Below are 72,089 nucleotides of genomic sequence, written 5' to 3'. Positions count from 1 at the left end.
GGCGTGATAAAAAAATCGAATGAAATTTTTCCAATTGAATTCTCTCCATTTTTGTGAATTTGTAGATGTCTGTGACATCTCACAGATTTTATACCATTCTTCATTTGAGATCGTGACAACTGCTTCTTTTTCCCACTTTTCTTTGACATACAGAGTTGTGTTTTTCTGACAGGACATTAAGCTAGTATACAGCTTTGAAACGATTTTGCGCATTTTCTGTTGATATGCACCACACAAAGTCTCTAAAACCGCATTAGGTTCATTTCTGTCCTTAATTTCTTTATTATAGTATTCTCTTAGTTGCAGGTATCGGAAGAAGTCTCGATTATCTAGACTAAATTTGTCTTTCAGATATTGAAAACTTCTTATTTCCCCATTATTAATTAAATTACAAAAGGCTGTAACCCCTTTATTGATCCAATATTTGAAATTTGAGTCATGCATTCCTGGCTTGAAGTCTTTGTCATGAGCTACCCATCTTAGTATTTTTCTTTCTTTATTCAATTTTAATTGTCTTGCTACATTATACCAAATTTCCATTGTGAATTGTGCAATTGGGCCAAGAAATTCTATTAATTCGGTTGGAATATGGTCCTCTCCCATAAGTGTCTGAACATTATATCCAGGGATGCATGTCTCAATCTCTTTCCATTTGGCAAAATAACTAGGGTCACACCAGCAACACAAGTAACGCAATTGAGCTGCGTAAAAATACATTTTTAAATTAGGAAGGGCCATGCCCCCCTTATCTTTCTGCAGCTGTAGTGTTGAATACCTAACTCTGGGCCTCTTCCCATCCCATATAAACTTCGATAACAGCTTATCCCATTCTGTAAATTGTTTTGACTGTATGCTTACCGGGAGGGATTGAAATAAGTAAAGTAGCCTATGGAGGATGTTAATTTTTATCACATTTATTCTATCACTTAAGTCGAACGGGTAAGTAGACCATCTCTGGATGTCTGATTTAATACTTTCGTTTATTGGATTGTAGTTAATATTATATAGTATATATAGTTATAGTGCGTGCAGTTTCATTTGAGGGTGAATGATTAAACAGTAATATTTGGGTTTTGGAAATATTCAACTTATATCCCGCATACACATTATACTTTCCCAGAAGATCCATCAGTATGGGAAGTGATATGTGGTGTGTGGAGATTCTAAGAAATCCACATGGTAATAGAGATTCTGAGAAGAAGTCCACATATTTAAATTAAACCCAAGTGTTGTTGAGAGATTCTAAGAAGTCACGTACTCAAAATGTGTTCTATTCATAATGATAAGTTTCATTTCAAAAGTTAAAAATTAATATTTCACGGTAAGGATCTGTCTCATATACATATATTAACAGGTTTCATTTTTATATTCAAAAATGTTTTTGGTAAACTTTATGGTATATTTCATATGTAATTTCACAGTATTTCTAACTGCGTAGTCAGCTTAGTCTGTTTTGCATATGAAGTTGAACTGCATGTATTGTTCTTTTGTATCAATATTTCTTAGAATTATCAGTGTGATACTTCGAATCTAAAAGAGGAAGAAGTCCAAAATCGAGACATTGACTAGACTATTTTTAAAGGTCAGGTGTTATTAGTGATAGCCAGATGACGACTTATGTCTGGAACAACAGTATATAAGATAGACTCTGCAAAATAGAATGGGTTTTTTGACTTTCTGAGACTCTGGTCTCTCTATCTTTTCAGCTCACTTCCTCTTCTTTGGCTTCACTCGACAACTCTTAGACTCAGACTTAGAACTCTTACAGGTTTTTATTCAAATTCAGATACCTTGAAATTCAGATACTTTGATACTCTGATAATTTGATATTTTAATATTTTAATAATTAATATTTTGGTACATTTGATTCGAACAGAATAGTTTATTAGAATTGTTTATGTTTTAATTACAATTGTATTAATGTTTTGATTAATACTGGTTGGGTTCAATCCATCATAAATGGATTGTTATTAAAAATGTACTAACATTGGATTTACATTTTCTATATTTGAAGGTTGTTACTATTATCCAGAACCTTATTTCCAAGTTATGATTTGTGGTTTCTGTTCTCTATATTCTTTTTAATAAATTTACATATTATTACACCTTGACCGTCTGAATTGGATTAAATTTTGCATCAGTTAATGGAGGCACTGCTGGGATACTGATCGATCCGTTGAAGTATATTTGATGCATCGCAAGGAAAGATAAAGAGAGGTGAGTTGCTCATCTAATTCTCTTTATGGGCTTCTGTTGTGCAAACCTGCCGAGCTATATCTGCGGACCCATTTCGTTCATTTTTCTTGACTGCAGCAAGAGAACGAATTTGGGGCGGTACGGTGGTTTAACCGTGTGTGAGGAATGAGTGTGCGCTCTGTGTTTGAGAACGGCGATTTGCAGCATTAAATGTGTTGTTCACTGAAGGGGTTTACCGACAGTGTGGATAATTCTGCGTAGCAAGTACACTTTGCGGGGTTTACCGGAGGTGTATTGCGGGCGCTTTCAGGGTTTACTGAAGTGCAACAGTTTTTTGAGACACGCGCTGTCAGGGATTACTGCAGCGTGCTGGTCAGATCTGTATGTCGATTCTCTGTTTTGATATAGGCTCTGGGATGGACTCGGCAGTCTTGACACTGGCAGAATTCCACCTTGCGACTAAATTCTAAAATCCATATATTTTGACAATTGTTTGACTGTGGCAGAATACCACATTGTAACTAAGTTTAACTCTGTATAATTGTTATAATTGTCAGACGGCTAATTAAATTAAACAAATTAAGAGTGAAGAGAACACCAAATTTATCAATTTAATTAAGTGAATTTAATTAAGTGTATTTAATTGAGTGTATCTGAATTGAATAAAACTTTTTCTTTGTTGGGGGTGTCAACACACGAAGTAATGGCTCATGTGTATGTAAAAGGAGCTCCTAACGAAGCTCTCACTGCTCAAGTACCGATGTTAGGCATCGGAAATAAAGAAAAGATTAAACAGAAAATGGCTAAAGATGAATTTAAAGAAATATGGGGTCCGTAGGCAGTGTGAATGGGGGTGATGAAGGAAGATAATAAGATAATGATCCTAAGAAACAAAATAAATATGCACAAGTTTTGTGTTGTTTGAGGACTGTGCAAGCAAAAGTTCTTTTAACATATCGCAATGGAAGAATAGTTTATGTGGATAAACTGGCACAAGCCGCTAGAGATGCTACACAAGATATGTGGGATTTATTAGACGTTGTAACTAAGAAGACAAGAGCAGATACAGGGAGAGTCCCTAAAATCGATGATATTTATAGCTGAATATGCTTCAAAACTGAAAGCAGCGATTGCCAAGGCAGGGAGACATGTGACGAATGTTTCTGAAAACGGTGGTATACAGGTTGCAGCTATTTCTCCTGGGCACCTGGAGGAAACTGAGGATGAGTGGGGCGAGTATGTGAAACGGTGTCCAAAATTACCCCGCTATAGTGAAATAGATCAGGAATTGACGGCGGCTGGTCAAGTGGGGGTTTATCAATCCATGGGTGTGCGAGATTTGACTAGTATTGTAAATACACTGCCACTCATGAAATCTAACAGTACCAATTCTGAATTTTGGGATCGTTTGTGGGTAATGGCAAGAGCCAACCGCCTAGCAGTAAAAGATAAAAGATCCGTATTCAATTTGGGAGCAAGTCTGCCCGTCTACATACACGGGACAGATCATCTCACCCCTCATTTACAGCCACCAGCGAATGCAGATGATTACACAACTCAGTACAGAGTGCTGCGTACTGAAGTACAGCGTGCAGTTGGAAATGGAATTCAAACTTTCACTAATGTGACAATGATTAGGCAGGGTCCTAATGAACCATTTGTTGATTACACTGAGCGATTCACAAAGGCACTGAAAGAATTTGTGGCCGCACGATGGGGGCCTGACTTAGAATCTCCAATCATTCTCCATACTGCGCAGTTAAATATGAATGCTAAATTTACACAGTTGTTTCATTCTTCTCTGTCAACAATTATTGACTGATCTTCTTTTGTTGCATGGGGGACACGGGCTCAAGACATCGTGGAACAACAAAAGAAGGGACTGGTTGCTGCAGTTGGTCAGACCTCTGCTCCAGCATTTCGTTGTTATCATTGCCAGCGCGATGGTCACTACGCAAACAGGTGCCCTGATCGAAATTTAGAGCTTTCAGAAAGCCTAGTTCCTCTTTTCAACAACAGCAGACACCAAAACCACTTCCTCGAGATCGTGCTAAAAATAACCCTGGTGCAGAGAAGCAGGGTGCTGACCTGGAAGCAGGTTGAAAAACTGACAAGAGCTTTTGAGAATACAGACTGACAGATAGTGGCCTTCATTTTATATGAGCACGAAGACCCTCATCCATTTTTACATTCTAACTTATGAAGCCAGGATAGCTACATTCTTGTGGGCCCCCGGGTCTGCATCTCAGTAACTGTTATTAATTTGCCTTTAACAAACAAACAAATGTATCTTCAAGGTATATCTGGTCGCAGTCTTTTCACACAGTCTCTATTGATTCCTATAATAATATATCCATTTGAACAGCCTTTTTGTGTGCAATTCTGGGTTGGACAAAGCCAAGTTGGCATGGCAATGGGAATGGATATATTGAGTAAATTGGAAGCAGATGTTTTGCTGACTAGGGGTCAATTAATTAGTCAGTATTTACCAATTCCCATACCAGTGTTTAATAAAACTGGAACTCCTAAATTAAGCCTTGGAGCTATCACAGCTAATGAAAAGGAGTCTACTGATTCCTCAGTGATACAATATTTCGCTGAGAAATTTCCAAATTTGTGGTCAACTTCTAAACATGATGTTGGTCTTTGCAGGATTGAACTTTGAATGTTTCAGGTCCTATACATCCTCCAGTATTTCAGTATCCTCTTCGGAGAGAAGCAAAGAGAGCTGCACGGGAAATTGTGAACCAGCTTCAGGAATCAGGGATTTTGGTAAGGTGTACTTCCTCAATGAACTTACCTATGCAGCCTGTGTGAAAAAAATAAATAAATAAAAAGCCAGATGGTAGCTATAGGTTAACTATAGACTACACCACACTGAATGCTGTGACTCCTAAAATAACTCCTATTGTTGCTAATCCGTCAACCATTCTTAATGATATTTCTCCAAACCATCGCTATTTTAGCGCAGTAGACATAACCAATGGTTTTTGGTCTTGTCCTATCAGAGAAGAAGATCAATACAGATTTGCCTTTCAATATTGTGACGACATTCTTCTCACATCTCAAGATAAAGCACAACACTTGAGTGGACTCACTCAGTTGTTGAAAATACTCCAAGAGGCGGGTTTCCTCTTGAACAAACGAAGGGTCCAATTGTTTCAATTGGAAGTTAAATTTTTAGGTCAAAGTATAGGTCGTGAGGGAAAGAAACCTCTTCCAGACCGGGTCATAGCCATTACTCAATTAAATAAGCCAACCACAGTTACTGGTTTAAGATCATTAATGGGGCTATTTAATTTTAATCGGATGTATATCCCAGATTTTTCTGATTTGGCTAAACCTCTAACAGAAGATCTTAAAGGAGGCCTTCCGGGTGCTTCCCCTTTGGAGTGAACATCAGACATGGCTGAGTCCTTTACTCTCCCCAAATCCGCATTACTCTCCTCTCCCGCATTATATCACCCCGACATGACAAAGACATTCCATGTATGGACACATGCTGGCCCAAGTGCTTATAACTGTGTGCTGGGACAATGTAAAGGTGACAAAAGTTATGGCATTGTTGGGTACTATTCAACTTTGATTCCCTCTTCCATGAATGGACAGATGAATGGACAGATGCCGTGTTTGATGGCCTTGGACTGTGCTGAGTGGGCGTTGTAGATCACTGAGCCCATAGTCGGTTACAATCAGATGATCCTTCACTCTCCACATCGGTTTCTACGCCTGCTCACAGAGACAAAAATAAAGTCGATTTCAAATCAACGACATGCAATGGGGAAACTGCTCTCATGAACCCTCAGCTCACTGTTGTTGCAGACAACTGGACAAATCCTGCCTCCCTAATGGAGAATGAGGGGAGTGCACACGACTGCGCCGAGGTTATTATCTGTGACAGGGGACATTTTGTCAGAGATGAACTGTTTTCAGATTCTCTGGACATGTTCGTGGATGGCAGCAGTTTCTACGAGGGTGACACACGCTACACGGGGTGGGCAGTAGTAGAGGGGAAGACGGGCGAGGTCTTGGCTGAGGGGTCGCTTCGGGAGGAAGTGCTCAGATAGCTGAATTGCATGCTTTGAAAGCTGCCTTAAATCTGGCTCTTAAACTGACTGCAGGTGAAAATAGCTCCACTAATGTAAATATTTTCACTGATAGTGCACACCGCTACCATGTAGTGCAGAGTTATGGCCCTGTTTGGAAACGTTGTTGTTATTTGACCACAGCGGGTATGCCAATAACTCATCAAACCATGATTAAAGAAATTCTTGACACGTGTGAGCAAATTCCACCAAACAGTGTCGCGGTATGTAAAGTCACAGGTAACAGTACATTCAATGATTGATTGTGTAGCGTGAACCAGACAAATTAAAGATTCGATCGGGAGCCTGGTTGAAACATGAGCCGAATTCCACAGAAAGGCAGGATGTTGTAAATCAACTCCCAGCACCACAGTCTGATAACCGACCAACTCTTTCACAGAACAGCTTTCAACATTAACACCATTAGAACAATTATTGACAATTTCAATTCGAAGAAGAGATTGTCTAATTTGGGGCAAGTAATCGAAGAGATGGACAGTCTGACACTCAGAGAAAACAAGATCGTTGGATTGACTTCCCCCCCCACCTAGCAAAACCAGACTGAAATTCCTAAGGAGACCTGTTAACCCCTCTGGTCTCCACAGGACATATCCTTACTCCCCAGAATGGCACAGAGAATGCCTTCCAATGCATATATGCACCAAAATGAACTCAAAAAAGACTTCTAAATGGATATCAGTCCATTGCTTAACTCCATATCATTTATGTAACCGACACATTTGATTTTAATGTTTCTAATCACTTATTGTGTATGTCTTTTTAAATAACTCTTGAATAGCTTAAGGGATCATATTCATGTTTAGTATGTATGTGTTCGAATATTCTTGCTTGAAACGTTTCTGACCATTAGTTATTTGTCAAATGTATCATATTCTTGTTATAGGAATCATGTCCAAATTATACCCTGCAAGAGCGGGAAAATTCGGACCACGAGCTTGATAAGATAACATATGATTTATGAATGGGTGGGACAGACAATGCAACACCCTGAGAAAAGACAGTATCTAATTGGTCAAGACAACATTTGAGGTGTGGCCAAAAGGCCAGTTTAAATACTCAGGACACCATCAAATTTAGCTTTTAGCTTTTAGCTTTTGTCAAGCTTTTGCTATCAGTCATGCCGGCTTTTAGCTTTGCTTGTAGTTTAGCTTTTAGTCATGCTTTGTCATCACTTTTAACGTTCTTCGAGCGCCGTTCCAGCGTGCTTCGGCCTGCACGCCTGCTGCTACTTAGCCACGATGAGAAGAAACACCACCTAGTCTCGTCAAACTTTACTTCTTTTCTTTTCCGTTTGAGAGTTTCGTGTTCTGAGTTAAGTTTTGTAACGCCGTGTCTCCGAGTCTGACCTCGCGTGCCCGTCTGAAACTTCAACCAGCCCACAACTCCGCATCTTCAGCCTACGCCCAACCACGGGCTTCCCAAGACGTCACTTCAACGACTACTGAACTTCCAGCCAATCAGCAACCTCGGGAAACCCCCTTTTCAGCGACGACAAAGGGAACCCCGTTAAACAGGCAACGCAAGTAACCTCCAGACTCACATCTGTACTGGTGTTATCTAATATAATTTTAACCTCATTGAAGAACTCAGTGCGAGGGTTAATTAAGTGATTAAATGGTTGTTCATGTCTATGCAATTTCACGTATTGCTGTAAACTTGGGATTTCACATTTTCATTCTCTTAAACTCACTCTTTCCAAACGTTCTATCCTCCTGCAACTTGTGTGAATGTGTGAATGCGTGTGCTTATGTGTTAGATTAGTTTATATGTCTTAGATTTATCTAATAAAGCCTTATTTATATTGAAAAGAGAAGTATCTTGTGTTTTGTGCTCACAAGTTAATGTCTTAAACTGCCGATCTTGTTACTGGTGCTAATTAATAGTGTTTTCACTATACTTTGGATATTAATATCCAGCGCAGATTTGATGTTATACGGCTCGTTCAGTGAATCGCTGGCCGTTTCAGTTATCAGCCGTGAAACAGTGATTCTGTTCAAATTCCCTTTAAAATCTTAAATGATTCCCTTTGAGCTAAATTGACCTGTTTCCCTTACAATTGGCAAAAGGAAACTCTCTAGCTAATAAGGCTGCGAGAGAAGCTGCAAAGGGTGTGGCACTTGAGGAAGTAGCTGTTATTTTCCCTGTTCATCCTGACTGCACGGGTTCCGAAACTTTATCTAAATTGTACACAACTGAGGATCGTGAAATGTGTCAGAAATTAGGAGCTACCTTAACTGAAGAAGGGGTTTATGCTCTGAATGACAAAGTTATTCCGCCTAGCGGATATCAAACTGAACTAATTGATTTGTACCACAGCATTGCACACCAATGGGTTCAGAAAACATATGCTATGTTACAACAAACATGGTTTTGGCCAGAGATGTTACAAACTGTGAAGGATAGACTGTCCAGATGTATCCACTGTTTGCAAACGCAGCCATAATTTGGAAAAGTTAAATTCCCAATTGGTCACAGTCCTCGCCCGGCGAGGACCATTCACACATTTACAATTGGATTTTATTTCGTTACCTTCTGATCATGGGTACAAATATGTACTAGTTTTGTTGTAAATTTTCCAGATGCTCTGAAAGGGTGTATTGGATTTTCATTCCCTCTCATTGCACCATGGTTCAGGAATGATAGATTTTCATAAAATAGGGGTATCTTTACTGGGATTTAGGTTATAAACAATGTCTGTATTTGGTATCTTTGAGGTGACTGAGGGACTGACCTATGTCAGGAATGCAATAACAGTGATTATTCATTTAGCCCGGCTCCCAGAGAATAATACATACATACGTTTATGGCAATTAATTTATTTTACAATATAACAAATTAACCAAAATTCATCATAGTTGTATAAGACATATAAAAAGAAAATACAACTAAGTCAAATTTCTTTCTAAAAGGTCTTTGGGTTTTAACTGTACCTTCCCCTAAAGCTCAGTTGTTGTGCTCAGGTCCTTCGGGTCCACTGAAAGACACTTTACAGGAGTATCTTAAAGTACTCACGTGCGCATTAAGAATGCCAATTTGAGTGCCCTCAGTGCTCAAAATGCTTGAGATCTTAAAACACTATATTCAATGTAAAGGTTAAAAATCACATACAAGTGGGGGACGAAGTGATGACACAGAAAATAGGGAACTTAGGACCAATGTCCTCCAGGTATGAGAGTCCTTATTCGGTGTTGTTGACTACTCCAACATCTCTTCTTGTTGAAATCGAGCCAGGGCTGACTCGATGGATGCATCTTGCACAAGTGAAGCCTCTGTCGCTTGCTGATACTAACTCTCTTTCTAATGTGATTTAGTCCAACAGGTGCAGTACTTTATATCCAAGGAATGTCTGCTAAGGAAGAACAATGACTAATTGTTTCCTCTCTTTAGGTTCTCAACTATGATTCCATTCCGGACCTGTTGTGTTAATAATAAAAAAAAAAAAAAAAAAAGAGAGAGACTGAAAACCATGGTGTTTATGTTTATGTGTATTGGTGTTGTCCTGTTTGGTTGTCTATGTGTCGTTGTGTGTGTTGTGTTTTTTATCCAAAAATTTCTGCTCCTACTATTTTATATCTCTAATAGGTACGAGTGCATGCTGTCACAGAAATATTCTGCGTATATTTACCACACACGACTGGTTCTAAGGGTGACTCTTTGATGTGACTTCTGCAACAGTGCAGCTCATTGACATTCTGGGAGTGGTTGCTGTGCTCGTGGCTGGACATCAGTGTTTCATCGCATCATCATAACATTACTCGTAAACTAATTCTACGTCATCTGAGAGACCTGTGCTAAAGTCTACCAGCTGATATATATATATTTACATATAGATCAAAATATATTTTTATTCTCCCATTTGTAGTGATGAGGAAATCTATACCTTACAGGTGAAGGGTAAGGAAAGGTATGAGATGTTGAAAACGATCAACGAAAGTTTGGAAATTAACGACATGGTACCATAAGGACAAATATCTTCAACTACTATCTCCTAAGGGCAAGAAGAGAAAGAACGATGATAGAGTTTAGAGTTGGGAAAGATGGAAGGCTGTGGTAAGTCCTCAACCCAGCAAAAGTCCAGGGGACGCCAGGGGTCGAATTTCCTTAGGAGTTCTCGTCTGGCCATCTTGGTGAAGATCTTTGTTAATTTTAAGGTAGCTGGGGTTAGAGAGGTATCTATCTGAAATTGTTTTATTGATTTTTTATATTTTCATGTATGCATCATTTATTTTTCTTTTGAATTACTCTGTATTTTTGGTTTTGATTTAGGGAAAAGGTTGTGGCGAGTCTTTTGATAAGACTCGAGTGGGGGATTGGTGTGTGGAGATTCTAAGAAATCCACATGGTGATAGAGATTCTGAGAATAAGTCCACATATTTAAATTAAACCCAAGTGTTGTTGAGAGATTCTAAGAAGTCACGTACTCAAAATGTGTTCTATTCATAATGATAAGTTTCATTTCAAAAGTTAAAAATTAATATTTCATGGTAAGGATCTGTCTCATATACATATATTAACAGGTTTCATTTTTATATTCAAAAATGTTTTTGGTAAACTTTATGGTATATTTCATATGTAATTTCACAGTATTTCTAACTGCGTAGTCAGCTTAGTCTGTTTTGCATATGAAGTTGAACTGCATGTATTGTTCTTTTGTATCAATATTTCTTAGAATTATCAGTGTGATACTTCGAATCTAAAAGAGGAAGAAGTCCAAAATCGAGACATTGACTAGACTATTTTTAAAGGTTAGGTGTTATTAGTGATAGCCAGATGACGACTTATGTCTGGAACAACAGTATATAAGATAGACTCTGCAAAATAAAATAGGGTTTTTTTGACTTTCTGAGACTCTGGTCTCTCTATCTTTTCAGCTCACTTCCTCTTCTTTGGCTTCACTCGACAACTCTTAGACTCAGACTTAGAACTCTTACAGGTTTTTATTCAAATTCAGATAGCTTGAAATTCAGATACTTTGATACTCTGATACTTTGATATTTTAATATTTTAATACTTAATATTTTGGTACTTTTGATTCGAACAGAATAGTTTATTAGAATTGTTTATGTTTTAATTACAATTGTATTAATGTTTTGATTAATACTGGTTGGGTTCAATCCATCATAAATGGATTGTTATTAAAAATGTACTAACATTGGATTTACATTTTCTATATTTGAAGGTTGTTACTATTATCCAGAACTTTATTTCCAAGTTATGATTTGTGGTTTCTGTTCTCTATATTCTTTTTAATAAATTTACATATTATTACACCTTGACCGTCTGAATTGGATTAAATTTTGCATCAATATGTTAATATCTTCTAGAAATAACAATATATCACCTGCAAATAATCCAACCTTTTGTTCTCTTTCGTTGATCATAATCCCCTTTAAATCATCTTTCTCCCGAATCGCTTGAGCCAGTGGCTCGATGTATAAAGCAAAAAGGGTGGGACTTAAACCGCAGCCCTCTCTACAGCCTCTACGGAGTTCAAACCGGTCTGTCAAAGATCCATTCACTTTAATTCTTGCAGTTGGCTTATCATAAATTGCTCTAATACACTGAATAGACTCATTAGTAAGGCCAAATTTCTCCAACGTTAGATATAAGAAGTCCCAGTTTACTCGATCGAAGGCCTTTTCTGCATCGAGGCTGATCAAGGACGCTTTAAGCTTATTGCTGGAAATATTGTGAATCACCTGAAGACTTCTTCTGATATTATCTTGCGTTTGTCTACCAATTATAAAGCCAGTCTGATCCTCATCAATTATATCAGAAATAAAGGTTTCAAATCCTTTAGAAATAATGGATGTATATAGCTTATAGTCAACATTTAAAATTGATATTGGCCTATAATTGGCACAATTATCTCTATCTTTATTTTCTTTGGGAATCAGCGTAATAATTGCTTCCTTCCATGAGGGAGGGATCTTGCCTTCTTTATGGATATGGTTTAAAGCTTCAAGAAGAAGCGCCTTCAATTCTTCTTTAAATGTCTTATACCACTCACCGGGGAAACCGTCACTACCTGGGGCTTTATTTGCCTTTAGTCTACTTATTGCTTTATCTAGTTCTTTGGATGTAATTTCTGCTAATATTCTCTTATTTTGTATTTCTCCTATACTAGGAAGGTCTAATTTGTCTAGAAACGCTCTGATCGACTCTTTGTTAGGAGTGCCTTCTGGTGAATATAATTTGCTGTAGTATTGATAAAAAGTGTTTTCTATTTCTTTTGGCTCAGTTTGAAGCTTTTGCGAGGTAGGGTCTTTAATTTTCAGAATTGTTGAGTCCGCTTGTTGTTTGCGTAATTTTCTAGCGAGCAACTTTGTAGATTTTGGGCCTAGTTCATAATATGCTTGTTTTGTATATCTAGCTTTTTTCTCTACTTCCTCATCTAAATAATTTTCAAGTTGCATTTTCAATTTTTGAATTTCTTTTTGAGTGTCCTGATCTTTTTTCAAAATGAATTTTTCCTCTTTATCCTTTAAGTCTTTAATTAATCTTTTATATGCTTCAGTCCTAGTTTTCTTAATGTTTGTTGCCTTGGCTATTAGTTTTCCTCGTAAGACAGCTTTTAGCGAGTCCCATAATATTGATGGATCCACCTCCCCATTGTCATTCTCTTCTATAAATGTTTTAATGTCCTGTTTGACAGATCCAACTACTGATTGGTTGTTAAGAAGGCCCACATTTAATCGCCATACATTATTTTTGGGGTAATTCTCCATGTTAAGAGTTAAATAGATTGCGCTGTGGTCTGAAACATCAGTGACTCCGATCTTACATTCAGTTACCCGGTAGAAGTCCTCCTGTCTCATTATAAAATAGTCTATTCTTGAATGAACCAAGTGAGGTACTGAATAATGTGTATAGTCCCCTCATAGTTGGGTGGAGCTTCCTCCACACATCCACCATACCAGTTTCCTCCAACATAATATTAAGTAATTTTGTAAGATTTCTTTTACTTCTGTTTTTACTTGTGGTATCTAATTTCAAATTTAAGACTGAATTCCAGTCCCCTCCACATACACAGATCCCTTCCGCTTCTACTGTGAGTGTATCAAAGAATTCTTTATAAAATGTTGTTTCGCTTTCAGGTGGTGTGTAGATGTTAACCAATGTCATAAGATTATTATTGATTTTACCCTTTGCTAAAATATATCGACCTTCCTTATCCTTAACTTCTTTGAAAATGTCAAACTTTATTTTTTTGGTTACAAGTATTGCAACTCCCCTCCTATGGCTTTGTGAATATGAGCTATAAAATATGTTGTAACCAAATTTAGTAAGTTTTTCATGCTCCAAAGCTCCTAAATGTGTTTCCTGTAGCAAGATGATGTGCATATCGTCTTTCCTTATCTTATTCATCACCCTTGCCCGCTTGACTGGATTACCTAATCCATTGACATTTAATGACATTATTTTAAGCTTTTGACTGTGCATCATGAATGTAAGGTGGTTCAGATTGGTTGCTTGTCTTATAACCATCAACTTCAAACATGAACATTGTAAATAAAACCAGAAACAGAACTGAACTTAAAGTAACAAAACAAATAGACTGAAAAAGGCTTCCAAGGCAGGGTATTCGTAATTCCCCCGTTTTCGCCAAACTAAGGTAAGGGGAAAAGCCTCCCTCTGAGAGAGGACCCCCTCCCAGAACCAGTGTATAAATCAACAAGAGCTTTTCCACTAATTCTACCTTAGGCGTTTTAGCTCCTTCAAGTCAGGTTATTTGAATCATAAAAAAAAGGATGACAATACTAGTGTTTACATCATTAACAGACAATGTCCAAATGCAACTAAACACACAGCTCTTTGGATCATAGCTAGTACCTATTTCCTTCGGGCCTCCGCGTCTTTGTTTTCTCAGTTCAAGTATTGATCTTCCGTTGGAATTCCTGTAGCCGCTCCCGTGCTCTCTTGGCTGTCTCCCTCTCTCCGCGCCGATGCACGCGTTGCCATGACAATGTTTGGTCCAGTCTTCGAGTCGCTGATGTGCCACACACTGATTATCCACACCGATGTGGCCCCCAGGTAGAAGACCCCGGCGATGCAGTTCTCTTTCGGCTTCCTCAGCGCAGTTGTAGGTCTGTTGGCCGCTCTTTCAAAGGAATCGCATGCGGGTGTATGATGTCTGGAAGCGGATGCCGTTCTCTTTCAAAACAAGCTTAACCTTTTTATAAGCTTTACGTTGCTGGATCACGTCTGTTGTGTAGTCGTGGTCAAAAGAGAGAGTTTTATCCCCAAGCTGAATCTTCTTTTTCCAGGGGTTTCTGAGAACCGCGTCTTTGACTCTGTACTGAAGAAAGTTAACAACTATTGGAGGATGGTTTCGGGCCGAGTGAGCGGTGTGCGCGTTGTATTTGGGCATCAGTCCCTTCTTCAATAAGTTTTTTCGCTCACCAACAGCTTCTCCACAAATTGAATCACAGAGGAACCTTCTATTTCCTTTTTCGCCTCGCGTACCCCCGTATATTCTGAGGTTGTTTCGCCTCCACCTTGATTCCAAATCGTCAACTTTTCCAAGCAGTGCCCTTTGCTCTTTTAGTGTCTCTTGGAGCACTTCATTTGCCGCTGCCGACCAACTTTCTAGTTCTTCAATACGCGCCGCCGCCTCCTCGAGTTTATTGTCATGCTCTTGTAGGGAAAACGTTGTAGAAGCTAATTGTTGGTTAATCTGTTGTCTGAATTCTGACAGTTCCTCTTTCACTTCTCTCTTTACATCTTCTTTAAACGCTGTTAGATCGGCAGTTAGCTGAGTTCGAAGGTTGCTTATTTGATCGCTTATATCTTTCAAACTTGGTTGAGAAGTCGAGTCACTGCTGTGGGCGTTTATGTAAGCATTGTTAGCATCAAGTGTATTCGCTCCATCTCCTTTGCGTCCCTCTTGTTCTGCTTTTCCAGTCATCTTTTGGTTTCTTGTTTTAGCACCCCCGCTCATATTCCGAGTATTTTACCAAAACGTAGAAAATATTCGCTGAATTTAAGGGGTTTTAATCGACTGACTTTACGGAGCTCTCGTTTCACACGTCCATCTTGTTCCGTCGCATACCGGAAGCCCCCCCGAAGTATGATTTTTGGCACAGAAATACTCAAGTCATATGTCCAAATTGTTTTTTAAAACTTTGTCCATGCTTAGCATGAGAATCCAACTCTTTAAGAGTGTAAACAACTCTGAATGCATGAAACAGCTTGTACCCCCCTTTAAGAGTATTGGAACAATGATATAATAGAAATGTTCATTCAAACAGCAGTGTATTACTGATTTCAGTCTGTAGTTGTTTTTCACATTCAGATTTTATTTTTGATCTCCAGATGTGACAAAGTTTGACTGAACATTGAAAACAAAGTGATTTTAAATTGTTTAATGTAAAAGTTATAATATTACAATGGTTTTTATTTTTATTTATTTTTACATGATAACCTAATTAAAATGTCATTAAAATAAAAACTGGTAAATTACTAAATACACGACTTGATGTTTAACAGACATATTTAGATATTCAATAAAAGTTTATTGTAATGAGTCATTTCAAAATGTTCTTCTCACAGATCCATTTGTACACATCATCACATGGAAAATCAGCCCATCCTGGAGAATAATTCAGAGCACATTCACAGTGTTCCTCTTTTCCCTGATAGCTGTTTGGTTCTCCAGACGCCCAGAACCTGCATCAACAGATCAGCTTTAGATCTTCAGACTTGTCTTGAGACAATCATTTATTATATAATAATCATTTCAGTTCAGAAAAGCTCAGAACTACCAGAAATGTTCTTCACAAAATACTGAGAAACAATAATTAAATTATGTCATAAACTGAGAACAGGTACATTTTTTCACAGTGTCATTTAATAGTAAAACATTATTCACACACACACACACACACACACACACACACACACACACACACACACACACACACACACACACACACACACTTGTTCCTCTGTGTTGTTTATGATGATCAGATCTGCTCCTCTCTCTCTACAGTATCTTCTGCTCTCAGTCCAGTTTTTCATCTCAGAGGAAATTAAATAAAGACTGGATTGATAGCACTTCCATCTATCTATAAACATAACCAGCACTTTATTTCAATTTCCTGCAAACATGTGTTTTAACTTCTCTCTGTCATCTATAGCTGGGTTTCCATCACCCTGCTTTTATGCGCATTTTAAAGTATTGCATCAGAATCAAGTGATGGAAAGCTGAATTTCAAATAAAAATGCCTTAATTCACAGAAAAGTTTTTAAGCTCACTTGAGGTGGTTTTTGACCTGTGCGCAAAAGGTTAATGTGAATAATGGGAGATGGAAATGCTTTTTTCGAAAAAAATTCCTCTGAGCGCATCGAAAAAGTAATGTGACTTTGCGCTATGGACGGTAAATCCTGACTAACCAGTGGACCGATCTCATTCCACAGCATCTGAAATGTTATATGGTCATTCGGAAATTCCTGGGCAAAGTCTGTCATCAAAGTATTTCTGTATAATTGCCTTTTAGCACTGTTAAACGACTGTGACACGAAACAGCAGCATCCTCCTCCGAAAGCAATAACCACAAATATTTGTGTTTCGTCTGCTCATTCTGAGGTGCAAGTAATTTATTATATAGGAAAATGATAATATTCAGTAGATTCTCCTACTTTTCTTGATGTATATTGCCAGTTTATCAGAAAGTGATGATTTTGTTCTCTTTGACTCATTGGATGGAAACGTTACTTGTTTGCAAATGTTTTGTGCGATATTCCAATTTTGCGCATAAGTTAAATTTGCAACTTTGGATGGAGGATCTTGGCTGGTAACTAATATTTATTTTAAATTAAGTCACTTCAATTCTATTTCGGAAACCAAGCACACTCTTTTTTTCTTTTTTAAATCTATTATTCGCTCGCATATCTCCTACAACTGAGGTGTTTTTATTTATTTAATTATATTTTATTTTTTTTAAGGAAGGGGAGTCAAAAGATAATTACATCATCATTAGAGTTGCCAATTAACTTCAGAAATGGAAAATAAGGGCTAATTGAAATTCTTCCTTTTATTCCTTTTTATAATGTTTACTCTTGTAGAAAATAAGTGTTTATTATTTATGATCATTATTAAAATAAATTAATGATGGGAGCGAAATTATACAGTGCCTTCTTTCTAAATCTGTACAGACAAATATATTTTTTCCAAGAAGTTATCTGTCAAAATAAAGGAGAGGCTTGACATTTATCCTGCTTGAATTCATTCTAAGAAACGCACATAACTTCATAAGTATACTAAACTTTCATCTGTGAATATTAAATATTTTAACTTCATTTTCCCCGACTGCAGCTGTCAAATGTAACACATCGGTGAGGCAAAGCTGAAGGCTATTTGCGAAAATGTGCTTTGATGCGCTTGTTTGAAAACGTCTCAGGTTACGAATGTAACCATGGTTCCCTGAGTAGGGAACGAGACACTGCGTCCTCTAGGGGTCGCTATGGGGAACACCTCGTCGTGACCCGTGTCTGAGGCATACAAATGAAAAAACACCAACGAGTTGGCCGGCGACAGCCTCTGACGTCACTACCGGTGCGACTATAAAACAGGCACCGGGAAAACACGTCATTCACTTCTTCATCTGAAGCTTGCGTCCGAAGCATGGCAGGGAGCTAGAGGACGCAGTGTCTCGTTCCCTACTCAGGGAACCATGGTTACATTCGTAACCTGAGACGTTCCCTTTCAAGGGAACTTAGAACTGCGTCCTCTAGGGGTCGCTATGGGGAACAGTATACCCACGCCGCCACGCTGAGGGGAGTGCAGGCCAGAATCATGGCGAACACTAAGTACCAACTCTACCATTTCAATGGGAGTTGTTTAGACGGCTGTCTGTGACAATACCCCTTACGGCCAAAGGCCTAAAATACATACCCAACTTAATTGTTAGGGCCTCGGCACGGTGGTAGAGCTAAAGGCTTGGAATCAGGAAAGATTCCTTTAAAGGGATACAGCTAGGAACCTAGCATTTTATACTAAGTCTAGCCTGTCACACAGGGGCTACAGCTTGCTTCCGCAAAAGCTTGCTGAATGAGCTGTCTCAACAGATCTCCAGTAGCAACACCCTGTTTAGATAGGTATCCGAGGATACATGGGTGGAGTGGCGCCCAAGATGAACGGGGCTTTTACCAGCTCAAGAAAGGGCACGAAGCAACCGCGTGAAGCCCTCACCATATAGGATTTTATAAAGAACGCAGAGTACTAGCGTGCGAACTTACCACAGTGTGGATTTCAGAAAGTGTGCAAAGACTTCACGTGCACACTTACCATATCATGGATTTTCAAATACTGTTCTAAGGAAGGGCTCTCGTGGCACTCAGATAGAGCAGCTCATAGATGGAATGGTGCATCTCAAAAAAGTATGTTTGAGAGTCATCAACTCGATCTGTGGAAATAATGCCGGAGCGCTCTGGGAAAAACAGTGAACTCAGTCTCATATGAGAGGAGAACTCCTGAATCCAGAGTAGCACGCTCATAGGCGACCCTTCTTGGAAAAGGGGAGCGCTGCTAAACTACCACGAGAAACGCCCAAATAGCCCTCATGTTGAGGGAAGCGATGCTTGAAGTGTATAAACAAATACACACTGGCTGAATGGAGCCCAAGTAACCAATGTCTAATCATCTCAAGAAAGGGAACGAGGCGGAGCTCATAACCCTTACCATACAGGATTTCAGAAAGTGCGCAGAGTCTTGCGTGCACAACCAAAAATACCCTAATCATCACAAAGTCCCCAAACCACACACGAGCACACTGACCACCATGTGGTTTTCAGAAAGTACACAGAGCTTAGTGTGTGTACCTAAAGGTTCCTAAGCATCTCAGAGGCGCTGAACCACACGGGAGAGGCAAGCTCGAATTTTACAAACCTCTAGCGAGGGGAGCATCACCTGAGGCAGCATATACAAGAAGACTTCTGTAACTGCCACCTTCACTTCCCGCTGGATGCGACAGCACCTAAGTGGCCAGGAGACCCCTCAGGGTGACCTGGCCGGACATCCATGAAATTCCCTGCAGTGCTGTGCCAGGCCTGATGATCAAGGAGGCTCCCGCAGAAACCTGTGATCTCAGCCGCCTAATACCGGAACATGAAGCCGGATGGCTGGTGCTGACGAATGTTTAGTAAACACTGTAACTGAGCACTGCAAAGGAAACTCACAGAGTTTATTAGTAGACACATAACCACCAGCAATTTACACATAAGTGTGTAAACTAACCAGCGGCACTTCGGCACAGAATGTCGTTGCAGAGCCTCCAGCGAGAGAACCTCCTCGCACTTACGCCGCGGTGGTCGCTTCCACCAGTCGAGCTCCTCTGCAGACTCAACCGCCGTCATCAGTCCAGCCCTCCGTTGGCATTGACCCTGTAAGACAGAATGTTAGCCACCAAAATGTGTCAATACAAACCTCTCCTACTCTCTGCCCCCGACAGCGCACTGTCACACCCCCTCCAGCCAGAGGGGACTGGTCTTTTGAGGAGGAAGCTCCTCCTCAGGACCTCCACGTAGCCCTTCGGCCCATACAGGCTGTGGCGGTGGAACCTATAGAGCAGAGAAAAAAGACACATAAGAGCCGTCACCTATCACGAGTGGCGGAAAGCTCTCTCACTGTCTCATTGCCTCAGAGCCGTCACGACATAATCGTGGCGGAAACCTCTGATAAAACTCCGCCTCCACAGAGCCGTCACGAGAACCCCGTGACGGAACTCTCTGTTGGGATTTCCCCACCTCCGGAAGTGGACCCACGGGTTAACAATATGGCGTCCACTCCACGAGGTGAAGAGGCTTTACCGGAGCCTGATGGCGGAAGACCGGACCCCACACGACTCCCCTTCCCCCCGATATCTTCGCCCATTGTCTCTCCGAATCATTCCCAAAATGACGGGTTGTTATTTTCTGACGACCCATCGACCCCAGAGAAAATACCTTCTCCACTGTCGCTGTTCCTTAAAGAACTCGACCCTCTGTTGGACACTAACCCAAGACGGGTTGAGCAGGGTGAACCCAATGCTCTGAAACGGACATCGATTCCCATACCGACAGCAACAGAACGGCGATTCTCACTTAGACCATTGGTCGATCTAGACAGAGTCGAGTCACCACCGGCACAACAAACGGTGCCGCCTCCAGCGACCACAACGGCGCTACAGACCGTGACGATACAAGCGTCGCCCGACAGTCCGCATTCCAGCTCCCTGAACCGCCCGCTACGTCACATTAGCACAAATAGAAAATTCATAGACTGGAGCTTAACGATTAAAAAGAAAACGGTCATAATTGGCGACTCTAACCTGTCTAGATTCCCTCAATACGATGATCCAGACCTCCAGATAGATTGCTTCCCGGGCGCAAAATTCCAACACGCGAGCAATCTTCTGGAAAAGGCCACGGTATCTCTGGTCCCGGATCAGATCATCCTGTCTTTTGGTATTAACAACCGAAAACAGAGACATAAATTGAGAGCAATCGCGGAGATTCAAAAAGCCTACCAAACTGCGAGAAGGATCTTACCGCAGACAGCTGTCATCGTGCCTTTGATCAACTTCTCTAGAGCGCTACCGCTAGCCGAACGAGAAATGATTAAACATATGAATCGCTTTATCGGCAAGAACATGAACACCATCCCCCTCCTGGCGGCCACACATTTTCGGGTGGAGGGTGATGGCGTCCACTGGAGACCGGCTACGGCCAAGGCACTGTTCACAAATTGGATGGACCATTTAAACCTCTAAAACCCGACAGCCCAAAACGTGGTCCCCAAAAACTTATAATTAATCTATCCAAGTCCCTGATCTTAACGAAAGATCAAACCTCCGTTCTGGAGAAGGGCCTTTCCTTCATTCCCACCCCTCCCAAATGCCTAAAAAAAGAATTGTTAGCGGATATACAGTCTTATCATCGCAGAATTAAGCTCGAGACATATTTTGAGGGCAAAAAGAATTCCAAAGAAAAAGTGCCTTTTACCCACCCATCTGATTGGGAGCCCCCGTTGTCCAGCCTGCCTAAAGAAATCGGCAAAGTCATCAGGGCTGATAACTATGCCTTTAAAAGCCTTCACTGGAAGTAAGCTAGCGGTTTCAAGGCGGAGGTCGCGAGGGCCGTTTGCTCCCAATCCGCCATGAAAATGTTAGCGTACGATGGTGCAAACTTTTTCCCCATGGCCGTTCCCTTGACTTGCAGGTAAAATTTAGAGTCGAATTCGAAGTCATTTTTAGTCAGGTTTATCTCTAATAGTTTTAGGAGATGTTCATCTGGCCTATGGGGGTCGGGGTATTTTTTCATACAGTTTTGGACTGCTGTAATGCCAGTAGGGGTATCAATATTGGTGTATAGACTGTCTATGTCAATGGTGAACAAAAAGGAGTTTGATGGAATTTTAAGTTTGCCAATTTTGGAAATAAAATCGTACGTATCTTTTAAATAGCTTGGATGTCTGGTGGAGAGAGGGTTGAGGAAGTGCTCGATATATTCCGCGGTGCAGTACGTCTCGCTGTTACAATCGGACACTATTGGCCGGCCGGGTGGAACTACAAAAGGTATGCTCCATTTCGCCGGTTCTTTATGGATCTTCGGTAACAGGTAAAAAAGTCTTGGTCTGGGTGGGCCCTCACCCATCAGATATTTCTTTTGTTTACCATTTATTACCCTCTTTTGCACCATATCCTCTAATATATCTTCCACTTCCTTTGCAGTTTCCAAGTAGACTGGACCCTCGAGTGGATGATAATGATTGCGCACGGACAGCTGTCTGAGGCCCTCCCCTATATAATGTGCCCTGTCTAATATGACCGTAGCGTTACCTTTGTCAGCGGATTTAATAACCATATTAGTGTTATCGCGTAGCTCTTTTAGGGCTCTCTTTTCCCCGGTGGTCAGGTAAGTATATACAGAAAGGGTTATTTTTATACTCCAACCCTCCTGCGCTGGAGCCCCGCTCAAGGGGCGCCTCCTTTTAGTCCGGACCATCAGTAAGGTGGTTGCTATGAACATAGAACCAGCCAAAAACATTATAGGTCCAGCATAGGAGACTGTTATGCGTTAGAGGTTTCCACCTAACCTCGATCAGGTGGAGAGCTGGTGGTTACAGGGGAATTAAGAAGGGGGGGATAAAAGCAAAAGTTAAAAATCCCTAAAGGGAACGAGTAGATACCTCAGTATCACTCTGACTCAGACGAGAACGCTGCCTCATCTGGATCACATCCCTTAGGTTCTGCTTACCCCCTTGTGACCCACAATTCCTCTTAACCCTGCCCGCAGGTGGGGGAGGAGCGTGAGTCGCGACACTAGCCTTCTGTGCCCATCTTTCATCCTCAGATCGAGACAGGCCAGGACCCCTATGTTGTTCGGGCTCAGACCTGGACCTTCGTGGAACGAAGGATCTGAAAGCAGCGGAGTGCGCCTTCGTCTCCCGGAACTTCTCGATCACCGTCTCAACGGAAATACCGAAAAGTTCAGAAGACGAAACCTGAGCATCGAGAAGAAAGCCTTTTCTTTCTTCCCGATGTCTGCCAGGTTCATCCACAGATGTCTCTCCGCCACCACCATGGCCGCCATAGTCCTGCGCTTGGCAGAGGCGGCCTGCTTGGTAGCCCGGAGAGAGGCCTGTGGTGCGGCGCAGCTCGGCTTCCTGATCAGGAAAAAGGCCTTCGCGTCTATCCAGGTCTTTTAGCAGATCATTCTAATATGCTTGAAGCATTTATTTTGTAATAAAGCCACAGCCTGACCTGCTGCTGCGTATGCCTTGCCATTTAAGCAAGATGCATTGCTTGAAGGGGCTTAGATGGCAAGGAGGGAGATTAAGAGAGGATGTCTCCCCCGCAGAATGAAAGCTCTTTCTGCAGGGGGCATCCTCTCATAGCCGTTTTCGCGCATCGCCTCGATGTCGGCAAAACTCTTATGCTGAAACCGATGGATGCGAGAAGAAAACGGCCTCTTTCATTTCCTTTCGATCTCTGTATGGAGATCAGGCAGAAATGGAAGGCTCACCTGAGCTGGAGGGCTATGGTCGGAAAGATAACGCTCATCGAGGCACGATCCATAAACTCAACAGCTCTACATACGCAGGGCAGGAGAATTGAGAAGGCTCAGCCTCAGCTTCTTCACCATCCTCAAATATCTCCTGCTTTTCCTGGGTAAAAACCCAGCAGAGCACTAACCTCAGTATCAGAAAGTGTTAAAGATATAACATCATCCTCCCAAGGCTCTCTCTCGTCCGCAGCCATTATGAGCGCGAAAGGGAAAGTCCCTCTTTAAACCATTCAGACAGATCCATTCTCCTCCGTGCCTCAGCAGCGGCGGGTCCTGAACCGCGGGAAGCAGATGGCTGCCTTTTATTTTCCTTGGAAAGAGAGACGAACGAGAGCGGAGCTTTTTCCTTGAAAAAATGCTCGCAATGCACGCAGATTGCCTCCTCAAAGACATCGCGTGCGTGCTCTTTACCCAAACAAATCATGTAAAGATCGTGTGTGTCATCAGGTGTCAAATAACGCCGACACGGATGCATACATTGTCTAAACGCTTGCTAGTAGTCGCCATGATAGACAGAGAAAGAGCGCTCTTACCGGTTCTTTCAGATGCACGCTTCAAACAAAACAGTCAGTGAAGACGAAGAAGAGAATGACGTGTTTTCCCGGTGCCTGTTTTATAGTCGCACCGGTAGTGACGTCAGAGGCTGTCGCCGGCCAACTCGTTGGTGTTTTTTCCATAGCGACCCCTAGAGGACGCAGTTCGAAGTTCCCTTGAAAGGGAACTTGTGGTTAAAGTGCCACTCAGTGGTCAAATGCTGCAAATGATCACGGCAGAACGATCGTTTTGGTTGGCCACCTACTGTATGTACTGTATTATATGGATGACAGTCAGACATGATGTGGAATTGTTCAAATGAATTTCTGATAGCCTCCTTTTGGAATGATCTGAAGCATTTTATATGTAAAGAAGACAGTCTCTGTGGGTTTTAGAGAGGATTCCAGTCATGCAAGCAAGGAAGAGGTCAAAAGGGAGTCTGGCTTTAGCTCTTTATCTTGAGAGAGGGAAATCCCACTTTTGTCCCTGTGACATTCGGAATGTGTGTCTCCAGAACCGTTTATCTTGGGTTAACTGCCTAAAGTTGAGAATGCTGGAGGAGTTATTTTTATACTGTCACTAGTTTATAAAATCGTCCGTAGAGGAGTAACTATTAAACTCAGGCTTTGTGGTGACAGGTCTCAGTTTTATGATCATCCAGTGTGAGACTTAGGGCATCTTGTGAAATTCAGTTCTTTGCATTGTTTTAGCAAAATTCTGGACTGCATTTCCCAAAAGCATTGTAAGCTTTGGTGGTTTCAATGGGTCTACGATGTACTTAAGCTTACGATGCTTTTGGTAAACGCAGCCCTGATCAAGTCTTCGGTATCTAAAACACCCCAAAATTTTACATCAATTTACATGTAGCAAGCAGGGTGGGGCTGAGAGCCGTGGGAACAGAGCAAGGAGGCGGGAACCTTCCATGAAACTCGAGGCCTCAATCCCTTCCCATGGCTCTTGGCCCCATCCTGCTTGCAACAATGATGTTTGAGGTCTTTTTGATATGTGAAACACATTTTACACTGAAGACACATAAAAGGTCTCTCTCCAGTATGAAGCCTCATGTGATTATTAAAGGTTGCTTTATGCCTGAAACTCTTTCCACTGATCATGTCACTAGTGTGACTGTTCGTGTGATGGTTAAGGTTTAGTTTTGTAGAAGTTCTTCCACACAGTTTGCAGGTTTAATCTTCTCTCTGGTGTGAATTCTCATGTGCCCGTTAAAGCTTGTTTGTCGTGTGAAACTGTTTCCACACAGTTTACATGTGAACAGCTTCTCTCCAGTGTGAACTCTCTTGTGCCGGTTAAAGTTTCCTTGTTGAGTGAAACTCTTTCCACACTGAGGGCATGTGTAAGGCTTCTCTCCAGTATGAATCCTCATGTGCCTTCTGAGGCTTCCTTTTTCAATAAAACTGTTTCCACACAGTTTACATGTGAATGGCTTCTCTCCAGTGTGAACTCTCTTGTGCCTGTTAAAGTTTCCTTGTTGAGTGAAACTCTTTCCACATTGAGGGCATGTGTAAGGCTTCTCTCCAGTGTGAATCCTTATGTGCATGTTAAAGCTTCTGTAAGGATCCACCCGCCAGCCCAAAAAGCGGAATCCAGCGGCCTGGTCGAAGGTTTAATGCGTATTCGGTCTTTTCTTTGCGCCTCTGAATTTATCAGGATTTAGTTTGAATTTTAGTCTAGCTCAATGTTTAATCTGACTCCAATTTCACGTGATCACTAAATTTAGGCAATATTTCTATCAAAAGCTGATCACAGATATCGATTGTTTATTAATTTAGATATTTGAGTATTCTGAAAATCCCATACTTTCAATTATTCGTTCATTGCAGACCCGATATCGCTTTAGAAGTAACATTTCGGCCTATTGAATGCTCTTCTCGGACACAAACTCGTCAGTCTGATCTTAAACATTGGATGCAGGGTAAATATCTACCTTTAAGTCGGTCGCGCCCTGCTTACTCGTACAAAAAGTATAGTTTTTATATATTTACGAAAACTGCAACTTATTTAAGACAGCGATAGTCAGAAATCGAAATGGACTCAATTGATGTGCCCCATGCTCCATCTATTAAACCTTTCGTATGAACAATCCTGAACACAGATTTGAGGTAATACCTTCACTTTAATCTACTAGTAATAATGAATTAAGAATAATGCAGAATAAATCAAATATAACAATTTATTATCAATCAGGTAAAATTGTATCATGCCAATTACATAATGAAAATAATTAGAAGCCAATTTAGAAAGGATAGTGTAAGTGTAAATCACATTGTAGTTGTGTTGCAACTTTGCTTCTGCACAAAGACACTGTAGCCATATTGGGAACGGCCAAGTGATCCATGCAGGAGGCACACAAATTTAACATAGTCACACATGTAACAGTTATCCTAATTTAAGACACATGGTCTAAAATGCATAGCAAAGCACTCAGGTGTTTTTAGAGAATAAACTTAACTAGCCAATGTGTACATGTAGTAGCACAAACAACTATACAGTGTGCTCTGTAGGCACAATGTGTTTAACACAATTACATAATAGTATACCTGACTTCAGGAAGATACATAGTATGGAGCATATGAAATACACTCCACACTACGGGCTTTCTGGCAACAGAATCGTGCAGTAGTGTTTTGTCACTTCCCTTAAATACTCAGACCAGATAACAAAGAAATCTTCAAATCAGTTGTAAAAACATCCTTTTGGTTCTTTAGGCTCCCGTGATCACATAAGGGTCACACCTGGCTGGAGATAAACATTCTCACAGACCCCTAAAGGGGAACACACCCCCTCCTCAGCAGAACACAATTCTACAAAAGTTTTCAATCTTTCTCATAATATAAATGACTACTTTGAAATTGAGACCAATTTACCAATCGCACAAAGACCTTTAAAATGACACCAAACATGAAAAGTTTACAATCATGAATCCTGAAGATATAGTAAATGTTTTATGTGAGCGTAACAACTTTTAGTTGCCTGGACCATGTGCCCTGGGGGGAAGGATGGGTGAAGGTACCAAAGAACAAATGGTCTTTCTTCCAGATCTTCCTATCTGTTTGTTTGGTCCACGAGGAGATCAAAGCCCATTGTTTTGGTGCATCTGCATTTGCATTGCGAGAGTTCCTGAAAGTCTGGCTTCACAAAGAATTAATTTCATAAGGAAATAATTTCACTCCTTACAGCCTTTATGAAATAAACAATAGAAAGTCACATTAGTGTAATTGTCAAGCCTTTTTACATCATTTGTTTTCACACATCAAAAAGTTCACTTTCCGTCTACGTTATGTTTCACACAACTATTTTCCACTCTCTCTGTCCCTCAGAATTAAACTCTTTTTCTTTTGTACTTCTTAATGAAAAAGTTAATTCAACCAAAAAGGAAAATTCTGTCATCATTTACCCTTATGTGTAACTAAGGTATTGTAATATTTTGACTTACTACTTTTGACTGTAGAAGTAATTAGATCACCATAATTTTTTTGAAATCATGTTACTGCTAACGCTGGATGTAAAAAAAAGTAGCAGTTTGTTAAATGTACTATTAAGATTATTACATTTCAAAAATCCAATTAATGAACAATCAATCTCCGCACACCTGACGGCAATTGATAGGTGCGTAGGAGACAAAGACCACAAAGATCAAAACTCAAGGAAAAAGAAAACAATTCCTGCACACTGTTAATCAGTACAGAAGTATCAAAAGGTTTAATTACATGGGAACGCCGGCGGATCGTGGGTCAGCATCGTTTAAGAACTACGACGGTATCTGATCGTCTTCAAACCTTTGACTTCTGTAAACGATCTGGTGTAAGATTCTCTCTCGTGATCAGCTGGATGTTCATTTAGGTCATTATGTAGATCATGATCTGATCATTCTGACTGAATCACTCGAGTTGGCAACATCTTGCACTTGGGTTTTTTGCTTTAATAAGACACTCGACGACGCTCTAGTGTAACAATGCCTGAAGAAGAAGCGGCTTGGCTTTGAAACGTCACGGGTTCACTAAGGTCGATACGTAGACGTGGAACTTCTCCTCGTTCTCTACGTGCTCTGTATCCCCCCACCGCCCACATGTGCCTGCTGTACGCAAAAATATTGAAAAACTGAAATAGGAACTTTATTTTTTATGTTGCTGCCACAACAGTTTCTGTACCACGTGTTCTTTCTTCATGTTGAGAAAGAATAAAGCTTTATTATTTGGTCACTACACTATGAAAACCTTTTCTTTTGCAAGTTTTCAAAGCAAATATTATGAAAGCTTGTCTTCCCCTGCACTTACTCAAGGCCATATTACATTACTCCCAACACTAGTATTTCTTCATAATTACAACAGTTATACTTTAGTTTACAGTGTCTTAATAATATACAAGAAGCTATAACAGTATATCAACTAACTTGTTGATATACTGAATAAAAACAAACGGGAAATGGGAAAACAGGATCCATGTGCAGTCATAACATTTATTCAAACCAACAAGATAAATGTAATAGGATCATTACCATACATTATATTTAAATTTTCATAATGCACTATATACATATTTATTGAAATGTGTCATTTAAGAACACTCTTCTCACAGATCCATTTAGACATATAATCACATGAAAAATCAGCCCATCCTGATGAACGATTAATAGCACAGTCTTCCTCTTTTCCCCGATAGCTGTTTGGCTCTCCAGACGCCCAGAACCTGCATCAACAGATCAGCGTTAGATCTTCAGAGCTGCTTTCTGTGTGATATGATACTGACTGAGACAATCATTTATTACATAATAATCAGATCAGTTCAGTGATTTCTCACCCAGAGGTCATGCTGCTGCCATCAACCCATTTCCATCTGCCCTCCACTTCAATATCAGTCAGACCAATCCAGACTTCAGAACCACCAGAAATGATCTTCACAAACTCCTGAGAAGTCAAACAATAACATGATTTATTAAATGAGCACAGACACATTTCATCACATTATCTTTAATTTAAAAACTAAACACCACGATCACACACACACACTCACTTGTTCCTCTGTGTTGTTGATGATGATCAGATCTGCTCCTCTCTCTCTACAGTATCTTCTGCTCTCAGTCCAGCTCTTCTTCTCAGAGGAAATGAAGTAAAGACTGGATTGATAGTACTTCCATCCATCTATAAACACAACCAGATAAGACATGAACTAAACTTTGATCCACATCAAGTTACTGTAAAATGGTTGTTAGTTGTAGTAGTGTATATATTCTAGTAGTTGTTTATAATATGCTGTTTATGACTTTATTAATCATTTGTCTCGTTGATAGCTAATCTTTTTCTTATGTCACTAAATCAGTTATTGTAATTATTACAGGACTATTTATTACAGTTTTTCTCGATTGCTAACACACTATAACTGATTCATTTATCCCAACTTTCCAAACCATTCATTCAGTTCTCGAAACAAAGACGTTTCTCAAAACCTTTAACATTTCACCTGTTTTCAATTTGACCAGTATTTTCTGCTAAACTCTACACAAAAATGCCCTCATTTTCAACAGGTTTAACCATGTTCTCATTCAGAAAACACAAGCACACAATATAATAACCTCAAGCATCACTATATGAACTCAAACAGCACATATTTATCTATGTGTAAATATTAGTAACAAAACCAGTCAGAATCTCAGGATAATATGAACATGAACACATGGGATTATGTGCTTTTGAAAAATTAATCCTTGTGGTGGGAGACAAAGAGGAAGAGGAGGGGAAAAGAAAAATGAAGAGAACGGGGTCGAAGGACATTTGTTCCTGTAGAAATACAAAGCTCTATAGTTGATCATGTTCATGGAGTGACCTACAGACTCATCTAGAGGGTTTTACTCTACTTACACTTACAGTATAATTTCAGCACATCGTCACTGTACTTTAAGATGAGAGAACTTTTCACTCTTCTGTGTAGTAAATACTGTACACCCGCAAACTCATAACTGTTGAATTGATTTGTAGTAAAGTACTTCTTACATTTATTTTTGCAGGACTGAGAGACGACTAGGAGAGGCAGAGAAAGTCTAGAAGACTAAGAAACTGATAGACTAAAGACTAATAAACTGCTGGAGTACTGAACTGAATGGATGCTGAATTATTTATTTATTTGTTACTGTACAGTAACTGACTTCATACTCGATTGTGTCTTCATAATTATTTGGTCTTTTAACTTTTCTAGTGTTTTTCATCTACTGCAAAATCTCTTTACAGTAGTGTAATGAAAATGAACTTTTCTTAAAGCTTATTGCTGAATTCTTCCCTCTATGTCTGCTGTATACGGTAAGAGACATTGACCTGCAGAATTACTGATTGATTCCTAAAAGGAGGTTTTAGTCACAGCTTTTTATATTCATCAAACTAGTGTTCACTAAGCAGTGAAGTAGTCTGTTTACTAGGCACCGTGTACTGTATTATATTCATTTGACTTCCCTAGATTATTATTAATTATAGACATGACATAATTAATTATATAATTATATCATATTATATCATTATTATATTATATAATTATATATACATAATTATAGCCACATGACAGATCCAGTTCACTCCACTTTAAAAACGGAGTCTGCTATGAAGCAAGTTAGTGGTTAGACTGAAGAAACTTACCTGCTAAACGTTTCTGAAGTTCATTTCTTTCTGATTTTAACTGGTCTCTCTCTTCTGTGAGGTTGGTGATCTTAGTTAGCAGCTGTTGTCTCTCTTGTGTGTAGTTTGTACTCTTTGTATAGATGAAGACACACAGCACTAAGACTGCAGTCAGCAGAAGAACACACAGCAGCCCCAAACACACACCAGCTGCTCTGGAGCTTCTGATCTTCACACCATCACTTCCTGAAGATGATAGATATGATGTTACTCTCTTCCCTTCCTCATATCATACGACTCACATCTTCTGAAACATGTGAACTGTAGACTAACTTTACCTCTTGTCAGATGTTTATTAGTGTGGTTTTTGTCCTTGTGTTTTGTGAATAAATGCAGAGGAACAGTTCACTCAAAAAATAGTTTCCTGATTATTTACTCATCCGAGATTCACTGTATATGACTTTCTTTCTAGCAAGCCGAAGGAAAACGTACACATTTTTCTAAAGGTTTTATTTAGGGAAAATGTAAACGGGGTTGACAAACAACATCTCAAGAACCTTTTCTAAAAAATCAAAAATCCGTATTTAGGCAAAGCTTTGTCATCATAATCCTGAACTGTTCCTTTTTTTGGCTGAATCCTTTAATCTCAGTTACCTGTGTGTTGAGGTGTTTGGGGTTTTGCTGTGTTGAAGTCTTCTGTGTCTTTCTTAAATTTCATTTCTCTTACAGCCTCTGCACTGATGTAGATATCAACAATCCTTTCTATTCGGTCTTCTGAGTCCATTATTGAACCTTCATACACAAGACATTTATGGTGCAGTTGAAATGGTTATAGTCATATATATAGATGGAACATAATTTTAAATATATTATATATATATATATATATATATATATAGATGGAACATAATTTTAAAATAAAGCTTATAATTCATACATTGAACTATCTACTGAAATATATTCTTGATTAATCTCAGTTACCTGTGAGTTCAGAAGACTGGATTCTTGTGGCGTTGAATCTGTGATCTCTTTTCTGACTTTACCTCTTACAACATCCACATATTCTTACACATGATCAATGTTGTTTCATCTTCTCTGCATATTTTCTGAGTTTTACCCTTTTCTGTATTTTCATTTACACTATCTGAGTGTTTTAGTGTCAGCAAACTAACACTAGTTTCTCTCTCCTGTAGTGGACTGTGTTGTGTTTCTCAACGGTTTGTGTGGCAAGTATTTATGCAGAAAGGAAGTGTTTTTTGGAAATACTTCAAGTATTTATGTAAAAAGGCACTTCAACAGACATTGTTCAACACTTGTCGTTAGGCCTAATAATTACGCATTTCCATTTGAGTGATTGAGGATGGACAGCAAATACATTATGAGAGAGACACTATATAAATGTTGAGGATATACTGTATTTAGCTGAACATCTCTAAAACAAAATTCTTTAATTAAAACACAGAATCTGTTTGTGGTGGATGCAGAAGATGCCCCATCCTCACTCTTGAAAGACACCAGGGTCTTCATTTCACAGAATGATCCATCACTTAACTGTACAACAGAATTATTTCTCTTTTTTTTAGAGTCGTGTTATTACAGGAATGATAAAGAACACTGCTCATTGAAAAAAAAGTACATTTACTAATATTTACTAATATTTCAAATAAAAAATTCATTGAATTTACTACATTTTTTTTAAAAAAAGTGGTTGCAATCAATTTATTTTAGCTACATTTAAATAAACAAAATTTAGTTAACTAACTTTCAACATTTTGTTCTATTTAAATGTAACTTAAATTGTTTGCACTTAAACAAAAAAAAACACAAAAAAAAAAAAACAGTGTACATAAGTCTTTCATAGTAAGCCTACATTAAGCTTTTTTTAAATGTAATAGCTGTTAACACGTAAATTGCATGTTAACACGTACCTACATTTTTTGGACATTAGCACCGCCAACTGGTTTAGTGCTCTTGTTCAAACACAGAGAACCTAACTAGATTAAGCTTGTAAATACCAAATTTTAATGTGAAAATACATGTTGAACAATGTATTTTTCAGAATACAGGCTACAACTAGGCCTACATATAATAACTACAGCATGATTTAAATGGGCCTATTTAGACAGTTCAAGCCCTGAAAGTCATGACTATTTTCACAATCACAATAGAAGTTGTGTAAGGATAATTACACATTTCCTTCAAATAGTATTTTCATGTACACTCCTACTGTAGCATATTTCTAAAGCATCTTTTTATAATTTAACCACTATGCATTATTTGTTAGAGAGCCCCTTCTGATAACACATTAAGCCTTATGAATCTGAGATTGTTCAGTGTTTTTCGAAGTATATATATATATATACTTCACACACACTACACTTTACACATTATATTACATTACACATACTGATACTGAGATAAGGTACACCTGTGCAGCACTTTTAGCCTTCCTTGTATTTATGAAAATACATGTTTTTCAGAAAGTTTTTGATTAAGGGTTTTGATATACAGGTTTTACCTCTCTACCCCAAAGAATTACATACAATACAATACAAACAATGCAGCAAATATTTACTTTTGTATTTACCAATTTCTGAACTTAATTGACCATTTATTTACATCTGCTGCCTAGAATTTTTTCTACATCACAAAATATATACTTACCGTGCATTATGAAAATCATTATTAATGTTGAATCCATAGTTCTTCTCAAAATCTCCACAGGCCTCTTACATTGTTGGTGGTGTTGTGACATTGTTTATTGACAACAAACTGACATGCTCTTTTTGTACCATTTCCAAAACCACTTTTCTCCGTTTTCTCGTAATAGCGAGATCTTATGTCCAACATGTTAAAAACGAGACATTTTTTTCTCGTAATAGCAAGATCGTAATGTCCTTAAAAGACATTTTTTCTCTTAATATGCAAAAAAACATATTTTCTTGGCCTTATAAGGACATGTGTAGTCATGTACAAAATATGCCTTTATCCACATAAAATAGCCTATCACGCATTTATCAAACTTCTACATTTAAAAATCTTAAGCTAATAGTAGCAGCCCTGAATCAGAGGCGGACCCCAGGCAAAATTAATCAGTGAGGCCCTTTTTTAAAATATATTTTATATAGGCCTATACGTTTTTTTTAAATATAATATATGAATATAATAATATTTATTTTTTGTTAATAGGCTATATCATCATAGATATAATTAAACAAAAAGTAGTCAGAACAGAACATAGCCTGAGTTATTTTTTACAACATTGTGTTATTATTTATTTTATTAACGAAATGTCAGTCTTCATCTTTATAACAGAAGATACAATAAAATACAAAAATCTTCAAGATACAGCCTACAATCTTTACATGTATAATGGATTGTCACCTTATAAACAGTCCTTTGTGTGGTGGAATAAGCAATGCGATACAGAAATATGTTAGCATCTTAACTGAAACTTTATTTTGTTATTTTATTAGTTCATTAACTAATTATGCTACACTCAGTTTAATGTAAGAGCTGGGAACTAATTAGGCTACTAATTAAATAATTCAACTATTAAATGTAGGCTATTGATTAGAGTTGCCATAGACTGAATATTTTTCCTAGTAGGCTAGTCATTCATTTAAGCAAGGACTAATCGCACGCATAGGCCTACATATTACCGGCAAAAGTAGGCTAATGATAATAAATGTGTATGAAAAAATAACATAGCATTTTAATTGTTTATTAATAGTGTATTCTAAATCAGTGTAGGCTGCAAATTTATCTCCATGTAATCGCTGTAAAGTAGGCTAGATGCGCATTTCATACGGACAGGATTACATAATCAGATGGTATAGTATAGCCATTCCACCGAAAGGGTGCATTTCTGTCCCCAGGACATTATATATATAAAATTGCATGAAAATTAACTCTAAAATACATTTTATTATTAAGCTAAATGTCCTGCTTATTAAGCTAACCACAAATTTAAAATGTATAATTAAAAACATTAATAAAAAACTACATAGAACACAAAAAAATTGCATTTTCTGCATGCCCCCACTCTCTGTCTCTAAACTTTACCATGAAATATAATGATTAAAATGCTTCAGAAATCTTAATTTGGGCATAATTTAGTGGAAAGAATAATATGAATGAAAAGATGTTTTGAAATTTATAGAACTTGCCCCTTTAACACTAGAACTACTGGAATTGTATAATGAGCGGGCATCTGATCATTCATATAGACCGTACCAAATGTCATTTTTGTTATGTCATATATTAAGCTATTGAGGTTTTGTCTTTAGACCCATACAACGATATTCTTGTAATAGTCTATGATATATTACGGTCGGTGGTTATAGTCCGTGTCTTATGTATCTTTCTGTTTCCCTTGTTTACTCTGGAGTCGCTCTACCTCTATGAGCGTGCAGCTCTCTTTCTCATAGGTTGACGGCGGCAATGAGGAGAAGAAACGAGAGAGAGATAGACTGGGTTCCAGACAGAGAGGCAGCGTCTTTAAGTTCTGTGTTACGTTTGTTTTGTTATGCTTTATGAATTATTTTCCTCATAGCCTAGTTTTTGCTATGTTAGATTTTTTCCCACCAAGCTTATTCAGTGTCATTAGATTTTGTTTAGGGAGAGCGGGGCACAACCTAACACATTTTGGTTTTGGCTCAATTATTAAAAAAATTAACAAGTTAGATTAATTCTCTTTTTTACACAAGCAACACACAAATCTCTGCTACAAATGAACACTTAAAGTTTTTTCTAAGACCTAACCATTAGCGTAGCCTACAGTTGCACGGAAAGTGACAGAAGTGCAAATGTTACAACTTACCTCATATGCAGGGTTACTTGTAACACTTTTGTGTAACACACACAAATTCATTACTATTTTGTCTGTATAGTTTGATATTGTTTGTGCATCTAGATAGATATCCATACATCCATCCCTCATCCAGTCATCCTTATGGATCAATAAAATGTAAGTGCTGCACAGTTTTGCAATAAATAAATAAAATCATCAAATATTGCAATTGCAATTGAATTATTTTGTGTAAAACTATTATTAATAATAATATATTACCTTCCCCCTTTTAAAATAATTTGGAAGAGCTATGTATTATAGGCTATATTTGAAGTAAGTGTGAACACATTTGTGTCGTTGTGTGTAAACGATGACAACTGTGCTGTAGTTGCGTTTAACTTTCGCCCACCTGTTTAGCATTTTGAAAGCGCATCACAGTTTGAAATAGAGTTTTGAAAAAGAGTGCATGAGATTGGCAAACAGTTTTTTAACTACTTAAATCTGTTTAATGTTTTACAGAAAGAGTGATTTATCGGTTTATTAACGTTTTTGTTAAGCACAATTCACACCCAACGATAATTCGTGAGAGAGAGAGAGAGAGAGAGAGAGAGAGAGAGAGAGAGAGAGACACGTGCACTCTCACCGTCTTTAAACATCTATATGTTTCAAACTAAGCACATAATCTTAATCAAATGACAGTGCACAATGGCAAAAGGTCAGAAGATCAAAGTTTCTCATGGAGCACTCGTTAACAAAAGCTGTATTTGGTACTTAAATGCACTGTGAACTAACATAAACAATGAACAGCTGCATTTTTATTAACTAAGATTAACAAAGATTTATAAATAGCCTACAGTAATAAATGTATTGTTCATTGTAGTTCATGTTAGTTAGCAAATATATTTGTGTTAAAATTAAATAATTTGTTTAAAAAAATTTAATAATTTGTTTAAAAAAATTAAATAATTTGCTTTGAAAATCTCTTAAAATTAGTGTGCTTACCCAATTTTGTTAATGGTTAGCAAGATTTAGCCTTAATAAACGTCAGTATTGTTATTTTAATCAATTATATATGGTAAAAAATTACACTATTAGTCAAAATAAACTTATATTGTTAAAATGGTTATTGCTCCGCAGTTCAGTTATATACAGGGGTTAAAGTGGAAAAAAATCCTGAGCCTGAACTTTTTTCTTTGGGGGGGGGGGGGTTTGAAGAGAAACTGCACAGACGGACTTACTTTAAATATTGACGATAATAACAAAAATACAGTAACGAGCTTAAAGTGCTTAAAAAACTGGTAAACTGAGACTGAGATAGAGATGACTCTCTTCAATGATTATGCTTTGCACCATTTATTTAAAGTACTATGTCAAATAAAGTGTTTTCTTCTAAACAATAACAAGTGCTTAAAGTGCTTAAAGTGCTTAAATAACAAGTGACAAATAACTAAAGAACTGAACTGCTAAACTGAAGAATAGAAGTGAAATCAAGGCCATTATCATGAGGGCCTTGGCAGCATTGGAAACCATGTGCACGGTCTCTCCAGCAGATACGTCAAGGAGGTATGGGTTCTCCCTCCTTGCTTGAGTTTCAAGGCCAGAGTTTTTTCCTCTCATGACTGCATAGTTGTCAAGGAGGATGCTGGTAACTTGTCTCCACTCAAGACCATAAGTCTGCATGACATCTTTAAGTTCCAGCATAAGGTTTGGGGCATTGGCAATGTTGACTTCTCTGCTTGCCAGGTGTTGTGTTATTACTCTGTTGCTTTCATTATCAAAAAAGCAAACAAGCACATTGAGTATTTTATCCATATTCAAGGTTGTTGCTTCATCAACATTGAGTGAGAACGTGCATTTTTTTAGCTTCTCAGACAAATTTTTTGAACTGTAGTGCAATGCCATGAGTGTTCATGTAACTCGCATGTTGATTTGAAACCGACAGGCTAGTTAACGCTTTTTTGTCTTCTGCCAGTTTTCTACACAGGGTGACCAGTGGCTGCAAAATTCTGAATGACAAATCATGTTCTACTATAAATGTGCACAAACATATTTTTAAATCGCAGACACGGTCAGTCATAGACAACGGTGTGTCAGCTGTAACAGTTGCTCCCGGCATCGTTGTGGTAAGTTTGAGTGCACGGGCAGCGGCTCTATGACCGGAGTTACTGTGCTACTTACATGCAGGAATAAAAAGGTTCTTGATTGGAAGAGGGAAGAGTGGCATGTGAAATTTTATTTTGATTTACACACTTTATATATTGTCAATAATCTTTTCAACCTCTCTTGTAAATATTGCTAATCTTTTTTCATACTTAACTCTTGTAAATCTTTCATCATTTTCAATATTTTTTTATTTTTTTTGTTCAAGTTTAGATTGTTATAGTTTTCTTGTTTTCAGATGATAAATGGAGCTAGCCTCCAAAAGGAATCCCTGTCTCGTTGCTGCATTCTCATTACACTATACCACAACACTGGTCCAATCACAAATAACAATTTTTTACTATACTATTGTGAGTGTATTTTCAATAGAATATAATTAAATGAATGTACAAATGTTTGCCGTAAGTATTCAAGTCTTAACATAGAAATAATATTTTTATGTAACAAATATAAATTATGATTTACTATGTTGTGCACAAAATAACACACCAAAACCTTTGGTCATTGTATAAAAGTATGAAGAAGTATCATACAGCTCCAGGTATGCACATACAGCGATGATAAGTGTGTCCTCCATTGTTGTTTCGGATTTTCCCTCCGCTTGCTACGTCGTAATCACGTCACTACTAGAGCAAGCTCCTGATTGGTTAACGTAGCGCGAAATTTCACCAAAGTTCAGATTTTTCAACTCATGCGTTCCGCGCGTCAAAACGCCCGAAACGCTCAATTCGCGCCACAGGTTGTCTATTCGCGTCTTTGCATTAACTTAACATTGAAATCACTCGCGCCAGACGCTCTATTCGCGTCTGATGTGAACGCACCATTAATCATGACGAGCAAGCACGACTTTCTTACCGCTGCTGCCTTACAGTAGCTTCCTCGAGCAAATCGTGCAGAAACAAGCCCCGGGCTCTCTCAGTTTCTTGCACCAACTGCCAAAAGGCTCGCCATCTCTATTTTCTTCAATCCACGCCCAGCGCCATTTATTTTTGAGCCCTTTATCTATTGCTAGGACATCATCCCCAGGCTTCATAAACTTGCGCTCTATTTTTTTTTCTCCGACAACGCTAACGTGACATTGACGTATGGGTGTCAATCATACGGTGTTACAAGGACCCGCCCTTCTCTGCTTCTGATAGGCTTGTAACGTTAGTTAAAGCTCCGTTCCTCTCATATGATTGGTAGATGAAACAAATTGGCTCGAAAATATTAATCTGCACGCGCAGGCTCTCAAACATTTTTTTTTTTCCTCACGGCCACACGCCGGAGATCCGGCACGGTGCCGGAATACTTTAAGCCCTGCACTTGATTGTAGCTATTGACTTACACATTAGAAAAAAAATACTATGGAAGTCAATGTGGACAAGAAACTGTTATTCAAAATATCTTATTTTGTGTTTGTACATTTTCAAATGTAACAGGAGATAAAAAGGAGACAGATGGAAGAGTGTGAAAGGCGACGCAGAAAGGTATGTTCAAATATGATGTCGTCAAAAATGTAACTAAAAATGGTTACATTTTTAAAAAGGCAATAGATGATCACCGGAGGCATATATCAGCAATAGAGATTGCTAAGACATGTGACCAACTGGGCGGCAACGTCATCAGAACGCAAAGAATTATGGGTATGTTTGCCCAGTTTACATGGGTTGGCATAACAGGCTAGTGTTCTGGCATGAAAATAATGAAAAAATAGCGTGAAAAACAGAATATAATCGTACAAAATGCAGCGGACTAAAGAAAACATTGTCGTACCATACCGCCTAAAACCTAAATCCTAATGCAAAGACGAGATATGACGAGAAAAAAAGGGAATCAAAAGACTGGATCCTTACGAGCAGAGCGGGAGTGGTTGCAAGGGACGTCAAACTGTTGCCCAACTTCCAGCACCCATATATTAAACAACTACATGATACTAAGACATGGCTAAAAATCATTTTTGCATGTGAGAAGAGGCAGACATTACAAAAATCTTTTGGAAAACAATAAAACATTTACATATTAGATGTGAGCATGGTATATAATTCTCCAAAAGGGCTTGAACCGGTCTGTGTTCGTAGCTTTGACCTCAGTATGGCCGAGGTACAGAGAAGGGGTCCAGTCAGGATCACACTCCAACATTTCATAGGCAGGTTTGCCTGCAAACACAGTCACCAAATAAATTGCTATGTAGCCTAGATGTACAACATTTAAAACTGATTAACGTTACGTTTTAGTACGTTGGTAACTTAAGCTAATGGTCTGGTTAAGTCAAACAAAAACACGCTGGTTTTTGCCCACAACATAACATTTACAGAGAGTAATTGTAACTTACCTTTGTGAAAATGCTTTGAACACACCATCGTGTGTGGTGGAGTGTTATCGAAGGTAATCTTGGGCTCCTTACTGCTGCTATCCATGCCATTCGTCAACTATTTGTCACCTCTGAAACATGGCTTCTACTATTATTTTTCCACGCTGGAAAACGATAAAAGGATATTCCGTTCTTATGCTTTACGGCCACTTCTATTCCAGTTTATAGCGTTCTTCCCTCCATGCATAGAAGTCTGGCGCGTTATGTTTGTGCCGCGGTTTCCCAAAATGCTTTGCGTTTACCACTGGGAATACGTCATGATGACGACACATTAGCAATCTCTATTGTTGAGCCGGCTGATGGTCATATGATACAATTTAAATACCCAGATGGGAGAATCCTGAAGAGGAGATTCAATGTCTCTCAGTCATTTCAGGTTAATTGCTATTTAATTATCTACTTTTTACTTTTTTTAATTTGTTGAAGAAAGTTGTTTCAATTACTGATAATTTATTTTGCTTCTGACAGGACCTGGTTGCAGTTGCTGTTGTTGATGACATGGCAAGTGAAGTGTTCTCAGTGCAGTTGTCACTCTCACCAACTCCGTTATAGAGCAATCTAGTCTCTGGAAGATCATGGCATAGATGGGCCTTCCACTCTTTATGTGTCGTGGTTATCTTTGGATGAGGTACAGGTAAGGACATGTGATACATGTGTGTTTATACTAGGTGATTACTACAAATAGTATTTATCTGTGCATCATATATATATATATATATATATATATATATATATTGTATAACTATATATATGTATAAGTATGTAACATGATGAATGTGTTATCATTTCAGGAATTGCTTACAAATACAGACATCTCATCGACTGGATATTTACACCCGTCATTTCACCTCCACGGCCCGTCATTTCTCCCCCAAGCTCCGCCATGTCTCTCTTGTCACCTTGCATACCTGAAGAGTGAGTAGTGAATGCTTACTTCAAAGACAATACTGCTCTTAAGCAATTAAAAACACAACATGCTTGCATTTGTAGGTCAATATTTATTCTGCCAAGTAACTTGTAAGAAAAGAAAAAAACAATGAGGAGAAATGATCTTGTTTTGTAGATGCACCAGTCTTTATTCGGGTGAAAAGTAGCATCCAAATGTTATACAACATGTTTAATTTTAAGTTTAATTTTCTTGTGTGGCAGATGCATCAATCAGTCTTTATTCCAGCTAAGAGACGTAATGAAGCTTGTAAAGCATTCAGATTCAGGGTGTGGAGCTTGTTTTTACCATAAGATTTCTTAATTTCTTACAGCAGTAGCGTGATTTTAATAAGTGTTGTGCTTGTGAAATGGATTTTATAGTGCATGCAAAGTTAAAAATATCTTCAATTGTGTTAATATTAAATTATTCTCAAAGAATTGCACATTGGAACCCAGATGTCATTGAGTGGTCAAATTGGTTTCTTACTAAAATTTTACTCTGTGATATATTTACACAAAATATTTTCCAACTACCATCTTTACTTTAGGTTCAAAGAAGGTCTAAATGCCCTTGGGCTCCTAGATGAGCTTGTGGCTCACCCAACAGTTTTTCAAGAACAATTCCTGAAAACTGATGCCCAAATTACTGCTGCTGGCATTGTGGAGCTGTTCAAGCCGCAATTCAGCTCACCAAGAGGCTCCCATAAAAGGAGACAAGAGACCAGGGACCGTTGCATTCTGGCGGGACTGGTTTCTGGAGATGGAGGGTAAGACAGTTTTCAAACTCAGAACCACAAAAATCAATTTGAAATTATTACTTGTTAACGAAGTAATGGAGTTGCACAATTAATCATTAAAAGATTGCGATCTCGCTTCAAACACCCACAAAATATCATACCTATTTAAGACAGATTTGTCTGTCTGTTTAACCTTGGGCAAGTACAGTCGATCACAGCGAACAGCTGCCGCTGACCCAGAGAGTCATAGATATGAAAAAGCTTCACAAATTGTATTTTTCAACCACACCGTATCATTATTTTTGTTAAAATTATTCAAATTAACATAGATAATCAAAGAACTGCGATACAAGTTTTTAGTTTGGATAACAGTGATAAAAATAATAGAGTAAATCACTTTTTGAAAGTAACTTCAAATAAAGGTGCTTCAAATAAAGATTGTATCAATTACGTTAGACCAGCGGACAAGCAACTGTTTAATGTATTTGTCATTGTATCATTAATGCAAGAGACTAGTTCCCTCCTCTGCGCCGTGGCCCGGCAGTCCACAAGCTCCGCCTGGCTCCCTTGTCCCTTCGGCTCCGCCTTGCTCTGGTGTCGACCATCCTACGCCTCGGGACTCCACTCCTCTGACCTCATCCCTCCATCCCTCTGGCTCTGTCAGGCTCCTTCTTCCCCTCGGCTCCACCTCAGTCCTCTGTCGCTCTGGCTCCACTGCGGCTTTCTGGATCCACATCTCTGTGTCGTCGCCAGAGCCATCATTTCCGCCTAGGACCTCCGGATCCTCCCCGTCACCCTGGCTCTTCAGCTCTCCGTCTCAGGCTCCTCCACCTGCTCTGCCGCTGTTGCTCGGCCCCCTGGAGTCGGCGGCCATTCCTCTTCCATGGCCCCTTCCACCGTTGGCTCCACCTTGGGCTGTTATGGCTGTGGCCTGGCTCCTGCTGGGCTCCTCCTGTCTCCTCCCTCCATCGTCTCCTCCCTGGCTCCTTCCTCCTTGGTCCCTGTCTGCTGGACCCCTCCCAGGAGTTTGTCCTCCCCCGGAACCTCCTCCCAAGTTCCCACCCATGCCTCCCTCTGTTTTATACGGTGCTAGGATGCACCTTACGGGAGAGGGGCGTATTGTCACACCCCTGGATTCATTTAGTTTGTTTTTGCCCCATGACCCAGTTTCTGTCTCCCGTGTTTGGTTTGATTAGTTCCCAGATGTGTCTAGTTTCTTCCCCATGTGTTCCATGCCCCTGTTAATTGTCATTCCACTCACCTGTGTTTCCCCAATTATCCTGTCTTTTAAAGGTCCTAGTCTGTTCAGTCTGTGTTTGTCGGGTCTACAAGTTACATACGTGTGTCTTCCTCCTGTTTCCACATTGGATTAACCCCAGTGTTGGATTAATAGTCTAATTTCGCTAATCCTCGGCTCTGTGTTCCTTCTGGCAGTGTATTGTGACAGTCTCAGCACCATTGTAATACACCTGGAAAGAAGTGTAATATAGTTAGGAGTAAAATAAGTGTAATATAGTTAGGAAATAATGCTGATGTGAGGGCTTTTGGTCTTCATACAAATCAAATATAATAAAATCATATTACAACAGTTCAAATGTTGCTTTGGTGTAATTTGAATGAGAGCGGTTGGTCTAACAATATCTTTTTCCTGACATCCTTTCAGAACGGCATATCTGTGCTCTATTCTTGTTGACCACAGGTACAGCCTGCACTCAGGGCCCCATTTACACTGCATGGTTCAAGTGACCCAATTCCGATTTTTTCCTCTCATGTGGCACCGATCAGATATGACCGGTGAACGTGTAAGCAGGAAAAAACCGCATGGATTCCGATTTTCTCAGATCGGATTCAGGCCTCATTCATATGTGGTAATAAATCGGATATGAATCGGATACGTGCATTTGCGTGTGCCATGTAAGCAGACAAGTCGGATATTCCCCAGTAAATGCGAGTCATACGTCATTAAAAAAGTGACGTCAACTCAGGTGGACACCACCAACTGAGATCACATGACTTATTATAGGCGTGATAGAGGACGAAGGATACACACAGTGGAGCAATGCCAAGGTTTCATGTCTTTTAAGTCTTTGGGGCGGAGAGACAGTGCAGGCAAAAATGCAGGGTTGTTACAGAAATAAATCCATGTTTGAAGACATTTCAAGAGATATGGGGAGGCACGGTTTTAAGCGCTTTTTTCTCCCGCCGCGCCGTACTAGACCAATGTTTTGCTGATTTTTTTTGTTGACTTTTCAAAATATTGTGGAAAGCAAAACACTGTATAATATTATTTGCATCTGCATCCATTGTATTTCGTGCTGTTTTACTTCCTTTTCCCGGGTCAGAACGTCTAAGTTTGGTAGTTTCAGCAGTGTATAGTGTAAATGCAAAAATCGGATACTGGTCACTTTTAAAAGATGATGTAAGCGGGTCCTCAAAAAAATCGGATATAGTCAGAAAATCGGATTTGGGCATCAAGACCTGCAGTGTAAATGCAGCCTAAGTTTACATACAGTATTTATCAAAGACATTGTGGCTCCATTTTCCTTTTCTTTCCTGGTTTTAGGAATCGTGGCATTCCCTGGAAAAATCTTATTGCGTTCAATTCCGATAACGCATTTGTTCAACTGCCTCTTACATTCTTTCTCTCTGTTTCTTTCTCACTCTGTCTCACAACATTAAGCTAAAACATGTTGTAGCAAATGAAAATGTGTAAGTAATGTTTACCTTGTTCATAAATAAATCACTTTTAACATTTCTCTGTCATTCTTTAATATATATTGTGTAGTTATAAACTCTTTAGACTGTTAATGATTAGTGCTTTTTTTAAAGTTTGTGGATAAGAATCGTGTAAAAAAAAAATCCCTTATTTTGGGGATGGATTCCGGGAAATCTCCCTTATTTTCAATGTTCAATGTTGACAGCTATGTACATACCACATAGAGACTGATTGCTGATGCTGCTCTTGTTCAATTTCAGCCTCTGGATCTGATTCTGGATCATAAATATACGCTGAATCTGACTGTTAGCCATGGTTTGTTTTGGATGGTTTTGTCAATAATGTGTCACAGCTTCCAGACGCTCAACACAAAACACTACTCTCCATCCTCACTCTTTATTCAAAAAAAAAAACGTCACGACTACATCCACCCGTAAAAAACCAGGAAAAATCGGTACAGACTATCTTTCTCTTATGAATATAATAAAACTAAAGACTTTTTGGAGTTATGAAGGATGCAGTACTACTCTATAGGTACTCAAGATTAACAGGATATTGAGTGAAAACGAGCATTTCACCCCCCCTTTAATATTAAGGCTAAAATGTGTTTTTAATGTCTTGTATGATCTTTGAATAATATCAGTGTGTACAATTTCACTATAGCACAATCAAATATACTTAAGTATCTTTAGTTGGAGCTCAGCACAAAGTGCATTAAGTACAAAATGAGTTGTTCCAATTAGTTGTTCTGTACTGAGACTTTAAGTACATCAGTTTTAGAATGTTAAAAGTACAATTGCAGGTTATTTTAATTAAAGTACATAAATACGTAAATGAATTTGTTGTAAACATGGCATTACATGAATAAATATAAAGTTACTTTTAGTATATATATATATATATATATATATATATATATATATATATATATATATATATTGTGTGTATTAGGATTGTTAGACAGAAATTAAGTCAGTGAAAATGTATGACAATATTCAAGTACTTGTTCCTTATTAACATTAATGTTTTTTTCCCTTTTGTTGTATTCGATTTTAATCAGCATTGAACGATTGTGGAGGGATGTTTTCGGTGGAGTGTTAGATCTTTTCTACAATTGCTTCTCCAACCTTGAGAGGGAAGGCCTGCTTAACCCTGATAATGAACTTCATATGTATGCACTGCACTGGACATTTCTTCCACACATAAACCAACATCTACAGTCCTTCAAAGATGGCTGGAATTACCATACTTTGCGTACTGAAAGGCACCAATCACCACATCAGTTATGGTGTGAAAATCAGAAGGAAGGCCAGGATTCCCTCCAGGTCTGTACCTTTAAACTTTGGGAACTTCTGTGTAACTAATAATCCACAATGTTTTTACAGAATACAGTGTTAAAAGGATAGTTGACGCCAAAAAACAGGCAATGTGCACCACAGGATACATATTTAGTTCCATGTAGGAGGCATGTGAGAGAATATTTAATCCAAGATGGTTGTCAGTATCATAGGTGAGTCTGTTTGGAGTATGTGGGTAATGTGAATTGGTTCAAATAACATGTACTTGTTTAGTCAGTTTGACCTAAAGCCAACATGCCCACCCACAGATTTTAGATTTCAGGAGAAAAATGCAATACACCGGTTAATAGTAATAGTAACAAAGGGTTAGTTCACCCAAAAATTAAAATTGTCATAATTTACTTACCCTCAGGTTGTTACAAAGCTACATCTACTGCTGAATGCAAAGGAATAGATTTTGAAGAAAGTTTGTAATCAGGCTTCTTTGGGCCACCATTGACTTCCATAGTAGAAAAAAAAGTATAAACTTTCTTCAAACTATTTTCCTTTTGTTTTCAACAGAACAAAGACATTTATACAGGTTTGGAACACCATGAGGGTGAGTAAATGATGACAGAACTTTTATTTTGGGTGAACTATCACTTTAAGATGTTGAATAAAATTAAGTCAGATGTTGGTCATGTAGTTATTTACAGTATTTTAAAATATTTGTATCTCCTGAGATGCATTATCAGATTAGGCTAAAGCCCGGAACACACCAAGCCGACGTTGGTCCTAGTCGGCTATTTTTCAGCGGATTCGACATGATTTGCCAGCTTGGTGTGTTAGGGCAACTTTGGACCCAGATGCTGCCAACGTGAGCCAACTCTGCAGTCTGCTTTCATCTCTACTAGTTGGATGGTGTCGGTTTGGTGTGTTCCTTGCTTAAGAAAACAGGATTATCCACAGCATTGTCAATGACTGGTGCCAAAGGTAAACTGGGCACCCTGTACTGGCTAATAGAAGTATTGTGCCAGGGCCCTTAGGAAAGATATTTTATAGTCCTCTGTACATAGTCCACTTTCTCAACCTATGTACTTGAGTTACAAAAAAATGTCCAAATAAGTGTCCCTATTATGCTATGTTAAAGCTTCGTAATTTTTTTGGAGGTTTCTCAGACGACTTGTATGAATCAGTTCAATTCCACGAGCCCTCTGCAAATGATTGCAATGATTGGTCAGAGGGCCCAGTAGATTGTGATTGTGGTTTACCTTATGGCACATACAAGTATAGACCTCACTCTCCAGAGAAACAACCATGCAGCCATCTTTCAAATATTGTCTTTGAACTTCTGTTTTTGCAGTAAGCTTAATGCATTTCGATGGCATCATTATCAGAGCAATTATTAAGTGGATTTACTAAATGTATAGTTAACGAAAGTTATCATGAGTATCAGGACTCTGGAATGTTTCCAAAATGAGCATTACCTGATTTTCCCACGTCAGAGTGTGGGTAGTGTTTTGGGGTGGGGTAGGGTAAAGGGATCACTGTCACAGCATGATTTAGAAAACCATCCCGTTTGGGAAAGGAAAAACTAATTCAGAAAAGGCCACTTTACTTCCACAGAGACCCCACACTCAACATGTCGGAAATGAAATGCCCTTTAACCAGCATTGCCTACCCCTATTCTATATGATCAGCATTGATATTACCAACACTTTCTTTTCTTACATTAGGTTGATTTGGAGCACGGAATCGACTGGGAGGGTCCAAGTGGTCACCATGAGGAGGGTGTTGCAGTCCCTGAAGTTAACCTTCCAAGGCAACTGACTGACCTTGAATTACAAAGACTACCAAATCCCCATGGTTCTTTCTCCAGTGTAATAAATACATACAGTGAAACAGTTGACATATTGTCCAATATAATGAATGATTAAATGCCAGAAATATGCAGTGGGTAAACAACCCAATGATTAAATGAAATGAACAGAAAGACAAAACATTGAAAACATTTGAATTTTATTTTGTTTATAACTGTATAATAATTTTTATTGAAACAAATAGCTAACAACTTTGAATCTGAATCTGCCATCAGAACTACTGGCTCAAGATGAAATATCTGTAAACTCTCAAAACTGTTTCAGTATGCAGTGTTTAAATCTTGCCAAAACCAGAGTACCATGAAGTGATGCTTGCCATCAGGTCACGCTCAAATTCCTCATATGTTGCTACATTTTTAGATAGTTTTAGAGTGAAAAAACAGGTAGATGCCTGTGGCAAAGCACAGTCAACAAATTCAACTTCCAGGTCTGATGACAGCACGTCCCACCCAGTCCAGAATGTGAGAAGTGACTTCAGACGCTCTCCAGATCCTAAATGAGCATTAAAATATTTTACAATAATTTAGCAATATGTGGCTTACCAAGTAAAAAAAGAAAATAGTCAAAACTAGGGATGTCCTGAACAAATCTCAAGGATCAGTATTGCCGGCTGATCAAACATATTTCAGCTGATTGTTATTGGCTCTTATGAGCACAATCCTTTATGTTAGCTACCATGCATTGTGGAGTAGGTGTGATATACAACTTCAAGTAAGTTTGCCTGCTGGTTTTATTACTACCCCTGGGCCCTGCCTATAAGTACAAACCTGATTCCAAAAAAGTTGGGACATTGTACAAATTGTGAATAAAAAAGGAATGTAATAATTTACAAATCTCATAAACTTATATTTTATTCACAATACAATATAGACATAACATATCAAATGTTGAAAGTGAGACATTTTGAAATGTCATGCCAAATATTGGTTCATTTTGGATTTCATGAGAGCTACACATTCCAAATTTGCAGTGTATCCGATACTTGTTCTCCCCACTGTACAAAACAATCAACACTGGCATTGGAATCACAATGTGTGCATGAGCAATAGTAACATTGCACAATGTGCTGTCAAGAATAGGGTTTGTGTTTGATCTCATTCAAGTGAGCTTAGAGCATGTCAGTCACAGATGACTGGTCTATAAATCACACACTTCTCTCTGTGAATGTGGGCAGACAGCATGTGAATTAGTTTAGATTTTTTTCTTTTTAATCCCTGAATAGACACAAACATGCAAAATTATAAGAAAATGCCCACCATTGTGAGTATTTTCATAAACAGATTGTTATATCTGTAAACAACTAGAACTACTTTGTCTGTCCATTCGCCTTTAAGTGGAAGTACCTTAATAATATCTGAAGCTTTGACTATATGCCTTTGAGGGTAATCAAACAAAACGCAATCTCTTATGTGGCTTGAACAAACATTACATTTAAAAATTACATTTATACAGTGAAGACTAGAGTTATTTTACATTTGTTATGTCCAAAGACGCAGTCTTTATTGTTATGATTTATCAGAAAAGCGGTTTTCTTTAATGTGTTTCTACTGTTGACATTTATTAGTTACTTAATACTTGCTTATTTGTTAGCTGGGTTTTATTTGGAAGCTGTGGGGAGATGGGCACCATTTTTGTTGAACCCCATTTTTTTCTTTTTTGGGGCCAGGAAAGGGAGTTAGGGTACCATTCTGTTATTATTTCTCTTTTCTTTGTTAGTTAGGTTTAAGTTTTAAATTATCCAGTTAGATTGTTTTTGTTTGTGATTTTGGCCTTGCCCTCTCCAGCGATGTATTCCAGAAAGCAAGGTTAACTTACTGTCACATATACCCTGAACTCTCAGTTGATTAACCCAAACCTTGCTTACTCGAGGTATGCTGGTTCCAAAAACGAGTCCGGGAGTAAGTTCAGCCAACTCCGAGTATGTTCCCGGTGAAAACACAAGACATTCTCAACAGAGCGATGAATCGATGAGTCACCATGGAAACAGATGCTAAGAAAAAGTGTGCCATTCTACTTCCTCTACTTCTTTTGTTTAGTGGCGATTTACATAACCTACTTACTACACATCACCACCTATTTGGTGGTTGTGCAATCATCTTTTCGTTTAATAAGTAATCTTTAAAAAAAATTATATTGTTTGTTTGATGCTAATTAATTGAATGCAGATCCATGTGTGAGATGATAATAAAATAAATGTTTTAATTGATGGAACATTTAACTTTTACAATTTAACATAACTTATTTTTATTTTATTTTTTATTCGAATTATTTTGAATTAATAAATAATATTGTATATTATATAACTGACATAAATTTGGTTATATTAATAACTATATTAATTATATATATATATATATATATATATATATATATATATATATATATATATATATATATATATATATATTAAACACATCTGAATCCCTCTTAAGCAAACTAACCCTGGATGCTGAGCTGGTCCAGAGAGTGAGTTGCCATGGTTACCCTGAAAGTTACCTCCGTTTTTGGAACCGAAAGTTGAGGTTACTTACTCTTAATGTCAAATAACCTTCTTTCTGGAATACCCCCCTGAAGGGATCAGAGACACACAGATTTGATCCGGACATCCCTAGTCAACACAGCTATTTCTATAATAAAAAAATTATACTATACTGGAGACCCAGTTAGCAATCAGGAAAATGGCCCAATTGGAAAATTAGTTCTCGGCTAGTTTACCAAATTCCTAGAAGTACAAGGTGTGAAAGCCCCTTAACGTTGTTGTAGCAAAACAAAAGGCATACCATTCTCTATGAATCTTCGGAGAAAATGTAGTGCTTTTTGTTGTTCCTCCAAGCTGAGTATATCCTCATCAACATCCTCATCCCTTGGCCAGACAATCTTGTCCAGAATCATCTAGAATAAATAAATGTTTACACACACATATCTCACTATTAATCATACCGATCAAAAGTTTGGAAACGGTAGCTTTGTAAAGTAAAGACTCCCATCAGCCAATCACTGCGGGCATAGTTAGTAAACGTGTTGACATCATCCGTAAAAAAAAAAAAAAAGTAACATTAAACTTTTGTTGCCATTTAGGAATACTTTTAGTGGTAAGATTAAATGTTTTGTGAATACAGCCCCAGATCACATTTCATGACCAATTTAAGCAGAATACCTGCAAATTGAAAATGGTTTGCTTATTTTTTCCTTGAGACTGTATACATATATATGCAAATATATTAAACAATTTATAATTGCACATTGAATAGTTACATGTTTAGCTTTTAAATATTTTACTTTCTAATAATGATGCTGTAGCTTAAATTGCATATTAGGATTACCTGTGGTGTTAACATCACATCACTGGTCCTGGGGAACAAGACTGGGATGGCGTCTGGCCTGGAGCTAAAAAAATTCCCAGACCCCGGTGTCTTTCAAACCCCTCCTCATTTGTTTAACCTGCTGAGTTGTTCTTCCCAGTACCTTAAAATTAATAAATAAATAAATTACACACGTAACAAGAACATCTGTAAGCTTCATTTCAGTTGTGATTTTCAAGAACAACAGTTTTTATGCCACCACTGAGTGCAGGCTACATGCTCGTCATCCTCAGAGTGCGAGCGCACCTGCTTCTGCAATTATACCCACTCACAGGATGCAAAGCTTGCACGCTAATGTCCATTGACACGTTTAGTAACACTCAAAGGTGATAGGGCTCCTAGTGTATCCCATATCCCAATTCATCGGTTCACTTATGACGTACGTTGAACAAAGGGAACCATTTTTCCACCTGGTTTCTCTTAAATCTTTACATTCACTGTGCTCTACTGTAGAAGGAAAAACTTACAGAGTGAAGAAGAATTTTCTCCGTCAGCCACCATCTGTTTTCTGCTGTAACACCGGGGAGATCCCAAGGGAGGGTCACCGAGAGAATTTTTGCCTTTTGTTCCTCTGAGAAGTTGCTGTTTTCTTCCAACTGTGCAAAACAGAGCTCAATCAATAAGAGCCTTACCATGCAATAACAGATATTTACATACATTTCACAAGACTAAACAATTTAAATGTTCTATGCAGGTTTACATACCATGTACTTAAACATAGGTACTTAAGAATACATGTTGACTGGTTGAACACAAATGAGTACTTGCAACCTAGTGTGATATCTGAACCTATTGACTCAATTGTCCTGAATGGCAAAGCTGGACCAAACATCATGTGGTTGAAGACCCAAACAAGCAGAACATGTAAGACAATGAGACAGAGTAGCCTAGCTTATTGTGAAAAAAAAAAAAATCCTTGAACAGATTCACTGCCCAAAGGCTACAAACAATCACTGAATGCTTGAGGACAAACAATGTTATGAAAGTCAAGTCATCTTCATTTATATAGTGCTTTTCACAATACAGATTGTTTACTGATGAAACAAGGGCATATATACTTAAGAAATGGTTAATCTGTGTAAAAATTCAAGGTGGTACTTAGTTTTTTTGTAATAATTAAATGTCAATTACTTTCTGAAGATATAATAAATTTTTATGAACCCTCTTATTAAAAAAACAAGAACAACAAAAAACCATCCTGCATAATCTATATGGGGTTTGTATGTACACTAAAGATAAAAACTATAAGATATTTTATAAATTAGGGGAAAAAAAATCAACAGACCAACTGTAAAACTTCACGGACATCCTGGTCCACACAGTCCAATTCTGTTATTGTTGCGGTCTCTGGTTCTCCCCCGAATAGCACGTGCATAATTGCAGGGCTCAGTCCAGCAAAATGTGGGCCTTGGTTCAAAAAACAGTGTCCAATAATGCGACCAACCACAATAAAAAAATCACTTTCCAAAAGCGCCTTAGAGGTGGAAGGAACAAGATGGTCCCGCTCTCCCTCAAAGAGCAAAGTTTTCACTCCTGAGAAAAAAAAAGTAACACTTTACAGTCAGTTACATTAGTTAATATTAATTAATTACATTGATTAACTTGAATAATTAAGTATTTACAGCATTTCTTAATCTTTAATTTAAAAATTTACTAATACATTATTCAAATAAAACATTTAATTTGTTAACATTAATACATGGTGTGAAATACTTATCAGTTATATTTTTATTAACTGCACAATATGTAATTTTTCGCCATTAACCGATTCAAAACAATAACAAACTTGTAGACTGATGATGCCGTGCATGACTGTGGAATCATGGAACTTTTTGTTGTGCCAATGAAGCTAATAATGTTTACAATTAAATAATATTTAAGGACGAGTGAATGCATTCAGGTTTTTTAAAGGGATAGTTCACCCAAAAATGTAAATTCTGTCATAATTTACTCACCCCCTCAAGCAGAACAAAGAAACTCATACAGGTTTGGAACAACTTGAGGGTGAGTTAATGATAACAGAATTTACATTTTTGGGTGAACTATCCCTTTAACATGACTGTGGTATAAACATTTATAAATACATTGAAAAATGTATTGCTCACAGTTAATACATCATGCCTTGCTCAAGGGCCTCAGTCGTGGCCTAATGGTTATAGAGTCGGACTTGTAACCGGAAGGTTGCGGGTTTGAGTCTTAGGTCTGGCAGGAATTGTCGGTGGGGGGAGTGAATAACCAGCACTCTCACCCTCAATACCATGACTGAGGTGAGACCCTTGAGCAAGGCACCGAACCCACAACTGCTCCCTGGGCACCGCAGCAATATGGCTGCCCAGTGCTCTGGATGTGTGTTCACTACTGTGTGTGCAAATGGATCGGTTAAATGCAGGGCACAAATTCCAAGTATGGGTCGCCACACGTCACTTAACTAATGTTAACTTACAGAACCTTGCAGTAAAGTGTTACAATTTTGAGCCAGACTCAATTTCTTTCACAAGACTATTTCTTTCCAAGATTATTTTACTGAAATACCTTTATCTTCATCAAGAAGAAAGCCATTTTGAAGGTTGTCCATCACTGTTGAGAGGATATGCCTGTTCACACCATCTCCAATTGCACAATCCCCTTAAAAAAATATATATATATAATAAATAACAATATTTATACACATACATATGCATCCTAAAAGATTTTCTTGCATTGGAACAGTAATACAGAATTAAGTACTAAAAGTAGCTCATAAGAAATTGATATTATATTTGAATAATTTGTTGTTGTTATTATTACCAATCAGTCTACACTGCAGTGGACTAGCCCACTCCACCTTTGGCTTTTTATAGAAATGAATGATGGCCCTGCTTCTGTCTTCCAAAGAATCTCTTAGATTCAGGTTGAAGTTCAAACTGTCATTGTTTTTTTTTTTTCCTCAAGTGCTGATTCAACATACAGTTGAACTGCCTTCTCCGGATTTGGTTCTGTAACCCAAGCTTAAAGAAAACATTGAATGTCAATTTATAGTGTATCTAAAAGCACACTGAATAAAGAACCAATTTAAATACAAACACATCATTAACACATAATAAAACTAACATATTACTTATTTGCTTACCCTTAACAATGAAATCTAAATCCTCCGAGACATAAGCAGCAGGTGTATTATCTGTTGATAAAGAAAAAACATAGCATTACATGTAGCAATAGCAGGTGTTAGATGTAATGATTGAGAGATCCTACAGGTCAAGTAGGCAAGATTCACAGCTAGTAGCAGCAGCATATGTACAGCAGTCCAAATTTAAAATAATGGGTAGTTGTTTCCCCAGCCACTTTCTCCTCTGACATGAAACTCGCAGATTGTCAGACTAAGGACATGCAACAAAAATAAATACAATTAACAAAGGCAAGCAATGAAACTTTTACTTTTTGTGTTTTACTCTTTTGGTTAAGAAGTTATGTTCACAAATGACAAAGCTTTTTAGGGCAGTTAGAATCTGCGATCTCTGACCCACTTATTTTGTTGGCTTCCATGGCTGCAACACACTTTGTTTTCCATTAACTGGCAATCTGGGTTGTTGTAATACTGTTGGCTAAATTGGCAGGGGGCAGGATCACACAGACCAAACCAAAAACCGTACTGACAAGAACACACATTTTGAAATAGAACAACTTTATGTATCACTGTTTTTCAGACAAGCACACATCTCAGCTTAGCATGTTTCCTACATTTCTGCTAATAAGTCATGGTAATTTTATGCTACAATAATTAAAGATACATATAGCACCTTTAAATCAATCTAAAAATCCCTTAATGAACAAAACCTGATCTGAACCTGTTTCCTGACTGTCCAAATCTGGATCCTGTGAGGTTGAGACACATGTCCTACTGGTTGTAGGTACAGCTGCACCCTCATTTTCCATTTGACTTTCACCCTGTGACTGTCTTGAAAGAAAAATTTAGCCGTTACTCAAAAATTAGACAATTACTATAAATGACACCTGTTATACTACCCTATTACTTTCAAGTAGCAATATGATAAAGACAATCATGATAAAAATTCATTCGGCAATTCATTTTATGCGATGCACATAAAATTGCCCAGTTTTCAGACTTTTTGGACAATAAGAACATGAGAAAAATAGTATAATATATCCTTCCATGTAACAGCACTGTTACCATACCCCATATGAACAATTACATTTTTAAATGTAGAGTATTACCTTGAAGATGAACAAGCCTCTCACTATGTGATCTGATCTGTGAAAAGGGAAATTTTTCTCCACAAAATCAGACATGCCGTCAATGGTCCAGGTTCAGTGCCAACTGGTCCACCATTCAACGCCTATTTAAAATAAAGACATTTCAAAAAATACATAAAAAAATGTTTGCTTAATTTATGACACATTAATACTAAATTCTAACACAAATAAAGATATTTGCAATGGCAGAAATGGAACAGATCTCACCCCCCATTTTGACTACCATAGTAGAAAAAATAAATACTATGGTAGTCAATGGGGATGATATCGGTTGGGTTGCTTACATTCTTCCAGATATCTTCCTTTGTGCACAGCAGAACAGAGAAATGTATACAGGTTTGGAACAACTTAAGGGGGAGTAAATAATGACAAATTAAAAATTTTTGGGAGAGCTATCCCTTTAATACCAAAGCCAACATTTTAGTCATTCAAGGAAACACTGCTATATACTTTTTCAGCATTTATGTGTACTTACAAACCCGATTCCAAAAAAGTTGGGACACTGTACAAATTGTGAATAAAAAAGGAATGCAATAATTTACAAATCTCATAAACTTATATTTTATTCACAATAGAATATAGATAACATATCAAATGTTGAAAGTGAGACATTTTGAAATGTCATGCCAAATATTGGCTCATTTTGGATTTCATGAGAGCTACACATTCCAAAAAAGTTGGGACAGGTAGCAATAAGAGGCCCGGAAAAGTTAAATGTACATACAAGGAACAGCTGGAGGACCAATTGTGCAACTTATTAGGTCAATTGGCAACATGTTTGGGTATAAAAAGAGCCTCTCAGAGTGGCAGTGTCTCTCAGAAGTCAAGATGGGCAGAGGATCACCAATTCCCCCAATGCTGCGGTGAATAATAGTGGAGCAATATCAGAAAGGAGTTTCACAGAGATAAATAGCAAAGAGTTTGAAGTTATCATCATCTACAGTGCATAATATCATCCAAAGATTCAGAGAAACTGGAACAATCTCTGTGTGTAAGGGTCAAGGCCGGAAAACCATACTGGATGCCCGTGATCTTCGGGCCCTTAGACAGCACTGCATCACATATAGTAAGGCTACTGTAACAGAAATCACAAGATGGGCTCAGTAATACTTCCAGAAAACATTGTCTGTGAACACAATCCACCTTGCCATCCACATCTTTCACTCATAGAAAACATTTGGCGCATCATAAAGAGGAAGATGGGACAAAGAAGACCTAAGACAGTTGAGCAACTAGAAGCCTGTATTAGACAAGAATGGGACAACATTCCTATTCCTAAACTTTACCAACTTGTCTCCTCAGTCCCCAGACGTTTGCAGACTGTTATAAAAAGAAGAGGGGATGCCACACAGTGGTAAACATGGCCTTGTCCCAACTTTTTGGTAATGTGTAGCTCTCATGAAATCCAAAATGAGCCAATATTTGGCATGACATTTCAAAATGTCTCACTTTCAACATTCTATTGTGAATAAAATATAAGTTTATGAGATTTGTAAATTATTGCATTCCTTTATTATTCACAATTTGTAGTGTCCCAACTTTTTTGGAATCGGGTTTGTATATCATGGACAGACAACTGTCATCCTAAAGGGACACTGTCTTGCAGAGTTTATCTCTATCCCAGATAAAAAAAAAACTGACATGGCTGCAGTTTTATAGTAACCCAAAGAAACGTATTAGCTTGTTCAGTTGGGTTTGATTGGGGTTGAAACCATAGGCTTTCAAAAAAATATGGACTACGCGACTCTATTGGTTGAAGCTTTCGGAGGCCCGCACACGGCACTGACATCTTGGGCAGATTTGGGACCGAGTTTGTAATGTGAGTAGTGATCTCGGGACCGGAGTTGCGCAGTAGAGAGCAGGAAATAGAGGCGCGATATATATCAAAAGCCCGCCCACGGTGTGAAATAAACATTTATGAAAAATGTAGAAATGAAAGCTAAAGCTCCAGTCTCCACCCTAAAAAAAGTCTGTTAGTGCCTCAGTGACAACTTCACTCTGAGATGCTGTCAATCATGACGTCACACCCCCCTGTTTTTATAGCATCAAATAACTAACTAAAACTAAAATTATTTAAAAAACGAAGACTTGAAATGAAATCATTGTGATAAAAACTGCCTAAAATGACAGAAACCAACTCTGGGAAAAATTACATGAAGTGTAATTGGATTGTTTAGTTTGTCTCGTGTCCATTAGAATCCACGGAGGGGCGGCTATACTGGGACCAGCCACCTGGGGGGTGATCGAGGCGCGGAGGCTTCAGTTATTTACAGGAGTGCCGCAGGCTTGGTTGAAACAAAACTCTGCAGGACAATGGCCCTGATGAACATAATACAGAAAATCATCCAAAAATAAAAAAGTAATTGCAGACTTACATTATCCATATTCAGATTTCTTTGCAGCGGGCGAATGTAAATAATAGAGTGGTTTACTAGGAGAACAGGATCTTTCAGATATGTAACAGTGTAACCCTGATTAGGGCATGGAATTAAGGACAGATGACGATTACGAGTAGTTCCGGATATCTTAAGTAATTCAAAGCCACCTGCATCTCTCAGCTTTGGGTAAGATGCAAGAATGAACTCCATGAACTCTGATGAACTGTCTGTGGTTACCTGTTAAGAGACAAAGTCAACTTAGTTTTATATTTGTTTTTCACATTACAATTGGGTGTAATGATCTTTGTCTAAATCACATATCCGAGCAGTGACCAGTTTTTAAATACATTTTGTCAGAAGACATACCTTGAAAGACTAGGCGCCTGTCCCCCAACCCCGATCTTAGGAGTTGGTCTTTGCCAACCCTACTTGGGACAGTACTTGTGTCTTTACGCCCAAGGCAGCAAAATGTGTGTGTGTATGTGTGAACTGAACGGGGGTTTCTTGCAGGCCGCCTTGTCCTGCTTTGGCTATTGTATGCTGCAAATAACCTTGTAACCTCAGCTGGTAAGGGAAAAAAAATTGAATAAGACAACATTTCCCAAATTCTAAACGAACAGATCACCAGCTGTGTAAACTGTAATAAAATATAAAAAATAGGCTACTTTTTACTCAAATTGTGTATTACCATCAACAGGGTGTGTGCCTAAATGCACCCCGGGTAGAGCCAGATGAAGTGGATGGAGTAGCAGATGGAGTGGTTATTGGAGTGGTTGATGGAGTGATGGATGAGCCAGATGAATTTTGCTGTTGACAGTGGGCCATAAATGATCAGCATGTATTAGCAACATGTAATATTGTAAGGCTAGATTAGAAGACATTTTAAACCATTTTGAAAAAAGATGACACTGTTAATAAGGAACAAGTACTTGGATATTGTCATACATTTTCACTGACTTAATTTCTGTGTAACAATCTAATACATATACATATATATATACATATACATAATATATATATATATATATATATATACTACATATATATAGATATACATATATATATATATATATATATATATAATATACTAAAATTAACTTTATATTTATTCATGTAATGCCATGTTTACAACAAATTCAAAAAATTCATTTACGTATTTATGTACTTTAATTAAAGTAATTAATTAAACAATTGTACTTTTAACATTCTAAACTGATGTACTTACAGTCTCAGTACAGAAAATTACTAAATATGAAAAGTAAATATTGTAGGCCTAAGATAAAGGCCTAAGTACATATAAAACGTACACAATATATGCTAATAAACACAATGGTATGCACGTCTTACTCACAATGCTCCATTTGTTTCAAGCCTATCAGCAGCCTCTCTAAGCAGCTCAGAAACTCGTCGCCCCCGCCATTCTGATCTTCGTCCTCAGTTTGCTTTCGGAGAAAAAAAACGCGCACTCGATCGTTTCTTGTTCTTCTTGGGTTTATTGGCGAATCATATATGGTGAAACATGTCGCCACCTACGGTCCATACATATTTTTCTTTCACTCAATTATGTCGTAATAACGATGTTGTAGTTTTAACGACACCTTTTCTTGTAATAACGAGATAGCTATGTTGTTTTTAACGAAATATTTTCTCTCGTAATAACGAGATCTTGTGTGGTTAGAATTACATATTTTTTCTCTTTAAAACAACATATATTTTCTAAGGACATGTATTGTATAGTGATGTTTAGTAGATGGGGGAGCGCGGGACACGGGCGTTGAGCGGGGTTAGTGGTAACCATAACGGTCTATGGTTGTAACACGCATGTTTGAACTCTTTCCACACATGCCAGGATGTTTACTAGTTGCCATATCAACATTATTGAGAGAAAAAAAAATGTGCCAAAATTAAAAAATCTTTGAAAGATATATAATATATATATATATATAAAAATAAATAATATTATATATATTATATATATATATAATATATATAAATATATATATATAAAAACCAATAGCAAATAGTAGGCTACATTTTCTTACTTAAGTTTATTTTTTTTCAACTCAGTTGTTTTGTGGTTTATTTAAAATAAGACAAATGATATTATTTTTAATCTTATACTCTGTTATTTTAACAGTTGAGATTGTTCTTTCCTGCCCATATGGCTGATCAGCAGAAAGACACGAGCCTCTGTTTAAATCCCAGTTGTGCTGGTGGGGTGTGTTGTCATACTGCGTTACAATGAGCCCCTATTAGAAATATGCCATTATATTCTATACTTTTATGAATTATTGTGAGAAACCATGAGAAAACGGTGAATAATGGGACTGAGAGTCAATTGCGAAAATATTCATTATTATTATGTTTTTAACTGATGTATAGCTGTATTAAGCGATGAGTTTGTTGTCAAACTCAAAATAAGTAGTAGGCTATATTTTTAATTCATAAAAAATGCCATTATTTTATTTTAAAAAGGTTAATAATTATATTTTGTTGACAAAATATTTTTAGTTTGTCGTTGTATATTTTTTTTTATTATCTCAGATAACGTTTTTTAAGCTGTCATTTGGTCATGTTACAATTGTACCCCACATATGGGGCATGTTGTCACCATTTCACTTCCATTCTTTCGGGGTAAATCAAGATGGGAAAAAAAGAAATACTCTGAACCCCAAGTGGATTTACACAAACTGTAAATCCGTATTGTAACACTTTTACAATGACGGGTGTGCACTAATCTGCATTAATTCTAATTAACTACATGCACAGATAATCATGCGTATTATTATGTATGACTCATGAGGAACTAAACAATTAATTAATGATGACTGTCATCAGTAACTTAATAAAGATTGTAAAATGATTAATAGATTAAGTAATATATGAATTGTCACTAATTAATGTGTCATATTAATGTATTAATATCTTAATAAATGTATTCATTGATTTTAAAAGTGTAAATGAATGTGTTAAGTGAGCCTACCGAAGTTGGTCAAATGTACTTCAACTTCCAGTTTGTCTGCTTTTAAATAATGATTTACTAATGAAGGCGTTGCAAGTGTGTCATTATGTTATGACTTTACTTGTTTGAAGCACATGACTACTAATGTGTTAAGTATGCCATTTATGGGTTTTTTGACAGTTTTGCACATGCAGTGAATAAATGTCAAAGAATGTGTTTGAACGATGGGAGTAGAGTTGGGCTGCACACAAATATCAGCACACCAGAATCTGAACTCCTGATGCTGCTGATGTTACACTGGTTAGTCTAAACTGGACGCGACCAGCTATCTACACTTGGGGACAATGAGTCGTGACAGACCATGCAAGTCCATTTGGTCCTTCAGAACTAGCACAAGAGCTCTGAGTACGTTCAGAAATAGAGTGTGGCATCGTTAATGTGCGGGGTTTTGTCATGTAGCGTCGCGCCGCATCCAGTGTAGTAGCCTATCACTGAATATAATGGGACGTTAATAGCCTAGTTGTCTTTGGCAGTCTAGACACTGGTGTCATGAAACAGCAGCAGCGCGTCGGACCGCATGTTCTCAGTAGCTATAACACGTATTCACAGCGTATGAATTTATATAGCCCTTATTACTATGTGCCTTTGTCACACTGTCCATGTTTTGAAAAACAGAAGCAATTATATGCTCAGAGTAAAATTGCGTTTGGAGGGGAGTGCATGCAGAATAATTTAGGGCTGGCATTTCCCGATAACGTTCTCTCTAGCGCGCTACGAAGACTCAACAGGCATAACTTAACTAAAGGTGCTATACCATTTGCGATAGGCGGTTGTTCCCGCCAATAGCCTACCTTAGGGAGATTGCTTAAACCTTCTTTAAGTGCAACGTTGGCAGGTTATGTGCTGTAGAATAGGTTATCAATGGCTCAAAAATCGATTTTTTCACTCTGCAGGGGCTGATTACTTGCATTGTTGTTGAAGAAAACGCGAGTGTTCTTTATAATCCTAATCAACAATTTCGCGGGAGAAAGAAATAATTGAAATTGCAATTTATCAGGACCACCTGAGTTACTTATAATCCAAAAATAGCAAATAATCCATCAACCGTTGTATACGTGGATATTTTATTATAATTTTGAAATTATTGTGCGAATCCGCAACATCTGCCAAAGTATCATTAAGATACATGGAATGAGAGTGTGAGGATGGCATTCAAATGTGAATCAACCTGACACTATAAAACGGCAGATAGTATGGCTACCATTTATGGAGAGCTATCATAAGATGTTATTTTTTTGGGGGCCATAGTAGCCTTATTCATTTAGAGGCCTATACAGAAGGGAATGACCGCATCACAGGGGCGTTAGATACGGGGCGGACGTGTCCCCCCACTTTTCATATAATGAAAATTTCGTCCACCGCACTTTTTTCGCGCAGGTTTTTCTATAGAGGTTTTCAAGAGATGGTGTGAATAAATATAGATTAAAACTCAAAGAGAGGGATAGTCTGATATGATTTGATATTAATTCGGACCCAGAATACAGAGAGTTGGACATCACAGAGCGCAAAACACTCATGTAGGAGCCGTTTACATTCATACGCGAAGCCGGGATCTGAGAGCGATCCCGCGAAGAAATTAATTTAAAAGCGTCCAGCTATCGCTGGATTGTAAAACAGTTTATAGCGAAAAAAAAGCCCAGAAATACTTTTGCAACACGAAGACATTAAACATTACGATTGCAACAATATAGGTTTTTCAAGTAATCCCAGCAGGTGATAAATAAAGATGAACACTGCAATTTACCAATGTGACAGAGTTATTACGAATAGAAACTATTCTGCCTTATTACGTGATAAAAAAAATTATTGTTAGTATATAAAAAAATCTTATTATTTGTCTTGCCAGCAGTTATAGATTCTAGCCATTTTAAAGCTCGAAATTTGAGAAAAAAGAAAATTGACTAGGGTTCACTACAGTCAAAAGTTTTTGAACAGTTTTTTGTAATATTTTGTAAATAAGTCTCTTATTTTTCACCAAGCCAGCCAGTTATTTGATCCAATACGTAAAGCAAACAGAATAAAATGTGAAATATTTTTACTAACCTATTTAAATAACTGTTTTCTCTTTGGATATATTTCAAAAATGTAATTTATGAGATTCAAAGCTGATTTTTAGTATCATTACTCCAGTCACACGATCCTTGAGAAGTAAGTCTGATATTCTGATTTGCCTCTCAAAAAAAAAAAAAAAAAAAAAAAAAAAAAAACAAACACAATTATGATAAATGTTGAAACAGGGAGAGATTTTTTTTTTTAATGTTTCTTGTAATCAATAGAAAGTTCAGATTCCAGAAGACAGCATTTATTTGACAAAGAATTATTTTGAAAAATGATTACCTTCATCATTCACTTTGATCAATTCAAATGGAAGTGAAGTGAAATCAGCCAAAGTATGGTGAACCAACTCCGAATTCGTGTTGCATTTAACCCATCGAAAGTGCACATACACAGTGAACACAAACACACTGGGAGAACACACCCGGAGCACTGGTCATATTATGCTGCACGGGTGCCGGGGATCGGGGAGCAGTGGTGTTGCTGGCCTGAGCCTCAAAACACACCACAAAAGAGTCCGTGCTAATATAAGTGTCATTCTATTAATTTTTTTCCAAAAACAAAACTTTATATTGACTCTAAAGCTTTGAATGATATCGTGTATAGCTGAAAAAAAACGCTTTTATTTCACATAAATGCGATCTTTGTATCCTATATTTAGCAAAGCATACCGAAAAAAAAAAAAACTGTTTAACAAAAATGATGTTTTAAATATTGATAATCAGCAACCCATCATCATATTAGAATGATTTCTGAAGGACGTGACACGGAAGACGGAGGTAAAAATGTGAAAATACAACTTGATCACACGAATAATAATACATTTTAAAATATATTAAAAAGCGGAAAAAGTATTACTTAATCGAACAATATTCGAATTAAATGCGGCTTGGTGAGCAGAAGAGGCCTTAAAAAAAACACATATCTTACAGGTTCAAAAAACTGTTATTTGTAGGTATTAGGATACAGAATTTCTGTCCACCTATTTTCTGAAAAAGATGGCTACGCTCTGACCGATCAACATTATTGGTTTGTAAAGCATTATTTGGATGATCTCACTAAAGGCCAACCGCAAACATAATCTACGCTACAGTGGAAAGGAAAAGAATGAGAGAAGAGCGACAGCAGTGAATTCGGGGCTGAGCTGATCGGGGTTTGTCTTGACAAAGTCGGAACCAACAACAATATCCTAAAAGCTGCGAATTTGCCGCCGTGGCAGGCAAAATTATTTGAATTCAGATTCTGACAGGATAGCCAGGGTGAATGAGGTCTTCTCACGGTGAAATAGTGCATAGAAATGTCTCTTGGAGGGCGCCGTCTTTTATTTCAACTAAGTTATATTCGCTGTATGCTATCACTGCAATAGTTTGACCAAAACTCCCACCACAACATTCCACTTAAATAGATCCATAATGGTTTGCCAGCTGCGATGCTAACAATAGCAATAATAATAATAAATAAAAAAGAAGAAAGAATGAAATAGATATACTAATAATAATACAAAGTAAGGTTTTGACCCAGAATACAGAAAAAATATAGATTTAAACTCAAAGAGACGGGATAGTCTGCATATGATTTGATATTTAATTCGGACCCAGAATACAGCGAGTTGGACATCACAGAGCGCAAACACTCCTGTAGTGAGCGTTTCATTCATACTCGAAGCCGGAGCGCGCTCTCGCGAAGAAATTAATTTCAAAAGCGTCCAGCTATCGCTGTATGAAAACAGTTTATACGCAGAAAAAAAGCCCGAAACTTTTGCAAACACGAAGACATTAAACATACGATTGCAACAATATATGGTTTTTCAAGTAATCTCCAGCAGGTGATAAATAAAGGATGAACAATGCATTACCAATTGACATAGCATTTATTACAGAATAGAAACTATTCTGCCTTATTACGTGATAAAAAAAATTATTTGTAGTATATAAACAAATCATTATTATTTGTTATTGTCCAGCAGTTATAGATTTCTAAGCCATTTAAAAGCTAGAAATTTGAGAAAAAATAAAATTGCCTATAGTCTCCACTACCAGTCAAAAGTTTTTGAACAGTTTTGTTAATATTTTTTAAATAAGTCTCTTCTTTTCACCAAGCCAGCATTTATTTGATCCAAAGTAAAGCAAAACAGAAAAATTGTGAATTATTTTTACTAACCTATTTAAATTAACTGTTTTCTATTTGGATATATTTCAAAATGTAATTTATTGAGATTTCAAAGCTGAATTTTTTAGTATCATTACTCCAGTCACACGATCCTTGAGAATAATTCTGATATTCTGATTTGCCTCTCAAAAAAAAAAAAAAAAAAAAAAAAAAAAAAACACATTATGATAATGTTGAAACCAGCGGAGTAGATTTTTTTTTAATGTTTCTTTTATCAATAGAAAGTTCAGAAGAACAGCATTTAATTTGAAAAAGAAATATTTTGAAAAATGATTACTTAATCATCACTTTTGATCAATTCAAAGTGAAGTGAAAGTGACATACAGCCAAGTATGGTGACCCATACTCAGAATTCGTGCTCTGCATTTAACCCATCGAAAGTGCACATACAGTGAACACAAACACACTGTGAGAACACACCCGGAGCAGTGGTCATCATTTATGCTGCGGTGCCAGGGGAGCGGGGAGCAGTGGTGTTGCTGGCCTGAGACTCAAACCCACAAAAGAGTCCTTGCTAAATATAAGTGTTCATTTCTATAATTTTTTTTTCCAACAACAAAAATTATATATTGACTCTAAGCTTTTGAATGATATAGTGTATTATGTTGAAAAAAGCTTTTTATTTCACATAAATGCTGATCTTTGGATCCTTATATTTATCAAAGAATACTGAAAAAAAAAAACTGTTTTAAAAAATGATGTTTTAAATATTGATAATCAGCAAATCATCATATTAGAATGATTTCTGAAGGATGTGACACTGAAGACTGGAGTAAAAATGCTGAAAATACAACTTTGATCACACGAATAAATTACATTTTAAAATATATTAAAATAGGGAAAAAGTTATTATAAATCGAAAAATATTTCGAATTTAAATGCAGGCTTGGTGAGCAGAAGAGGCTTCTTTAAAAAAAACAAATATCTTACAGTTCAAAAACTGTTGATTTGTAGGCTATATAGATTACAGAATTTCTGTCCCCCTCATTTCTGAAAAGATGGCTACGCTCCTGCCGCATCACATTATTGGTGTAAATCATTAATTTTGGATGATCTCAATAAAAGCGCAACACGCAAAACATAATCAACAGCTACAGTGGAAAGAAAAGAAAGAGAAGAGCGACAGCAGTTGAATTTCGGGGCTGAGCTCCGTCGGGTTTGTCTTGACAAAGTCGGACCAACAACAATATCTAAAAGCTGCTGAATTTGCCGCCGTGGCAGGCAAAATTTATTTTGAATTGCAGATTCTGACATGATAGCCAGGGGACTGAGGTTTTCACGGATGAAATAGTGCACATAGAAATGTCTCTGTGGACGGCGCCGTCTTTTATTTCAACCCGTTATATTCGCAGTAGGCTATCACTGCAATAGTTTGACCAAACTCCCCACCACAATCATTCCCCTTTAAATAGATTCCATAATGGTTTGCCAGCTGATGATGATAACAATAGCCTAATAATAATAATAATAAAAAGAAAGAAATATTATGATAATAATAATAATACAAATTAAAAAGTTATGTAGGCTACTAGCTATTTTTTGTTATGTTTTTTGGGCAACAGAATTTTTTACAAACTGTTACAATAGATAATTTGATTTGATCTTTGAAGTAGCCTATTCGATAGAGATAGCTTCGACATTTGATCACTGTTTGATCACTGATACTATTCTGAAAATAATAACGAGATACAAACCTGTAAATATTCAATCGACTTTTCCTAAATTCAAAACAAAATATAAATGCATTCGTAATTTCCATTTCTGAATAGTTGCTATATGGTCACGCAGTATAGCCTATCAACAATTATGTTGTTTCCCCGAACATGACCCCTCTCTGCCAACTTTTTGAACATTTGGTCATTTATTTATTATTATTATTATTAGTCTATTATAATTATTTAGATAACGCATAGGCCTAAATATAAATGATCAGAAACAAATCGCTTCAACACGTCGAGTTGTTTTTGATTCGGTGTATCAAACGAGTGGATTGAACTCACTCATTAAGACAGTGACTTTCTGCCACCTGGTGTCTGTTTTAGTTTCATATTAAACGTAGGCTATCACTTCATTGATTCCATCATGTCATATTTATGTCTTCAAAATGTAGGCCTAAGACACTTCATAATATTTTTATGCACTTGTAGGCTAATTGCTGTGTAAATGCATTAAGATCTCTTCTGTATTGATGGCTCTGATGAAGATCTGGTTGGATTTTAGTGGTAGGCTAACTGCCCTATAGGCTACAGTCTTATCCTCTAACTGAATTTATCGATGTGGATTAACGTGACGTTCATACATTTAATAAGGCTGTTGCTGTCAGTATTGTTTTTGGAAATTAGGCTACATTCAAATGCAATGGTCTCGTTTCAAAAGCATTGCTCAATATGCTTGCGTCGACTTCACTGTAGCCTGTGTGCCCTGCTTCCTTTCCCTGAGTTTTGACCGAAAAATGGAAAATATCAAGCGCTTCCGTTTCAGAGTCCATGTTTCATGTTTGTTAGCCCAGGACATTTTACAAATCCAGACCAAACGATGCTCTATGGCCATGTCCGGAATAAAGACTAACCTATTCGTGTCACACAGTAAGATTTTAACCATATACCTTGCAGTCACAGACCGTATCAACGTCAGTGATACTTATTGTATTTCGCCACAGGGTGTCACTGTGGCCTCAACCCTTCGCCTTCGCTTACTCTGAGCTCGATTGCTATGTCTGAGGTAAACCACGCCCTCCTCATTACCCTACGCAGGAAAAATGTAGGAAGAAATAAATGAAGAAATAAATAAATGTAGAAATACATAAATGTAGGAATAAATAAATGTAAAAATAAATAAATGTATAAATGAATAAATGTATAAATAAATAAAAGAATAAATAAATAAATATGGGAAAAAATAAATATATACATAAATAAGGAAATAAATGTATAAATAATTATTTATTTTCGTTTTTTTGCTTTTCTATGTATATTTATTTATATATATATTTATTTATTTTTTCTTTTTTACATTTATTTGTATATTTATTTATGTATTTATATATTTTTTATTTTGGCAGACTTGGCATTCCATACTTGCCTCATGTAACTGCTTTAGCATTAGCAGAGGCTTTTTTTTGTTCTAAAGCTTCTTTTTTTCTGCAAAAAGGCTATATTTTCATAAATCTGGTACTGTCAGACAGCAGTGGTTGTTCTAAAATACAACTCTCACAAAGTACCGAATCAATCAAGCAATGTGTCACCATGGAAACAGAGCAGATTAAAACCAATTAGCAATTACAATCATACTAGAACAAGAAGACAAACCTGAAAAGACATGAAAACTGATAAAAAACAAACCGAAAACGTGACAGGTACTCATGTGTAATACTCTTTGAAGATTATAATTAATAAAATATCATTCAATTTGGAAAATGAATGGTAATTTATTTGCATATGCTATTCAATCTGTGTTTTAAAAAAATGCTACCAAAAAAACAAAACAAAAAACAAACAAACAAACACCACACTCAAACTTTTATTTTGCCCATTAATAAAAAACGGTGTCTCAAAATGAGCTGTTCAGGAATGTGCTCCAAAGTGACATCACACTGGTACAAGCCCCGCCTACGACTGGGAACAATCTCTGCCTTATTAACTCAGCTCCTCCTCAAATGAGCTGTACACAGTCTTCCATGTTTACTCCTCGCCAGAGCATTTATTCCTATAAAGCTTATAAAAGAAGAATTTATTCTTATAAAGCTACTTATTTAACTTAAGTTAATTAACTACTTAATTAAGTTATACAGTCAAGAGCAGTGAGTGCTTTTCTATTTTTATTGTGTTTGTTTTGTATTTACAGCACAGACAGCAGTAGCTACTGTATATTACACTTAGGTCACGCAGCTCTAATAACATACACATGCGATTTGTTTTTCAGCTGTTTATGTTCACAGACATAACCGTGTTTGTGTGAACTGCAATGTCGCGTGATCACAATAGACATGATAATCAAAACCAAACTGATGTTCAGTTAGTTTTCGAGTAACTGAGGTACGAGCTATAATGGCACAACCCTCATCTGGAAAGGGAGCAGGAAGCAGCAGCTCATTTGCATTTAAAGAGACATGCACGAAAACAGTGTGTTTTTGCTTCTGTTTAAAAGGTCATTTTCAGCATGGAATAATACAGTGCATCTGAAAAGTATTCACAGTGCTTCACTTTTTCCACATTTTGTTATGTTACAGCCTTATTACAAAATGGATTAAATTCATTATTTTCCTCAAAATCCTTTGGTAAATTGTTGTTGTGATTTATGAGTGTGTTTTTTTATGTTTTTGTTGTATATTGTATAATTGTATACTTTTACTATTTGTTGCTGCCTTCTTGGCCAGGTCACTCTTGTAAAGGAGATTTTAATCTCAATGAGTTTTAACCTGGTTAAATAAAAAAAAAAAATTATTTGAAAGATTTCAAACAAACTTTTTTCACGTTGTCATCATGGGCTATTGTTTGTAGAATTTTGAGGAATAAGGCTGTAACATAACAAAATGTGAAAAAAAGTGAAGCGCTGTGAATATTTTCCAGATGCACTATAAATGATCTGTCCGGTATTTTAAGCTGAAACCTCACAGACACATTCTAGGGACACCTGAAACTTGGATTGTCCTTACTTGACCACTGTCTAAAGATTTAGATTTCTATGGGCAGGGGTGCACATAAGTGGTGCGCATGCACAACCAAAATATAAAATGCGCTGGGTAAATAAAGTGCAATAATACTATTATTAATTATTATATCTTTATAGTTATATTTAATGGGTCACATTATATGCAGTGTGAGCACCAAACCAAATCTTCAGGTGCTGTCATGAGAACCAGACTGAAAAACTCATGTGCACCCCTGTCTATGGGGGAGAAAAACTGAAAAAGATTATTTTCTCCTTGGATTACTTTATCATTGTTAAATTGTGAATATCCTGCATAAGAAGATGATTTTTTGTTTGTTTGTTTTTTGGTCATTGTTTTTACCACATTATGCCACATTTTATATTGTGATTTAGATTTCTGTATGAATGGAAAGTGGGCCATATAGTAAAACTAATCACTACATCAGTGCATGTATCAAACATGATATCATTATGTTAGAAGTGGATGCAGGATCTTTTTCTCTTGACATGATAATTCACTTTTCATGTCTGTTGATTTCCACAGTCAGAATCACCAGTGTGGTTTCCAGGACCGACTTCCTACAATGTAAGTCACTACAACACTACAACAACCTTTTATAAAACTCAATCTGCTGTCCACTTATGACAATTTAGTCAACTTTTGTTGGCTGTTGTCAAAACAAAAGAATACAGTACTACAGTACCTGAGGGTAATTCCCTTCTTGAAAACACTGAATACACAATTCAATATTTGAGGTAATTCCTCTCCCAGAGTATGGTGATGGCTTCCCGTCAAGAAGCTACTATCACTACCCCAATACACAGGTGAGTGTCAGGTCTCTAGGATCTACACACTATCACTGTCTGCAGGGTGTACATAGGTCCAACACAGTGTCATTAACACCAACTCAGGGAATAATTACAACAGTAGTACCGAGCAAGTGTAGCCTACACTCACATTGCACTTTAGCTTTCCATTTCTGAGCATGCTTACATCATTCCGATGCAACAATCTTGCTAATAGATAGAACAGAAGTGTTGTTTTAATGATGACAGTAACACACATCCCCACCTAAAATCGTTCACTAATCCCTATTTGATGTTTTATTAACAAGGTTTGGGTGGAGCACGTTCAGATAATCAATCAGTTCAGCACAGGTGAAGCTCGTCTAGATCAGTGGTTCCCAATCCTGGTCCTGGAGAACCCCAACACTGCACATTTTAGATGTCTCCCTATTTAAACACACCTGATTCAACTCATCAGCTCATTAGTGAAGACTCCAGGACTTCAAAAGTGTTAGATAAGAGAGACACCAAAAGTGTGCAGTGTTGGGGGTTCTCCAGGATCACGATTGGGAACCACTGCTTTATTGCAACATAAGCACATTCTTCCAAAGAAAGGACAGGAACTATGTTAAATTAATTAAAAAATTAAAGTTAACTTCTTAAACCACCTTCTTGGTGACACTTCTGAAGAATTTTATTATCCATCAAAATGTGTGTTTATGTACTTCCTGCAGACAGTAAAATAAAACATGATAGAGGAGTTTTGTAAATAATCATGTAAATGATGATTTTCACAGAATATCTGCTGTACTGAGACACTGATGATACACTGAACATGAAGAGTTCAGCTACATGAACAGATCAAACAGATTCATAATTCCTGATTCAGATGTGTTTTCTCTCCATCAGATTTCCATCACTTCACTCTGGATCAGAACACAGTGAATACGTATCTTCATCTGTCTGAGAGCAACAGAGTGATTATTTACACTTCTACAGATCAGTTGTATCCTGATCATCCAGACAGATTTAATTATTGGTGTCAGGGGTTGTGTAGAGAGAGTGTGTGTGGACGCAGTTACTGGGAGATTGAGTGGAGTGGAGATTATGTGTCTATATCAGTGTCATATAAGAGCATCAGCAGGAAGGGAGAAAGTTATGAATGTTGGTTTGGATCTAATGATCAGTCCTGGAGTTTGATCTGCTCTTCCTTCTATTACGCATTCAGACACAATAACATACAGACTGTTCTCCCTGTGAAGCCCATCAGCAGGAGAATAGGAGTGTATGATGATGAAGATGATGTCAGGAGAATAGGAGTGTTTGTGGATCACAGTGCAGGAACTCTGTCCTTCTACAGCGTCTCCAGAAACACAATGAGCCTCATCCACACAGTCCAGACCACATTCACTCAGCCGCTCTATCCTGGGTTCTGGGTTTATCATTATGGATCATCAGTGAAACTGTGTTGATGAATCAGAAGAGACTGACAAGAGACCCATAATGCTTTGAGCTGCATGATAAATCAGTGACAGTGAGATGTTATAGAATCTCTTCATGACATTAATACTGCAGCTGAACTACTGTCACTAAAATAAATCAGAATAAATGTGTTTAATAAATCTTCATATAGACAGATCACTGTGTGTGTGTTTGTGAGTCCTGCTGAGTGACGATGTCTATCTGTGCTTTTCTCAACCTACATTAAAAACTAAATGACTGATTTCCAAGATATAGCATTTGGATTTAAGTTAACTATGGGGTTGTGATTGTTTTACACCACACACATACAGAAACTAATTTTACATAATGATTACGTAATTTGTGTAAAAAAGGTATTATTTATAAGGTTTTTTTCCCTTCTGGTGCCTGAAATGGAGGAATTTTTGGTCAATATTTTGCTAAATGTGTTTTTGTGCTGGTAGTGCTGGCACCTAGTCTAGTTTAGGACTGTCATGGATAAATAATTGTGACAATAAAACCGCCAGTAGGTGGCAGAAAATCCATGTTTTTATAAATGATTTATTGAATCATTCAAATCAAACGATTCGTTCAAAACGGCTGATTCAATT

The 72,089-nt window shown here is 37.6% G+C and overlaps 3 protein-coding genes and 1 long non-coding RNA gene across 4 annotated transcripts; 1 reads left to right on the top strand and 3 right to left on the bottom strand.

The window, feature by feature from the left end:
* The first annotated feature begins 2,017 nt into the window (after window positions 1-2,017).
* Window positions 2,018-5,421, top strand: LOC122141737. The gene is made up of 2 exons (XR_006158052.1): window positions 2,018-2,624; window positions 2,925-5,421. It is a non-coding gene; the product is annotated as an uncharacterized LOC122141737 (long non-coding RNA).
* A 14,032-nt stretch (window positions 5,422-19,453) lies between these two features.
* Window positions 19,454-22,310, bottom strand: LOC122141649. Its single transcript, XM_042749573.1, has 2 exons — window positions 21,289-22,310; window positions 19,454-19,862 (listed from the first exon to the last, which is right to left on the bottom strand). Exon 1 carries the CDS (start codon window positions 22,308-22,310, stop codon window positions 21,375-21,377), a length of 936 nt encoding a protein of 311 aa, XP_042605507.1. The 3' UTR covers window positions 19,454-19,862; window positions 21,289-21,374.
* Window positions 22,311-28,220: 5,910 nt separating this feature from the next.
* On the bottom strand, window positions 28,221-31,726 carry LOC109100711 (CD209 antigen-like protein E). Its single transcript, XM_042749610.1, has 6 exons — window positions 31,481-31,726; window positions 31,154-31,291; window positions 30,521-30,745; window positions 28,911-29,038; window positions 28,698-28,804; window positions 28,221-28,586 (listed from the first exon to the last, which is right to left on the bottom strand). The coding sequence occupies exons 2-6, from the start codon at window positions 31,281-31,283 to the stop codon at window positions 28,451-28,453; spliced, it is 726 nt and encodes a 241-aa protein (XP_042605544.1). The 5' UTR covers window positions 31,284-31,291; window positions 31,481-31,726; the 3' UTR covers window positions 28,221-28,450.
* Window positions 31,727-47,527: 15,801 nt separating this feature from the next.
* Window positions 47,528-54,932, bottom strand: LOC122141681. Its single transcript, XM_042749627.1, has 9 exons — window positions 54,919-54,932; window positions 54,531-54,640; window positions 53,813-53,863; window positions 53,236-53,328; window positions 51,989-52,236; window positions 51,171-51,299; window positions 50,665-50,806; window positions 50,122-50,233; window positions 47,528-47,833 (listed from the first exon to the last, which is right to left on the bottom strand). The coding sequence occupies exons 2-7, from the start codon at window positions 54,616-54,618 to the stop codon at window positions 50,729-50,731; spliced, it is 687 nt and encodes a 228-aa protein (XP_042605561.1). The 5' UTR covers window positions 54,619-54,640; window positions 54,919-54,932; the 3' UTR covers window positions 47,528-47,833; window positions 50,122-50,233; window positions 50,665-50,728.
* Window positions 54,933-72,089: the final 17,157 nt, after the last annotated feature.

Source organism: Cyprinus carpio, chromosome A4 (genome assembly GCF_018340385.1).
Source record: "Cyprinus carpio isolate SPL01 chromosome A4, ASM1834038v1, whole genome shotgun sequence".
Taxonomy (NCBI): Eukaryota; Metazoa; Chordata; class Actinopteri; order Cypriniformes; family Cyprinidae; genus Cyprinus; species Cyprinus carpio.
This window is presented reverse-complemented; position numbering and strand designations above follow the sequence as displayed.

Bases quoted from the DNA above. Each gene is read 5' to 3' on its own strand.
- LOC122141649 (XM_042749573.1), bottom strand. From the start codon at position 22,310: ATGTTCATAGCAACCACCTTACTGATGGTCCGGACTAAAAGGAGGCGC.
- LOC109100711 (XM_042749610.1), bottom strand. From the start codon at position 31,283: ATGGACTCAGAAGACCGAATAGAAAGGATTGTTGATATCTACATCAGT. The intron at 30,746-31,153 runs GTAACTGAGATT...TATCATCTTCAG, and splicing joins CCAAACACCTCAACACACAG to GAAGTGATGGTGTGAAGATC. The intron at 28,805-28,910 runs GTGAGTGTGTGT...TTGACTTCTCAG, and splicing joins TCAACAACACAGAGGAACAA to GAGTTTGTGAAGATCATTTC.
- LOC122141681 (XM_042749627.1), bottom strand. From the start codon at position 54,618: ATGGAAAATGAGGGTGCAGCTGTACCTACAACCAGTAGGACATGTGTC. The intron at 51,300-51,988 runs GTCTGTTGATTT...TGTTTTGCACAG, and splicing joins TCCGTGAAGTTTTACAGTTG to TTGGAAGAAAACAGCAACTT. The intron at 50,807-51,170 runs GTAAGTTTTTCC...ATTAATTTTAAG, and splicing joins AGAAAATTCTTCTTCACTCT to GTACTGGGAAGAACAACTCA.